Below are 70977 nucleotides of genomic sequence, written 5' to 3'. Positions count from 1 at the left end.
CAAACCTTAAAGTTCATAACAGCTGCATAGCACAGAGGACTGCAGATGGCTAAATACTGGTCGTAGGACATGATAAGAGGCAGCATTCAATAACTACCATTGAACCAAAAATATACAACTGAGCCAGACACCCCAAGAAAGGAACCTTTTCCCGGAATGTTAGGAATGTCCTGAGCATATTGGGGACAATGGTTGAGGTACAGCAGATCTCCAAGGTGGATATTACCCAAGAAGAAGTACATGGGAGTGTGAAGACAACCATCGCCTAATACTACTGTGATAATGAGGAGATTCCCAATCACTATTACAAGGTAAATAACTAAACATGCCATGAAAAGGAAGGTGTGCAGTTCATGGAGGTTACCAAATCCCAGCAGGATGAATTCTGTGATGACAATAATAAGATTCTCCTGTACACTACTGGCCATATTCACATCTAGAGAAAAGACATGGAGAAAGGTAGTACCATAATAAATGATTCAATATGTTTATTTTTAAAATTAGGTCCAGGTTCAATAGTGGGAGGATTATGAGATTCCACCCCAAGAGAAGACCTGAGCTTGGTGCACTCAGACTAGGGGCAGCAGTGCAGTTAACCCCATGATCATGACAATAGTGCAGTAATGCAATCACTCCTGTAAACGTTTGCAAATCTGTTGTTATTCTTTTCACTTTCCAGGCAGAGCCAGTCTGCACAATAATATTTACCTCCATCTGTCTTGGGAAGGCTGGGGTTGTTTGCTGATAGGGAAGGGACTCTCAGGTGGTTCAAAGGGTTCTGGCCCAGAGGAACCATCAGAACAAAGCAAATTGATCCTCTCTGGGGAGAATGGATGTCTGCTCAGAGTGGGATGATGATAAAAAGGCTTCTTGTTGCAAACTCATCAAGCATTTCTGAACAATGTGAGCTCGCTTGCTGTTCCTGTTGAAACAGGCTGAAGTCCCTGATACTTTCCCAGCGGCTTGATTTTTTGTTTGTGTGTTTATTTTTGTTTGTTTGTTTTCAGTCATTGTTATAATATGTCAGCTTGAAGGACGATTGCACCCAAACAGGTATGAGCTGAAAGTTCAGTCTTCGGAATTTACAAATGCAAATATGTGAGGTGGCACTGCTTCCCGAAATCAGTGACTGACTGACTGGCTTGCTTGCTTTCTACATGACAGCAAAGATAAAACAAGTTGAGCTAGAGACATAGAAGGTACGGTGCAGAGGATGATAAAGACACAAGAAATATGATCGGTCTTGTCAGACTGACAGACCAATCCTATACATCTCTCCGGAGGTGACTATGGTGTAGTTTTCCAAAGGAACCTACCACAGTTAAGTGCCCAACGGGGTTTGGGCACCTAGGGAAATCCCAGCCTAAGGGCTTCAGTGAGGTTAGTGCCATGTATACAATTAAAGGAGTCTTTATGAAGCATTTTGATATGTGCAGTAGAATTGAGATTTTTTTCAAATGAACTTAAAAGCATTAGGCACCTAAACCCCATTGGCATTGAATTGGAGTTGGGAGCATAACTCCTTTAGGCTCCTATAATAAATCTATTATAATAATAATAATAATACCAGGATAAGATTCGGGGCCCTCTTATGCTGTGGAAGGTACAAATAAAAAACAGGGATGCCACAAGGGGATTACAAATCTAAGTAAGAACATTATCTGGGCAAATGACAATATTAAAGAGGTGGGCAAACTACAGCGTGTGGGCCACATCCAGCCCACTGGATCATCCTGCCTGGTCCTTGAGCTCCCAGGCAGGTCGGCTAGTCCCCGGCCCCTCCCCTGCTTTCCCCCCTCCCGCTCAGCCTCAGCTCGCCACGCCCCCAGTGCTCTCAGCAGCAGGGCTGCGAGCTCCTGCAGGGGAGTGCAGAGACATGGCTGGCTCTGCCCGGGTGGCGCAGCTGCCAGACATGCTGCTCTGAGCGGCATGGTATGGGGGCAGGGAATGGGGGTTTGGATAAGGGGCAGTGGTTTCTGGGGGCAGTCAGGGGACAGGGAGCAGGGGGCGGTTGGACGGGGAAGTCAGGGGACAGGGAGCAGGGGTTGGATAGGGAGGGGGGTCCCAGGAGGGGGTAGTCAGGGGACAAGGAGCGGGGGGGATTGGATGGGTCGGAAGTTCTGAGGGGGATAGTCAGGAGGCAGGAAGTGGGGGGGACAGATAGGGGGCAGAGGCCAGGCTTTTTGGGAAGGCACAGACTTCCCTATCCGACCCTCCATGCAGTTTTGCAACACCGATGTGGCCCTCAGGCCAAAAAGTTTTTCCACCCCTGCAGCCTTACCTTAATGCTCAACCTAGCCCCCATGGTAATAAGGACAGTATAGGATCTGTAATAGAATAGGATGTTCTATCTAGTTTAGTTATTTATAGTGCCACCCATCAGCCTAGTAATTGAGCACCTTCCATTTAAAATCACTACCCATAGCTAAGTCCCCTCTCGACTTCATGGGATCTCTGATACGTCTCCTTTTTCAGAGTCAGAGCTGGGCCTGGGTTAAATTGTTTGTTTTATTTTGTCTGGAGATTTTTAGAGTTTATTAATGTCTTCTTCTCTTGCTCCTCCTCCTCCTCTTCCTCCTCTCTCTCTCTCTCTCTCTCTCTCTCTCTCTCTCTCTCACACACACACACTTTTTGGAGGTTTTAAAGGGGGAAGGAGGTTTCAGCATTTTGAAAGCCATTTTGATCTGGAAAGGTTATTTGAAGGGAATGGTATTGCAGCATTGGTATTGCAGGAAGGCTGATGAATAATTACTGTCCTGTTCCATTTTTATATAGCACTTTTCATCAGTAAGTCTTAAGCAGTTCTCAAAGAGTCACAAAGTTTAAGGCCAGAAGGGAACCACCAGGCCATACAATCTGACCTTCTGTAGATCAGACCACCAGCACCACCCAACAGCTGCACACTAAACCCAAAAACAAAAATTAGACCAAAATGTTACATCCCACAGGAGACTAGACTATGTGCCACAGGCAAAGCATAGAAGGGACAGAAGTTTTCCAGTGACTGAGACCCCCACAAAGACAGGCCAATGATTAAGTGAGATGTACCCTATATTGTTATCCCCATTATACAGCCAGGGAAACTGAGGCACCAGGCAGGGATGTGACTTGCTCAAAGTCAATCAGCAGGCTAATAGCATAGCTGGGAATAGAACCCTGGGCTCCTGAGTCCCACTCCCACCACTGGGACTCTGCTGAAGTTAGCAAAACCCACTGTTCAATGATGGGGTGGGAGGAATCACAATCAGACCCCACAGCAGCCCCGACCTACATCATGGAGAGGCCAGCTCAGCATGTGTGGGTAAAAGCACATTTGTCATGTAACCTGCTGGCCAGCCTGTGTGTTGTGTGGCTTGCAGAGTGCGTTTGGTGCAGCTTTGGACTCAAGCAGTAGAGGTTTGCAGCTCTGAACTTGTGAGGAATCCAGTTCAACCCTCTTGTCATGCCCGAAATGGGGGTCTGTCATGCTAGCTCTTTGTTATGGATCCAGGAAGGGAGCTTATATCAGGCATTCAGTCACCAAAGGGAAATCAGTTCCTGTGAAGCAGGATGTGTGGGACACTCATAACATTATTGGAAACTCCCCCCTGGGAATTACTCTTTTCTGGGCTGAGGTGATAACAACAGACCAGGGAAGTTTGACCTTCCTCCTGAGGCACAGCTCCCTGAAGAAACCTTGCCCCTGTTTATGCCATGTGTCCAAACAAAGGAAAGCAGTGCCGTCTCACTCTCTCAGATCCCCCATTTCTGAGCCTTTCACTACTTTGCCACTCAGCAGAGAGGCAGGTGAGCTTTATGCACGCTCTATGACAGTAGCAGCTGGGGTCCCAACCAAGACCAGGACCTCATTATGGTAGGCAATGTACTTACACCTAGCATAAGCCGGCCCCTACATTGAAGAACAGTTTTAAACGACAAGGAGTGGAGGGGGGGGAGGGGAAACTGAGGCACAGGGTGGGACAGTGACTAGCCCATGATCACACAGCAGGTCAGTGGCAGAGATGAAAAGAGAACCCAAATTTTCTGAGTAAAAATCCAGTAATCGACAGCTAACAAGACACTTCATGAACTGCATCATATGGCTTCCATGGTCTGGATGGACACTGGAGGAGGTGTTTTTTCAGTAGTTATGGATGAGTAACAAGGCACAGCTTTACCACAGGGCCTTCCCCCAGGAATGACACCAGAGAGAGTGAGTGAGAGAGAGAGAGAGAGAGAGAGAGAGCCATGCTCAGAAATGTGGGATCTTCAAATGCATCTAGGGGAATTAGCCGAACCACTCTCACTGAATGTCAGTGACTGAACATAGGAACATAAGAGCAGCAATACTGTGTCAGACTAAAGGTCCATCTAGCCCAGTATCTTCTGACAGTGGTCAATTCCAGGTGCTTCAGAGGGAATAAACACAACAGGTAATCATCAAGTCATCCACCCCTGTTGCCCACTCCCAGCTTCTGGCAAAAAGAGGCAAGGGACACCATCCCTTCCCATCCTGACTAATCGCTATTGATGGACTTATCCCCCATGAACTTCTCTAGTTCTTTTTTGAACCCTGTTATAGTCTTGGCCTTCACAACATCCTCTGGCAAGGAGTTCCACAGGTTGACTGTGTGTTGTATGAAGGAATACTTCCTTTTGTTTGTTCTAAACCTCCTGCCCTGTTAATTTCATTTGGTGACTCCTGGTTCTTGTGTTATGAAAAAGAGTAAATAACACTTCCTTATTTATTTTTCCATACCAGTCATTATTTTATAGAACTGTATCATATCACCTCTTAGTCGTCTCTTTTCCAAGCTGAAAAGTCCCGGTCTTATTATTCTCTCCTTATATGGAAGCTGTTCCATTCCCCTAATCATTTTTGTTGCCTTTCTGAACCTTTTCCAATTCCAATCTTTTTGGAGATGGGGTGACCACATCTGCCTGCAGTATTCAAGATGTGGGCATACCCTGGATTTATATGGTGGCAATATGATATTTTCTGTCTTATTATATATCCCTTTCCTTATGATTCCCAACATTCTGGTCACCTTTTTGACTGCCACTACACACTGAGTGGATGTTTTCAGAGAATTATCCACAATGACTCCAAGATCTCTCTCTTGAGTGTTACAGCTAATTTAGACCCCATCATTTTATATGTGTAGTTGGGATTCTGTTTTCCAATGTGCATTACTTTGCATTTATCAAAATTGAACTGCCCTAGATGTGTTAGAAAATCCCATCCTCAAAAAACAGGTCACATTAACCTGCTTTGGGGAAGTGAGGGCAGAAAATATTTTTTTTTTAGTTGACATCTATGCCTTTGAATTATGTCTGGTACATAAACAGCATGGTGAACAACACGTTCAAAAGATGAGCCTGGGAGCATAAATTCATAACTCTGCTAGACATTAAAAATCCTGCACTGAACAGAAGCAGTGAATTTATGGTTTATTACAACTATCTGTAAGCCACTAATAATCCCCCCATCCCCAACTTTCTTCCTTTTCCCTTTCTGTCCCTGCCTCCAGCAATGACTGGTGGGGTGTTAATTGGCCACCTCACTTTGAAAGGTCCCTTGAAATATTTGTTAATTATTTATGCTAAACAAATGTTTCCACCTTGTATTTAGCTGGGACACTCTGAGTACCTTTCCCAAACCCAAAGAAGATCTGTGTCAGCTCGAAAGCTTGTCTCTCTCGCCAACAGAAGTTGGTTCAATAAAAGATATCATCTCACTCACTTTATCTCTCTAATATCCTGGGACCACCTGGCCATAGCAACACTGCATACAATAGATAGATAGATAGATAGATCTGCAAAGTAGAGATGATCTGACACAGAGATGCAGGGAGTTTCAGGGCTCATGTTGCCCGGGGAGGAAATCTGCTCAAAAAAATGCTAGCAAAACTGCTGAAATGTCCAGAGCTGCAAAGAGGGATAAGATGTTCATTTTTCATTAATCTATAAAAGAAATGGGCATCCAAATATCTAAGGCCCATTGAGAACCTCAGCCTCCAGCTCATATGCTTCCTTTTTTCTCTTTGTTTCCTTCCCCCGCAGTGATGGAGAACAGGACGGAGGTGAGAGAATTCATCCTCATGGGCCTGACCAATCTCCAGGGGTTGGAGCACTTTCTCTTCACACTCTTCCTGCTTCTCTATGTGGCCAGCATGCTGGGTAATGGGGCCATGGTAACCATGGCACTAATGGAGCCCCGGCTTCACACCCCCATGTACTTTTTCCTAGGGAATCTCTCCTGCCTGGACATCTGCTATTCCACAGTCACTGTGCCCAAGATGCTGGCCGGCTTCCTCTTGGGGCAGCAGACCATCTCATTTGCAGGCTGCCTGGCCCAGCTCCACTTCTTCCACTTCCTGGGTAGCAGTGAGGCCGTGCTGCTGGCTGTCATGGCCTATGACCGCTACGTAGCCATCTGCAACCCACTGCGCTACAGGCTGGTCATGAGCCAACGGGCCTGCCTGCTCCTGTCAACAGCCAGCTGGGTCACCGGCTTCCTGCACGCCCTGATGCACACGGTCATGACCTCCCAGCTGCACTTCTGCGGCCCCAGCTGTGTCCCCCACTTCTTCTGTGACATCAAGCCCCTGCTGAGACTGGCCTGCGGCAGCACCCACCTCAACCTGACCCTGCTCAACATCGTCACTGGGGGCATTGTGGTCATACCCTTTATTCTCACGCTCCTTTCCTACCTCTACATCATCTCCTTCCTGCTCCTGAAGGTTCAGTCGTGGGAAAGCAGGAGAAAGGCCTTTTCCACATGCGCCTCCCACCTCTCTGTGGTGTCTTTATTCTATGGGGCGGCCATCTTGACCTATGTGCCCCCTTCCTCCAGGGAATCCCCTGAATGGGACATGATGATTGTTCTCCTTTACAGTGTGGTCACTCCTGTCCTGAACCCCGTGATCTACACCCTGAGGAACAAGGAGGTGCAGTCTGCCCTGAGGAAAAACCTGCACAGAAAACTCTTCCCAGACAGGATATGAATAAAGGGAATGTTTTGTCCCTACCTCTGCTCTTCACAGACAGGATATGAATAAAGGGAATGTTTTGTCCCTACCTCTGCTCTTCATGAGGACTGTGGGGGCTGGGAATATGGTGAAGGCATCACTGGGTGGTGAGTAATATAAGGAAGGGACCATAAGTTTGTGTGCACTGGGGTGCACAGCGAAGGGACCGTTTCATCTTTATACATGAGACACTAGGGATTGTAATGCAGGAACCATTTTACACTGGCAATGTGAATATTGTGCATTGGTCAATACAGTCTGGGGCCATTGTCCATTGGATGCAGGGAATATAGCGTAGGGACTATTGGGAGGAAATACAGTGTAGGGACAAAGCAATGATCTGTCAAAGACCTGGATGACTCTCTGTTTCTTACTCCAGTCTGAAGAACAGGTTTGATTAAATTTATCCAGCTCTCTCTAGGACCGTAGTCCACCTCTTCCCTTGTCCTCTCTCCACTCTCGTCTGATGCCCTGCACTGAATACTTGAGGAAGGAAACATAGAAGATTTCTGTGCTCATGCTATGCTCTTAGGGACTACCACATCCACCAGGTATGCCAGCACAGGACTTGCAGCAAGTTTTCACTGGTGCTGACTAGAATACAAGAATTTCATTTGGAAAAAAAAATCAAAGCTTTGACATTTGCTTTCATTCCTCATTAGAACCAAACTGAGACTTCTAAATGTTTTCTCACCATAGAATCATAGAATATCAGGGTTGGAAGGGACCTCAGGAGGTAATCTAGTCCAACCCCCTGCTCAAAGCAGGACCAATTCCCAACTAAATCATCCCAGCCAGGGCTTTGTCAAGCCTGACCTTAAAAACCTCTAAGGAAGAAGATTCCACCACTTTTCCACCACCTCCCTAGGTAACCCATTCCAGTGCTTCACCACTCTCTGAGTAAAAATGTTTGTCCTAATATCCAACCTAAACCTCCCCCACTGCAACTTGAGACCATTACTCCTTGTTCTGTCATCTGCTACCACTGAGAACAGTCTAAATCCATCCTCTTTGGAACCCCCTTTCAGGTAATTGAAAGCAGCTATCAAATCCCCCCTCTTTCTTCTCTTCTGCAGACTAAACAATCTCTGTTCCCTCAGCCTCTCCTCATAAGTCATGTGCTCCAGCCCCCTAAACATTTTTGTTGCCCTCCGCTGGATTCTTTCCATTTTTTCCACATCCTTCTTGTAGTGTGGGGCCCAAAACCGGACACAGTACTCCAGATGAGGCCTCACCAATGTCGAATAGAGGGGAATAATCACATCCCTCGATCTGCTGGCAATTCCCCTACTTATACAGCCCCAAATGTCTTTAGCCTTCTTTGCAACAAGGCAGGGCCGCCCAGAGGATTCCGGGGGCCCGGGGTCTTCGGCGGCGGGGGGCCCTTCCGTTCCTGGACCCGCCACCGAAGTGCCCCGAAGACCTGCGGCAGGGCCCCCCGCCGCCAAATTACCGCCGAAGCGCAGCCTGGTCTTCGGCGGTAATTTGGCGGCGGGGGGCCCCGCCGCGGGTCTTCGGGGCACTTCGGTGGCGGGTCCCGGAATGGAAGGGCCCCCCGCCACCGAATTACAGCCGAAGACCGGGCTGAACTTCGGCGGCGGGTCCTGCTCCGTCTTCGGCGGTAATTCGCCAGCGGGGGGTCCTTCCGTCCCGGAGCGGAAGGCCCCCCCGCCGGCGAAGACCTGGAGCGGCAGAAGCTCCAGCACCCGGCCGCACAAGAGTTTGCCGGGCACCCGGGAGCGAGTGAGGGACCCCGCTCCAGGGGCCCCGAAAAACTCTGGTGGGGGCCCCCGTGGGGCTCGGGGCCTGGGGCAAATTGCCCCTCTTGCCCCCCCCGGGCGGCCCTGCAACAAGGGCACACTGTTGAATCATATCCAGCTTCTCATCCACTGTAACCCCTAGGTCCTTTCCTGCAGAACTGCTTCCTAGCCATTCAGTCCCTAATCCGTAACAGTGCATGGGATTCTTCCATCCTAAGTGCAGGACTCTGCACTTGTTCTTGTTGAACCTCATCAGGTTTCTTTTGGCCCAGTCATCTAATTTGTCTAGGTCCCTTTGTATCCTATCCCTACCCTCCAGCGTATCTACCACTCCTCCCAGTTTAGTGTCATCTGCAAATTTGCTGAGAGTGCAATCCACACCATCCTCCAGATCATTAATGAAGATATTGAAAAAAACTGGCCCCAGGACCGACCCTTGGGGCACTCCACTTGATACCGGCTGCCAATTAGACATGGAACCATTGATCAATACCCGTTGAGCCCGACAATCTAGCCAGCTTTCTATCCACCTTATAGTCCAATCATCCAGCCCAGACTTCTTTAACTTTCTGGCAAGAATACTGTGGGAGACCGTATCAAAAGCTTTGCTAAAGTCAAGGAATAACACATCCACTGCTTTCCCCTCATCCACAGACCCAGTTATCTCCTCATAGAAGGCAATTAGGTTAGTCAGGCATGACTTGCCCTTGGTGAATCCATGCTGACTGCTCCTGATCACTTTCCTCTCCTCTAAGTGCTTCAGAATTGATTCCTTGAAGACCTGCTCCATGATTTTTCCAGGGACTGATGTGAGGCTGACTGGCCTGCAGTTCCCCGAATCCTCCTTCTTCCCTTTTTTAAAGATCGGCACTACAGTAGCCTTTTTCCAGTCATCCGGGACACTTTTTCCAGTCAACCAGAGAGAGGGAGAGAGAGAGAGAGATCCCAGACAAAATAATGGAAAAACTAATACTGTATTCAACTGATAAAGAATTGAATGATGGATATGATTAATGCCCATCATGTGGCTTTATGCACAATAGATCTTGACAAAGAAATTTGATTTAATTCTTTGAAGAGATTATAAATTTGATTGGTAAAGGTACTGTATAGATGTAACAGTAGGGGACAATTTCCTGGTGCAAGTGCAAGTGCTGGAGGAACCAACTAGGGGAAAAGCTATTCTTGACCTGCTGCTCACAAACAGGGAAGAAATAGTAGAGGAAGCAATAGTGGATGGGAACCTGGAAGGCAGTGACCATGAGATGGTCGAGTTCAGGATCCTGACACAAGGAAGAAAGGAGAGCAGCAGAACAGAGACCCTGGACTTCAGAAAAGCAGACTTCGACTCCCTCAGGGAACTGAGGGTCAAGGTCCCCTGGGATAATAACATGACGGGGAAAGGAGTTGAGGAAAGCTGGCTGTATTTTAAAGAATCCTTATTGAGGTTGCCGGAACAAACCATCCCGATGTGTAGGAAGAAAAGTAAATATGGCAGGCGACCAGCTTGGCTTAAGAGTGAAATCCTTGCTGATCTTAAACACAAAAAACAGCTTACAAGAAGTGGAAGATTGGACAAATAACCAGGGAGGAGTATAAAAGTATTGCTCAGGCATGCAACTTGGAGTTGCAGCTAGCCAGAGATGTTAGGAGTAACAAGAGGGGTTTCTTCAGGTATGTTAGCAACAAGAAGAAAGTCAAGGAAAGTGTGGGCCCCTTGCTGAATGAGGGAGGGAACCTAGTCACAGAGGATGTGGAGAAAGCTAGTGTACTCAATGCTTTTTTTGCCTCTGTCTTCACAGACAAGGTCAGTTCCCAGACAGCTGCACTCTGCAGCATGGTATGTGGAGGAGGTGACCAGCTCTCTGTGGAGAAAGAAATAGTTCGGGACTATTTAGAAAAGCTGGACGAGCACAAGTCTATGGGGCCAGATGCGCTGCATCCGAGGGTGTTAAAGGAGTTGGCTGATGAGATTGAAGAGCCATTGGCCATTATCTTTGAAAAATCATGGCGATCGGGGGAGGTCCCGGATGACTGGAAAAAAGCTAATGTAGTGCCCATCTTTAAAAAAAGGGAAAAAGGAAGATCCAGGGACCTACAGGCCAGTCAGTCTCACCTCATTCCCTGGAAAAATCATGGAACAGGTCCTCAAGGAATCAATCCTGAACCACTTAAAGGAGGGGAAAGTGATCAGGAACATTCAGCATGGATTCACCAAGGGCAAGTCATGCCTGACTAACCTAATTGCCTTCTATGATGAGATAACCGGCTCTGTGGATGAGGGGAAAGCAGTGGATGTGCTATTTCTGGACTTTAGCAAAGCTTTTGATACAGTCTCCCACAGTATTCTTGGCAGCAAGTTAAAGAAGTCTGGGCTGGATGAATGGACGGTAAGGTGGATAGAAAACTGGCTAGATGGTCGGGCTCCACGGGCAGTGATCAATGGTTCCATGTCTAGTTGGCAGCCGGTATCAAGTGGAGTGCCCCAAGGGTCGGTGCTGGGGCCGGTTTTGTTCAATATCTTCATTAACGATCTGGAGGATGGTGTGGACTGCACCCTTAGCAAGTTTGCAGATGACACTAAACTGGGAGGAGTGGTTGATATGCTGGAGGGTAGGGATAGGATACAGAGGGACCTAGACAAATTAGAGGATTGGGCCAAAATAAATATGATGAGGTTCAACAAGGACAAATGCAGAGTCCTGCACTAAGGACGGAAGAATCCCATGCACTGCTACAGACTAGGGACCGAATGGCTGGGCAGCAGTTCTGCAGAAAAGGACTTGGGGTTACGGTGGATGAAAAGCTGAATATGAGTCAACAGTGTGCCCTTGTTGCCAAGAAGGCTAATGGTATTTTGGGTTGTATAAGTAGGGCATTTCCAGCAGATTGAGGGATGTGATCATTTCCCTCTATTCAGCACTGGTGAGGCCTCATTTGGAGTACTGTGTCCAGTTTTGGGCCCCACACTACAAGAAGGATGTGGATATATTGGAGAGAGTCCAGCGGAGGGCAACAAAAATGATTAGGTGGCTGGAGCACATGACTTATGAGGAGAGGCTGAGGGAACTGGGATTGTTTAGCCTGCAGAAGAGAAGAATGAGGGGGGATTTGATAACTGCTTTCAACTACCTGAAAGGGGGTTCCAAAGAGGATGGATCTAGTCTGTTCTCAGTGGTAGAAGATGACAGAACAAGGAGTAATGGTCTCAAGTTGCAGAGGGGGAGGTTTAGGTTGGACATTAGGAAAAACTTTTTCACTAGTAGGGTGGTGAAGAACTGGAATGGGTTACCTAGGGAGGTGGTGGAATCTCCTTCCTTAGAGGTTTTTAAGGTCAGGCTTGACAAAGCCCTGGCTGGGATGATTTAATTGGGTTTGGTCCTGCTTTGAGCAGGGGGTTGGACTAGATGACCTCCTGAGGTCCCTTCCAACCCTGAGATTCTATGATTCTATGAACAGACTTTGGTACTGCATTTAACTTAGTATGACACAACATTATGATTTAAATTGAGCACTATATAATATAAATAAAGCACACATTATTTAAAAAAAACTGGCATGCTGATAGATCTCAAATATTAGTTGCTGATGTGAATTATCATGGAATGAAGGTGTTTTAAGTGGGGTTCTGCATTGATTATTACTAGCCCCAATACTATTGAACATTTGTACCAATGAGCTGGAATTCAATATGAAATCTCTGCTGAACCATGATCTGTGGATGAGACAAGGGTTGGTGAAGTGGTGTGAGCTGGAAATATATTTTAAAATATATATTCAAATATTTTTTTTAATACATTCAAAAAAAATATATTTTAACACAGCCAAATGCAAAGTTATACATGTAGGAGCACAGGTCAGACCTACGGAATGGGAGACTGAATCCTGCAAAGCAGTGTGCTACCTACAAGCAAAATGCCGAAAAGGATCTAGGAGTCATAGTGCACAAGCAACTCAGCATAAGCTCCTAGTGTCATGCTGTGGCAAGAAAGGCTAATGTGATCCTTGTAAGTATAAACAGGAGAGTAGTAAGTAGGAGCCGAAAGCTGATTTTACCTCTGTATACCACTTTTGGTCAGACTGATTCTGGAGTACAGCATATAGTTCTCTTGCCAAAAATTTTTGAAGGATATTGAAAAATTGGGGAGGGTGCACAAAAGTGACTGGAGGGCTAGACAATATGCCTATAAAAGCTCATTTGGTTTAGCTTATGCAGAAGAACTTTGAGAGGTGATTTGAATCACGTTTATATGTACCTTCATAGGTAGAAATACAGGGTAGTAAAACATGAGAAAGGCAAAACAAGAACCAATGACTGGAAGATGAAGCCAGACAAATTCAGATTATAAATAAGGCACAGATTTTAACAGTGAGGGTGATTAACCATTAGAATAAACTACCAAGGGAAGTGACGGATTCTTCATCTCTTGATGGCTTCAGATCATTGCTGGATGTGTTGCTGGAAGATATGCTTTGGACAAAAGCAAAAGTTATTCTTAATCAATTAAAAGTTATTAGGCTAAGTAATATGCTTTGCCCCATTAGCCAGGGTCAGACACATATTGCTTGTGCATATAGCACAATTGTTACAAACTAGCTGACTAGATCTGTTTTGAAATGGGAGTTTTTCTTCTCCTAGATACACTGCTGGCCACAGATGATGAGCCCACCAACCGGATAGGGGCACAAAGGCAAAATGACTTGCCCATTGTCATGCAGGAACAGGAAGAGAACTCAGCTGTTCTGAGCCACAGTCTTGTTTCTGCTCCACTCTACTGTACCACAGCACCCCCCTCCCCCCCGAAATGTATTTATTTTACATTCTTTACTAATTTCAGTGGCTATTAACTGGTGCTCAGTTATCTTGGTCCAGAACTTCAGCTGCTGCAAGCTAATGTAGCTCCAGGCTGGGATTTTCAAAGGAGCTTAAAGAATCCAATGAAATATTTGCACCTAATTCCCCCTTTTGAAAATTCCATCCATATAGCCTTGTGAACGATCAAACAGTCATTTTGTACTAGAGCCACAAGATGAAAGTAGAAATCTTTGCCCAGTGCTTTATCCCCCAAAACAGTCTTCTACCTCGACAGATACACAAGTGGTCTTATCTTTTTAAAATGAAACACATTAGAATAAATGGCAGTTAAGTGTCTGGACATATTTGAAAATCCACCTAGACACTCCCCTGAATCTTTAGAACCTTTAATAATTTGGCACTTAGGAATTTAATCACTTTCAAAATCATTGCGACTTAGGAATTGAAGTCTTTTAAATACTTTAGATATATCCTGGCACTTTAGAAATGCAGAATTAAGCATATTACAATTATTGAGAGCTAGCCACTGAGGCAAATTTGAAAACACACATAGACACCTATATTCATCTTTAGAAATTTTTAAAATTCTGGCCTGTGGGAATCTAACTAACTTTGTAAGTTATTAGGATTTATGAACTCAAGGGAACATCTACACAGCAATACAAATCCTCGCTGGGGCTCAGAGCCAGGACTCCAGCCTGAGTCCTAATGTCCAAACTGCAATTTTATACCCCTGCAGCCCATGTTCCACAAACATGAGTGAGCTGACCTGGGCCAGCTGCTGGCATTTTATTGCAGCACAGACATACCCTAACTCACGTGGGTGCTTTTGAAAGATCATGGCTCTTTCCAAATCCAGAATGAAATAGTAATATCTCATCCTAGCTTTATTTTTTTTCACGTAAAATTGAAATGATCTTTACGATAAAGAGATGTTTCACCAGAAATCATCCATGTCAATTAATTATTTTGTTCCAACATTCAGGAATCAATTTAGGATCATTCACACCACTAATCACTGCATAACACAAATAACAAGGAACAATTATGAAGATCTGTTCAATCATGCCAAATATAAAATTGTTTAGGAAGCCCTGACACCAAGGTGAAAGACAACATACTTTAACAACCAGAAGCCACTCAAAGGCATCCCAGACCAGTGTGATATAAAATGTAGCATGTTCCCTGCTTGGAGAAGAGGAGATGAAACATGTAACTAAAATCTTGAATTCCACTGTGTGGAATGTAGCGCACATGAGACTTACGATTATAGTTGGGATAGTAAGTGTCAACTAGGAATGCAGCTAGCCCCAAACTTAGCATCTCTTCATTTTCCCCAAGGAAACTCCCATTAGCATGAGTTAGGGACAACCTAAATGCTAACTGCCTTGCTAGTTGTGACGGGGACCCCAGGAGAGACAACTGAGGTCACTTAATTAGGATGAACTGCAAATAATGGGGTAGACAATCCCCAAAGCTGGTGGATATTCCAATACTTAGATTTACCAAGCCAGCACAAAAAAGCTTCTATAATACCTTACTGGTTACCCGGAAGCCAACAACACAGCTCCCTTGAAATGACCCAGCCTCAAGCCTCCACCCAGACATTCAAGTCAAATATGATGAGGATTACTGAAAATCTTTTTCATCATATAAAAAAGTTCTACCAATCCCAAGGGATCAGACACATTACCTCCCTGGTTAATAAACATTCCAGATCTTACCCAAATACATGCTTACAGCCAATTCTTATTAACTACACTAAAATTTATTAAAAAAAAGAAAATTTAGATAGAGAACATTGGCAAAAAGATCAATATATGTACAGATATGAGTATAATTCATGAGGTTCAGATTCATAGCAGAGATGGTGAGCTTTGTAGTTGCAAAGCATTATTTCAGAAATAATTCATAGGTTATAGTCCAATGTTTACATTTAGGGTGGTCCACTCAGGACTGGGATCTCAGTCCTTATGGCTAAGGCTTTCCCTGCATGAAGCTTCAAGCAGATCTGAGATAAAAAAGGATTGCGATCCAAACATCTTTATACAGTTTCAGTCCTTCTTGTGACAGCTTGGAGTCCTTCATGAACAATAGGCACACATGAGGGCTTTGAAGCTGACCCATTTCTCAAGCATCACTAGTAATTATCCACACATTAACATAAAGCAATTGCCTGTTTTTTCCACCATTCACAGATGATTTGATATACATTTCAAACAAATATGAATACAGCGATATCCTATCTTTAGAGTTTATTTAAATGTTAAGATGTCCTTTTGAGCTGAGAATTAACAGAATACAGCATAGACAGGGAGTGTTTGATTACATTGTTGACCTTTAATGATATATATGTAAATACACAAAAACACAAACATTTTCTATCCATATGTCTTTAAGGGCTGAATTTGAGTTATTTATCCTTCAGGATGCTTAACCCTTCCTGGTCATGCATCACACTTGATATGACAGATTGATTGATTCCCATATCAATCACTCTTCCTGAATTGCTGAGAGCACCATACATTTATTGAAGACTTTCCCCAGGGCCTCCTTGACCTCTTTGTTTCTCAAGCTGTAAATGAGAGGATTGGCCATGGGAGTCAGGACAGTGTAGAAGACAGAGAAGACTTTATTGAGGTCTCTTAGTGTGTCAGTGTCTGGTAACACATAGACAATGATTAGTGTCCCATAGTAGATTGTAACCACAAGCAAGTGAGAGGAGCAGGTGGAAAATGCCTTTCTTCTCCCACTGGTGGACGGGATTCTCAGGATGGTGGAGATGATGGAAACATAGGATGCCAAGGTTAATAGAAATGGGGGCAGGGTGTCTATAGAAGAGAATATAAAGGTTACCAGTGTGATTAGGCTGGTGTCACTACAGGAGAGTTTAATCACTGGGGTGAAATCACAGAGGAAATGGTCAATTTCATTGGGGCCACAAAAATGTAATTGTGACATTAAATATATTACTACGTCAGTTGCCAGAAATGAACTCATCCAGGACACAGCTGCTAACTGAAGGCAGATTCTGCCATTCATAAGAGCTGTGTAGCGTAGTGGTTTGCATATTGCTAAATATCGGTCATAGGACATCATGGATAAGAGAGAACATTCAACTGCCACCAGAAAACCAAAGAAATAAAATTGAGTGATGCAGCCACTAACAGAAATGGTTCTGTCCCCAGTCAGGAGACCGGAGAGCAGTCTGGGCAGGACTATGGTGCTGTAGCAGGTCTCCAAGCAGGACAAGTTCCCCAGAAAGAAGTACATGGGGGTGTGAAGGTGCTGATCAACCACAATTAGTACAACAATGAGAATGTTCCCAGCCACAGTAACAATATAGATCACTAGAAACAGCAGGAAGAGAAGAATCTGCATTTCACGGAGATTCCCAAATCCAAGGAGGATGAACTCTGTGATATATGTTTCATTTTCCCCTTCTCTTTTCTCCAAGAGCTGTCTACAAATTCCTCCTTCCTCCATTTTCCATGAAATTTATCTAGTGATAGATAAAATAATGAGCATTGAAAGAGCTTTCAGTACAATTGAACTTGGTAAATGTCCCGCCATTTGATTCTGGAAAAGTTCAAAGTGCAAATGGAGGGCATATTTATAAACTTTCACAGATCCAAGACACTACTTTAATCTCAGATTTTACACAAGGCTTTGGAATAGATTCCGCACTTGACACATCCAAAGTGCACTACTCCATTAATTTATCACTCTTCTGTTCCTAACTTATTTCATTCATAGATGCATTGTGAGACATTCTCCTGGTCTTATCTGGACAGGTGATCAGCTAGGTCACTCCAATCCTCGACTCTGAGAGCCAGTCTTACCCTGTTCTGCGTGGAGAATCCATACTCCCGGGCTGTTCACACAGAGAGTCTAGCATGTAAGCTGCTCCCAGCTATGTGAGTGAGCACTTTTAGCCAGCCGCTGCTTGGATTGTGTAACTGAATGATGCTAGCTAATATCTCTGGTCCCGGACACAACCTTAGGAACCTCCATCTTGCAGTGTCCTATTATATCTGCTGAATGCTGCAAGCTTACATGAGTTCATCAATTTAACAAAGAAATTGATATGTACCAGGCTTATTGTCCCAAGGGGAATCTCTGACAAGCTTCAAACCAAACACAAATTTATTAACTACAAAAGAAAGATTTTAAGTGATTATAAGTCAAACAGCAAGTCAGATTTGGTCAAATGAAATAAAAGTAAAACACATTCTAAGATGATCTTAACAGTTTCAGTGCCCTTACAAACTTAGATGCTTCTCACTCAGGCTGGCTGGTTCCCTTTCAGCCAGGCTCTCCCCTTTGATCATCACTTCAGTTGCTGGCTGATGGTGTCTGTACATGGAGGTGGAAGAGAGAGAGCCTGGCAAACATCTCTCCCTTTTATCATGTCCTTTCTTCCCCCTTAGCTTTGTCACCCCTTCAGAGTCAGGTGAGCATTACCTCATCGTAGTCCCAAACTGACCAAGGAAAGGAGAGTGACTCACTCAAGAATCCAACAGATCCTCTGTTGCTGCCAAGGCCAATGTCCTTTGTTCCTGAGAGGCTGGGTTGGGTTTGTCCCATATGTGCTCTGATGAGTGCATCATGAGCTTTCCAAAGACACCCAACATGATGAAATTTGCATTGGATACCAAACAATCATATTATAAGGATGAACATGGGGATGCAGGCTGTTCTCCGAAGGTACAGAGTGTTTCAGAAAGGTTTAAAGACCAGATAGCACAGAATATTGCAAGCCATTAACATTTTCTTGAAGTAACTCCTGTTTGAACTACAACACATTTCTTAGAAAAAATAGCCAGAAGGCAGCACTATGATCATCTAGTCTGACTTCCTGTATATAATCAGCCAAAACACTTCCCCAGTTAAACTTGAACCGAGCCCAATAACTTGTTTTTCTACAAAGCACTTGTGACACAGTGGGAAATATCTGCATTATAGTGTATCGGTACTGGGCATAGGTGTGTGATAGTGTACAAGGAAATGCTTGCTACGAAGGTGAGATCAAAGCGGTTGTTAGGAGAACCAGATGGATCCCATTCACTCTGCCAAGACACCTACATTTTGCTGCTGGGCCGTGCTGCTCTTGTGTTCTCATTCAATGCATACTCTTGTGTATGATGCACAGAAACCAATGACCTCAATAAGGAGCATCCCAGCAAACATAAACACAAGAACCAGATTCCTACTCAGCAAAGGCACACAGTTGTTTTACGAAGGTTGGGAGGAGAGAGATCAAAAGACATGGGTCAAATAAAGCATTTACCATGAGACACTGAGAGAGGGTCTGTGCAGATGAAATTATCCTTCAGACTCAGAGGTGGGATCTGGAAGAGCTTAAACTATGGCTAGAGGATTTAAGGTTAAGTGAGACAAGAAGCATCAGGGACTTCTTCTTTTAACACATTTCCCTCAATTCTGTGTTTCCTTGGGAAAATAAATCCCACTCTGTTTTGAAGAAGCTGTTCCTGTTTCCTTGCAAACTCACTCTATCACAGGCTCTGGGAGGGGAATCTATAGCAGGGCCAAACTCCACTTAGACCTGCTGGGGTAACATTGCTGGCACCAGAGGGGTGGTAACCCTGAGAATCACAGGATCCCAGCCAAGGGAAGGGGAAGCACAGACTTGTCAGTTGAAAGGGTTTTGCTCAGGGGACTGGAGAAGGGTCCAAAAAGGCACAGCCTGCCCTGAGACCAGCAGAGCAAGCCCTGCAAAATGGCAGCCAATCTTGATTTTGGAGACATCAGAAGATGGAGAATCCACCACTTCCCTTGGCCCTTTTTTCCAATTACTAATCACCCTCATTGCTCATAATATCGGCCTTATTTCTAAATTGATTTTTTCTGGCTTCAGCTTGGAAGCTGGTGGTTTTTATTCTGTCTTTCTCTGCTAGATTAAATAGCCCTTTTGTATGTGGTATTTTTTCCCATGCAAGTACTTTCTCCCTATAATCAAATTGTCTCGCAGTCTTCTCTCTGATAAACTAAGCATTTTCTCCAGCCCTTCACACATTTTTGTGGCTCTTTTTTGCAGCCTCTCCAATTTCTCCAATGTCCTTTTTAAAATGTGGACATACACCAGAACTGGATGTAGTTACATCTCACCAATGCCTAATAGAGAGATAAAACACCTATCTACTCCCCCTCATCACTCCGCTGTTGATAGATCATAGATCACATTAGCACTTTGTGACACAGGATCACACTAGGAGCTCATGTTAAGTTTCTTCTCCCCTATACGCCCTATTGTTAGCTCTGATGGTGGTTGGGGTCACTGACACTGACCAACAGCAAAGAGAAGATGACTCTGCCCTGTGCACAAAGGGAAAACCCCAAGAGCATGTGCATAGAACCTTCTCATGCTTATCCCCTCAGTGAATCACTTACAAACCTGTTCTTTTTACAAACCCTGGGATACATTCCACCCCCAGCTGTAACTTGTAACCCAGCTGATTTCGGTGAGTCTGCTGGCAGGGAACTGCAGACCAATTCTTTGTAGTGTCTCAGTTCAGCAATAGTAGGAGCAGTGCTGAGACATATCAAGGGGATAATGGGGAATGATACAGAGCAGTAAAACTTCAAGGGAACTGTGAACTTGATAGGCAGTCCAGCCTGCTCTTCTTCCCAATATACCAGGATTTTCTCCCTAAAATCCCCAGGATTTGATGCAGGAATGATCCGCTTTACCTTTAATGCTTAGCATGTAGTGGCAATCTCTCCACTGATGGTGACTGGGTGTGGGGATCGGGATCCAGATTCCACCATTGCTCTGGTCTCCTCAGTATCTCAGACAATCCCATTTACTCTGCCAAGACACCTACATTTTGCTGCTGGGCCGTGCTGCTCTTGTTTTCTCATTCAATGAATACTCTTGTGTATGATGCACAGAAACTAAGTGTTGCCTCTCCTGAGTTCTTACAGGGCTTAAAGGGGACAGCAGCCTCATCCTGTCCTTGACTGCTGTTGGGATCTCCCTTGTGGCTGACGATAATGATCATTACTCAATTGTCCACACAGGGGTATTAAATCCTATTTTGCTTGTTAAAACAACAGAAACATCAAGGCCATAGCAATCCCTGTTCAAACCTCCAGGGAATCTCACTTTTCATCATGCCCTGTGTGTGTGTTGGTCAGGAGTCCAAGGCTTAGGCAGATTTATATATACACCTAGACACTTATCTGCATCTTTAGAACATTTAAAAAGCTCACCCTTAGGAATTCAACTAAGTTGCAAAGTTACTGGGACTCAGGTCCATGTACGTGTTTTGAAAGATTCTGTCAATTTTCAAATGGAAAATTAAATAGAAGTTTCTCCACATGTATTAATTATTTTTTTCACCTGACATTGAAATGATATTTAGGATAAAGAGCAGTTTCACCAGAAATAATTCGTGCCGATTCATTATTTTATTTCAAAATGCGGGAATCCATTTAGGATCTTATGAACCTTCTGATCATTGCAAGATAACATAGGTAAAAAACAAATTCATGAAGGCTGATAAAATCTACCCAACTATAAAATTCAATATGATGCCCTGGTACTAAGGTAAGAGACAAAATATTTTAACAACCCAATACCACCCACTGGAGTCCAAGGGCAGTGCTGAGTACAATGCGGTTTTCTCAACTCAGTCAGAGCAAAAAAACACATGAAACTCATAACTAAAACCTTGAATTCCAGTGCATGGAATTCAGAGCACAGGAGAGCTATGATTCCAGTTGGGGCAGTAGTAAGTGTCAGCTCAAATCAACTAGGAACGCAGCCATCCCAAAATTAGCATGTACCCAGGTTCCCCAAGAAAACTCACATTGCCATGAGCTATTGGCCACTTAGATGTTAACTTCTTTGCTAGTTCTGCTATACTGATTCATTCTCTTATTAGTCACTCCTTCTGATTTTCAGTGAGCTTCATACATTTTCTGATGACTTTTCTCAGAGTTTCCTTAACATCTCTGTTTCTCAGGCTGTAGATGAGGGGATTGGCCAGGGGAGTCAGGACTGTGTAGAAGAGAGAGAAGAATTTGTTGAGGTCTCGATGTGTGTCAGTGTCTGGTAACATATAGACAATGAATAGGGTCCCATAGTACATTGTCACCATGATGAGATGAGAGGAGCAGGTGGAAAATGCTTTTCTCCTCCCGGTGGTGGATGGAATTCTCAGGATGGTGGAGATGATAAAAACATAGGATGTCAGGGTTAATAGAAATGGGGGCAGGGTGAATATGGAACAGAGTATAAAAGTCACCAGTATGATCAGGCTGGTGTCACTGCAGGAGAGTTTAATCACTGGGGTGAAATCACAAAGGAAATGGTTAATTTCATTGGGGCCACAGAAATGTAACTGTGACATTAAACCTGCAACTATGGTAGTTGCCATAAATCCACTCATCCAGGAGACAGCTGCTAACTGAAGGCAGATTCTACCATTCATAAGAACAGTGTAGTGTAGTGGTTTGCATATTGCTAAATACCGGTCATAGGACATTACTGCTAGGAGGTAACATTCTGAAGCTGCAAGGCAACCAAAGAAATAATATTGTACAATGCAGCCTATCAGAGAAATGGTTCTGTCCCCAGTCAGGAGACTAGCCAGAATCCTGGGCAGGATGGTGGAGGTGTAGCAGGTCTCCAAGCAGGACAAGTTCCCCAGGAAGAAGTACATGGGGGTGTGAAGGTGCTGGTCAGCCACAACTAGTGCAGTAATGAGGATGTTCCCAGCCAAGGTTACAATGTAGATCACTAAAAATGGTATGAAGAGAAGAATTTGCAGCTCCAAGAGATTGCCGAATCCCAGGAGGATGAATTCTGTGATAGATGTTTGATTTCCTCCTTTTCCTGGAGCCATAAGCTGAATATTGATGTCTTTCTCCATTCTCAATGAAATTTTCTAACAAGAGACAAAAAATAATGAACATTGGAAGAGTTTGCTATGCAACTGGACTTGGTAGATTTCAATCTATTTAATTCTAGGAAAGTTCAAAGTTCAAACAGAGAGTATAATTTACATGATCTCACAGAGACAAGCAACTGCTTTGGTACGAGACTTTAAACAAAGTTTTGGAATAGAAATTACCTATTTGCCTGCAGAAATGGGCAAGTATACCATTAATTTGTCAGTCTTCAGCCTCCAACTTTTTTCATTCATGGATGGCTAGTTTTTAAGTTGAGACAGGGGTATATATTTATGCTTGGCACATTTTTTTAATAAGCAATTTCCATGGATAATATCAAGGTTTATTTTTTTCAACTTTTATTGATTTAAATTTTCACAGTTGTAGGAAAATGTTCAAGGGATCAGACAATGTGTGGGTCAGACAATAATTATTTAATGATAGTAGAAGCTGAGATACAAAAAGTTAAAGGTTAATAGCCATTAAAACACAAATTGCCAACATTCTGTCTAAATATACAAATTCATTATCCTTAAATGAAACTCTAAGAATTTGTCAAGCAGAATTCTTTTTTTAAAACCTTGCCTAACTGTAAATTTTCAATTATTATCTATGGAAACATAGTTTCATCAGGACGTGTGTGTATTGTGAAATTGATGCTCGCTGACATTTACCATTAAACATCTAATCCTTCCAATCCTACATATATTGAAAGTCATAGAACTTGCATGAATTAATTCCTATTTGATTCACATCATGTATTTTAGATAAAATAATTGCAATTATGTAGCTTATTCTCCTGTATGTCACAGCACTTCTGCAGTTACTCCTGCATTGAGCCCAATATCTTTTGATTGAGCAAAGTATTGACTAAAAGGTGTAGCCATTGATTGATTATGCTTGTGGTTCATTATTAAAAATGTTCAAGAGAGAAAATAACCAAAGACAAAACAGTACAATATGAAAAGGAGACATACGTACCCTCTTTTTAAGAAACAATTCTTACATTGCAGCATCTTTCATGTGTCCGACGAAGTGGGTATTCACCCATGAAAGCTCATGCTCCAAAATGTCTGTTAGTCTACAAGGTGCCACAGGACTCTTTGCTGCTTTTACATATCCAGACTAACACGGCTACCCCTCTGATACACTGCAGCATGTTCTCCTTACATAGAAGCTGTGTTTCAGAGATACGTATTTCAGAGAGTTGTATTTATAGAATGACTTTACATGTGAAAAACTCTTTGTACATCATTAAAATCCAACACACCAGTTTGTAACAAGTATCCTGAACTTGTACATTTGTTTTGTACTTTTCTTGTCTCTATTTTGGAGACTTCATTCCAAACCAATTGGCCATTGAAATACATCCCAGTCTGTATTAGCTCACACAATTTACATATCTTGTCTTTGACAGGCTTCTGATTTTCTAATGCCAAAGCTGACTTCAGTTTTGCACAGAATTGTAGGATACTTGACATGGGTGAAGAAAAATGTGTGGAGAAAAAAAATATAATTAACAGTCATAACCGACAGATATTCATATACTGTATATGATATTCATCCAGAGGGCTTAATACATATGAACATGGTGTAAATAATATGTTTAACATATATGTTGGCTAACAAAAGCATACATGTCAGATTGGTGAATATCTGCATTACTGTATATTAATATTGTGCATAGCTCTCTGTTAGTTTACAGTGGATTGCTCGCTATGGTATGAGATCAAAAGGAGTTGTTGGAGAAACCAAGTTAGGAAAGGCAAAACCACTACCTAGATAAGCACCATCCCAGCAAACAGTTACACACAACAGCCAGGTTACTTGCCTGGGGATGCAAGTATCCCTGAAACTCAGAAGTGGGATCTGGAAGAACTTGAGCCATGGGCATGGGAGTTAGGCTTAGATAAGATAAGAAGTCTTTGTGCTTTTAACCCATTTTCTTAAAAGCTGTGTCCCCTTGGGCAAATACATACCACTTCGTATTGAAGATTTTCCTGTGTCACTGCAAACTCATTCTGTCAGAGACTCATGTAGAAAAATCAATAGCAGGTTAAACTCTGGGTGGATCTGCCAGAATAACATGGTTGGCACTAAAGAGGTTGATACCTAGAGAATTGGGAAGTGATTGGATTGCAGGATCCAGCCTATGTTAAGGGGAATTTGGGCCTGTCTCTTGAAAGGGTTGCTTTCAGGGGACAGGAGGAGATTTCGAGAAAGGACAGCCTACTCAAGACCATGAAAGCAAATCCTCCAGACAGGCAGCCAATCTTGATTTTGAAGACATCAAGAGGTAGAGAATCCACCACTTCCCTTGGTACTTTGTTCTAATATCTCCCTCACTGTCAAACATTTTTGCTTTATTTCTGAATTGAGTTTGTCTGGCTTCAGCTTCCAGACAATAGTTCTTATTATGCCTTTCACAGATTGATTAAATAGCTCTTAATTCCTTGGTATTTTCTTCTATATCAGTCCCTACACATTGTAATCAAGTCAACTTTCAATGTTTTTTCTAATCAATGTATTAATTTTAGCCCTTTAAAAAACATTCAAAAGCATTTTCTCCAGCCTCCACCCCCACATTTCTGTGGCTCTTTTCTGCCCCCTCTCCAATTTTTCAATGTCCTTTTAAAGTGGTAGACATCCAACAAGACTGGATGCAGATGGTCTCACCAATGCCCAGTTGAGAGGTGACATCACCTCCGTACAAATCACTCCCCTGTTTGTACATCTCAGGATCTCATTAGCCCCTAGTGTCATGGCATAACATGGGGAGGTCAGGTCGAATTGCTTGTATAATATGACCCCTAAACTTGCTGTGATGGTGGTGAGGGTCACAGAACCAAGCTTCCCCAGAGAGGGTCACGAATGTAATGACATCATGTTAGTGCCTGGGACTAGGCAGTGACCCTGACCAACAGCACAGATGGGAAGATGATTCTGACCCACGCACAAGGGAAACACCCTAACAGACTCCATAGATCCCTCTTATTCTCGTCCCCTCTGTGACTCTCTAGCAAACCATGGGGCACATTCCACCCCCAGCTGCACCCTGTCACCCAGCTCATGTATTTGAGTCCGCTGGGGGCAGCAGGATGGGCGGAGGGCGGGGGAGAATGGCAGGTGGATTCTGTGCTGCAGTACTCACAGGCACTCTCTGTCATGTCTGAGTTCAGCAACATTAGGAGAAGTGGTGAGATATCCAGGGGAGAATGAGGAATGAGAGTGGTAAAATAAAAAAAAAATATGGAGATATACCTATCTCTTAGAACTGGAAGGGACCCTGAAAGGTCATTGAGTCCAGCCCCCTTCTTTCACTAATAGGACCAAGTACTGATTTTGCCCCAGATCCCTAAGTGGCCCTCTCAAGGACTGAACTCACAATGCTGGGTTTTGCAGGCTGATGCTCAAACCACTGAGTGATCCCTCCCACATTGGAAAATGCATAAACACATTGTGTGCCTGCAAGACACTTCAGGCTGCTCTTCTTCCCAGCATAGCAGCTTCTCCTGACTAAAAACCGCACAATTTCACTCAGGAATGACCAGATTTACCTTTAATCCTCAGCTGGAAGAGACAACCTCCCCCTTGATGGTGCCTGGTTGTGAGGGTCAGGATCTGTGTGCCACTATCTCTGCTTGGTGTCATATGCACTCTCACTCTCTTTCCCAAGATACCTACATTGTGCTGAAGCCATTCTTGCTTTCTCATCTGATGCATGTTTGTGTCTGTTACACAGCATCAGGCTGCCAGGGGCTCTGGATTTTTACAGGGGTTATATGGGACAGCAGCTTCAGCCTGGCTCCAGCCGCCATTAGGAACTCCCTTGAGGCTGCTGATAATGACAGTATTAAACTTACTCTCATGCGGGAAATATATCCTGTGTTGCTTGTTAAAACAGAGTAAACGATGGAGCCACTGCAATCCCCATTGAAACCTCCAGAGATCCTCCCTTTAGGTCATGCCTTGTGTGGTGTGTGTGTTAACAGACAACTTGTATACTGGGTCTAGTTCTCACTGGCCCAACTCCAAAAGGATAGAGTGAAACTGGAAAAGGTTCAAACAAGGGAAACAAAGGTGGTCAAGGGTATGGACTGGCTTCTGTCTGAGGAGAGACTAAAGAGTAGAACGGTTCAGTTTAGAAAAGAGATGACTAAGGGGGCAGGGGAGATCTGATAGAGGTCTATACAATCATAAATTGTGTGAAAAAGGTGAATAGAGAAGTGTTATTTGTCCTTTCCCGATGCACAAAAAGCAGGGTCACCTGATGAAATTAATTGGCATCTGGCTTAAAACAAAAAAGAGAAAGTACTTTTTCACTCAACACAACTGTGGAACTAAATGTCATGGGATCTTTTAATGGCCAACAATGGAAGTGGGTTAAAAAAAACTGGGTAAGTTAATGGAGGACACGCCAATAAATGGCTATTGGACAGGATGATCAGGGATGCAACCCCATGCATGAGGCAACCACAAACCTCTGACTACCATAAGCTGGGAGTGGAAGACAAGTGGATCACTGCAACTGCCCTGTTCTGTGCACTCCCTCTGGAGCTCTGATACAGATCACTGTTAGAGATAGGATACTGGGCAAGATGGACCATGGTCTGACCCATGGTCTAAAGCCCAGGACAACAAAGGGACTTAGATTCCTAAACCCCAGTTTCAGGCTCCTAATAGATTTAGGCACCACCGTGATCAAGAAAACTCCTGTTTGGCTTCTGCTTAATCCTGTAGATGCCGAACCCCAGTCTGCACCTGTATTTCCACTGTAAAAGATCCTTAGGAACGTATGTTTCAGACTCTGGACAGGCACACAGCTGGTTCTAGTTGTTTGGACACCTACCTCTTTCCTAAGCCTCAACCTGTCCCTCAATTGGGGAAGAGATAGATCACCTTCATGGCCCTATCTGGTAGGTGGGGTCAGAGCATGACTACCGCCAAATAATGGAGGATGAAGCATATGACCTCGCTTTCAATAACTTTTAGCCCAATGTTGAGGGAAATAACCCAAGATATGGGAGATCCCAATTCAGTTCTGCCCTCTGACTGATTTGGAAAAGGTATATGACTAGAGATTCCCCATGTGTCAGCTGAATGCCTTTGCCACTGAACTAGAGGATATCCTGAAATGGGGACTCTGTCTCTCTCTCTCCTATTGAAGTTCTTTCAATTTAATTAAATAGTCAGAAAAAAGAAGCTGAGAAGCACTTTGTAGCTCAATGGTTGGTGCCCCCACCTGAGAAGTGGCAAATGCCTATTCAAATCCTCTCTCTTAGCTTAGAATGGAGGAAAATTGAACCTGGGTCTAGCACATCACCGATGAGTACCCTAACCATGGGGCTAAAGGTCACAAGCCCTACTTATGCTCATGCCCTGCCCCAGCTATTTTTTTCTGGGCTAAGGAAGGTTTTAAACTCATTCTCAGCTCAAATTACTGAGGTGCCCAAACTGCTTGGCTCCAGGAGATGGCATCCTGTCTGTGGATCATAATGAGGGATTAACAGCACAGATTTAGGCACCAAACTCCCTGAGTGGGGTGAGACTTAGGCCACACTTTTATCTTTGGTGTCTCTCCTTGGCTAGCATAGACTGCCTGCTGCCTAGCTGTCTGTATTTTGGGAACCCATTTTTAGGAGCCTGTCTCATTTATTGTACATGGAGCCCGGGCTCCACAATGCCCATGTCCTTTGGCTGGGTCCGTGACACAGACATGTATGTTCCTTGTTTCAGTCATGGTTCTTACACCACTTATTCTGCATTTTTATTCCAGCATTTTTAAAGTAATTTCCAGAGGCACATAACTACTAATATTGCCACTTTGCAAAGGGGAAGAGACTTGACCAAGGGCACGCAAGAGCTTAGAGCTGGGACTACAACCCAAGTCTCCTCATCTCAGCATATGGAGAATATTCATTGGTCGCTGTGGGAGGTGATTTTTTGTTATTAGGTAGTATGAATAGAAAAAACAGCAACACATTTTAGATATGAACAGTGTCACAGCTCAGGGCAATTGCACCTGTATCCCCCCTCTATCGACAGCCAAAGGTGCTCACCTTCTAGGCATCACCTCTCTTGGGCAGAGACACACAGCTCTCTTTCTTCTGACCAGGGCTTTTGCAGGGTGCATAGCTCTGAGTTCCCCAGTAAGCCACGCTGCCCTTGCAGGCCACCTTTGCTTTCTCCTCAGAGATGAGAAACAGTCTAACTGCCACAGTTGTTACCACACAACACTTTAGATGCAAGCTCATTTATTCTTAAGGTAAAAAGCACCAAAGGGAAAAGCTTAAAACAATGGAAGATCCTATAGAGATGCTAAAACACTTTCCAGAGATCACCCTAACTCCAACCTTGGGCTCTCACTCTTGAACAGCTCTTCAAATCTCACACTGGGGTTTTCCTCTGCCTACAAGCACCTGTTGTTCAGAACAAGCCCCAGCCCCCCATGACTCTGAGAGTCCCTTCTTCATGTTGTTGGGCCTTCGGATCCTGGGAATACATAATTTGTAGGCAAAGGTCCCCTCCCCAGGAAAAAGCTTCCAAAGATCTGGTTAAGAGGTGGGTCATTTGCATTTGCCTCCTCCTCAGTATTTCTTAGGAAAACTATTCAACTAACAGTTCATTCTCATTTGATCCCATTGTTTCAAATTGTCCTTTGAACCTCAAACAATTTCTCAAGGTTACAGCAGTCATGTCTCCTAGACAAGTTGCATACAGATTTATACCAACACATTTGCATTTTTAAAACAATGAGCTCCTTAAACACTTACTCTTAATGCATTGTAACTTAATTCCATAAGGGCCATCAAGCATAATGCAGGAAATCACTGTAGCTGTCACAGGCACCACAATGCCTGACTTCATCTGCTTTAAGGGTTGTGTTAGGGTTGAGGTTTGAGAGGGTTGCCCAGGAGCCTGCCATAGGCATTAGGTCGCATGTCCAGACACAGGAGCTAAGGGGACTTTTACAGCATAAATTGGGATGCCTGGTGACAGCTCACCTATAGAGATAGGCACCGTGTGAGTCACAGTAGCAGCTCAATCTGGAATTTCAGTGCCTATATTAGGGCTTTAGGCACTAAATTCCTTTGTGCATGGGACTTTCAAAAGCTTCCAAGCAGGATATGTACCTAACTCCCACTGAGGTCAACTTTCAGCTTCACAAGTGAGATCTTCGGAACTGCATGACAGAGCTCTACCTTTAAGGTAAAGGAGTGACTCCTTTTCTCAATTTCTGTGCACAATTAATTTTCTCAGGGCACATTGGACCTCTTTGTTTCTCAGGCTGTAGACGAGAGGATTGACCATGGGAGTCAAGACTGTGTAGAAGAGAGAGAACATTTTGTTGAGTTCTCTCAGTGTCTCAGTGTCTGGTAACACATACACAATCATCAGGGTCCCATAGAAAATTGTAACCACAATAAGGTGAGAGGAGCAAGTGGAAAATGCCTTTCTCCTTCCGGTAGTGGACGGGATTCTCAGTATGGTGAAGATGATAAAAACATAGGATGTCAGGGTTAATATGAATGGGGGTAGGGTGTCTGCAGAAGATAAGATAAAGGTCACGAGTGTGATCAGGCTGGTGTCACTGCAGGAGAGTTTAATCACTGGGGTGAAATCACAAAGGAAATGGTCAATTTCATTAGGGCCACAGAAATGTAACTGTGACATTAAACATGTTACTATGGTTGTTGCAATAAACCCACCCATCCAGGACACAGCTGCTAACTGCAGGCAGAGTCTGCCATTCATAAGAACCGTATAGTGTAGTGGTTTGCATATTGCTAAGTACCGGTCATAGGACATCATGGATAAGAGATAACATTCACTTGCCACAAGCACACCAAAGAAATAAAATTGAGTGATGCAGCCACTAACAGAAATGGTTCTGTCCCCAGTCAGGAGACTGGCCAGCATCCTGGGCAGGATGGTGGAGCTATAGCAGGTCTCCAAGCAGGACAAGTTCCCCAGGAAGAAGTACATGGGGGTGTGAAGGTGATGATCAGCCACAACTAAGACCACAATGAGGATGTTCCCAGCTACAGTCACGATGTAGATCATTAGAAACAGAGGGAAAAGAAGAATTTGCAGTTCAGAGAGATTTCCAAATCCTAGGAGGTTGAATTCTGTAACATATGTTTGATTCTTCCTTTCTCCATGAGCTGAATATAGATTCTGTCTTCCCGAATTTTCCATAAAATGTATCTATTCATAGATAAGAAGTAGAGAATGATGAAAGAGATTGCAGTACAATTGAAATCACATTTCTATCTAGTTGATTGTAGACAAATTCAAACTACATAAAGAGAGAATGATTTATAAGTATTCAAAAAGCCAAGATATTGGTTTAATCACATACTGTACACAGTGTTTTGGAATGGAGATTCCCCACTTGCAAGCTCCAAATGGCAGCTACACTGTTAATTTTTCACTCTTCTGACCTAGCTCTTTTTCATAGATGCATAGATGTGAAAATCAGCCAGGACAGTATATCGTAAGCCATAGCATTTCCTTCAAATCATTCCTCTTTGACCTAGAGCATATATGTTTGAAGTACATCCAGAAGGGAATCCTGTAATCACCTATTCTGAGCCCCTGGATATCATGAGCCATAACTCTTCTCCAATAACCCCTCATTGAGTTAAGAATGTAGCTGAGCTAAGGATATGTAACAAACCTGGAAATACTGTCGTTACTTTGTAACAATTCTGTGCATACTCAATCTGTTAATTTATGATGGATTGCTTGCTATGGGGTAAGATTAAAAGAGGTTGGTAGAGGAACCAGATAATACAGGCAAATAAATAAATAAATAAAAGAAAAAATGGCCAAGATAAGGAGCATTGCAGCAAACTCTCATTCATAATTAACCAGGATTCACTGTGAGGCACAGGGTCGTCTACACTACCCTAGAAGCAGATCAGTGCAGCTGCACCGATGCAGCTCACTGCTGCAGGGCATCGGGTGAAGACACTTTATGCTGACAAGAGAACACTCTCCCATTAGCACAATTACACCACTTCCAAGAGTCACGGAAACTATGTTCATGAGAGAGCGTCTCCTGCTGACATAGCGCTGGGATGGGCAGTGCTTAGATCACTGTAAGTTGCATTGTACATAAGGTATTTTTTCACATTCCTGAGTGACGTACATTACATCCACTTAAGCGGTAATGTAGACCTGCCCAAAAAGAGAGGCTCTGCAGGGAGGCAAACTATCCCTCAGACTCAGAAGTCGGATCTGGAAGAACCTGAGCTAAGGAGAGAGAAGTTAACCTCAGGTAAAACAAGAGCTGTGTAGGACACTTGGTTGTTTTAACCCATTTTCCTGAACGCTGTGTTCCCTTGGGCATATAAATAACACTTTGTACTGAAGAAGTTAATCCTGTGTCACTGCAAAGTCCTTCTGAAGCAGACCCATGGAAGCAAATCTATAGCAAAGCAAAACTCCAGATAGACCAGCTGGAGTAACACAGCTGGTACCAAAGAGGTGTTAACCTGGGGATTAGGAGAGGGTGAGATCCTGAGATCCAACCAAAGAGAAGTGAAGGCATGGGCTTCTCATCTGAAAAGGGTGCACTTGGGGAACTGGAGAAGTGTTCAGGAACGGACAGTCTACTCAGGTCAGCAGCTGTTCTTGATTTTGAAAATGTTGAGGAGATAATCCACTCCTTCTCGTGGCACTTTCGAGGCCTCATCTGGAGTACTGTGTCCAGTTTTGGGCCCCACACTACAAGAAGGATGTGCAAAAACTGGAAAGAGTCCAGCAGAGGACAACAAAAATGATTGGGGAGCTAAAGCACATGATTTTTGAAGAGAAGCTGAGGGAACTGGGATTATTTAATCTCAGAAGAGAAGAATGAGGGGGGATTCCTATCTGAAGGGGGGTTCCAAAGAGAATAGATCTAGACTGTTCTCAATGGTACCTGATGACAGAACAAGGAATAATAGTCTCAAATTGCAGTGGGGGAGGTTTAGGTTGGATATTAGGAAAAAAACTTTTTCACTAGGAGGATGATGAAGCACTGGAATGGGTTACCTAGGGAGGTGGTGGAATCTCCATACTTAGAGGTTTTTAAGGTCAGGCTTGATAAAGCCCTGGCTTTGATGATTTAGTTGGGGTTTGGTCCTGCTTTGAGCATGGGGTTGGACTAGATTACCTCCTGAGGTCCCTTCCAACCCTGATATTCTATGATTCCATGATTCTTTGTTCTCATAAATTAAGCAGTTTGAGCTCCTTCACTCTCATTGTAAGGATTTTTTTTCCAATCCACCATATTATTGTGGCACTTTTCTACACCCTCTCCAATTTTTTGAACTTTTTTTTTTTACTGTGCACATACACCAGAACTGGATGCATTTCAATCTCAATGACTGGCAGAGAGACCAAATCTCCTTCTCATCACTCCTCCATTTATACATCACAGGATTGCATTAGCCCTTTGTGCCATAACATCACATGTTTACTTGTTTGTCCAATATGACCCATAAATTTGCTGTGGTGGTCACATATATGAGCTTGCCAAAGAGAGCCACGAATGTAATGGCATCAATCTTGTGTCTGAGACTAGGCAGTGACACTGACCAACAGCACAGATGGGAAGATGACTCTGCTCCATGCACAAAGGGAACACACCAAGCTGACTCCACTCTTATCCCATCAGTGACTATCCAGCCTCAGTTTTGAAAACCTCCAGGTAAGGAGACTCCAAGCCCTCCATAGGCATTTTGTTCCATTGTCCTACTATTCATACAATTAGGAATTTTCCCCCTGAGATTTAATCTAAATCAGTGGTTTTCAAACATTTGTCATTTGTGGATCCCTAAAAAAAATCATATGGAGGTATGGAGCCATTCAAAAATCTTAGGCATAGTCTGTGGAGCCTTAGAAGTCTGCGGACCACAGGTTGAAAACCACTGGTATAGATCTGCTAAGCTATAGTTTTAACCCATTGCCTCTTGTCCTGCCCTCTGTAGTTACAGATAACAACTTTCTCCACCTTTTTTTCTGACAGCCTATCAAGTATTTGAAGACCACTATTGTGTACCCCCTTAATCTCCTCTTTTCCAAATTAAACATACCCAGTTCCTTCAGCCTTTGCTCATATGGCCTGTATTCCATCCCTTCGATTCTTTATTGCTCACAGGCAGATTCTGTGCTGCAATAATCTCAGTCACTATCTGTAGAGTCTCTGTTCAGTAATACAAGAAGCAGTAATGACACATATCATGGAGAGATTGGGAATGATAGAGAGAAACAAAATTACCAAGCAAACTGTTTGCCTGAGAGACTTCAGGGTACTCGTCATCCCAATATCACGGTGTTTTTCTCCCTAAGACCCTCACAGTTTCACCTAGGAAATGAACAGATTTACCTTGAATCATCAGCATAAAGGGACAACCTTTTCCTTAATTGTGACTGGGTGTATGATCAGGAGCTGGTTTCCTCCATCGCTCTGCTCTCCTCGGTGTCTCATACATGCTCACTCTCTCTAAAAAGACACGTATTTTTCTGAAGCTGCTCTTGCTTTCTTGCTCAGTGCACACTCTTGTGTGTGTTACACAGCCCCTTACTGCCAGCTGTTCTGAATTCTTCCTGAGGTTATATGGGAGAACAGCCTCATCCTGGCTCTGGTTTCTGTTGGGATCTCCCTTGAGGCTGCTGCTCGTGAGAGTTTTAAAATTGCCCTCATGCAGAAATAAATCCTGTGTTGCTTGTTAAAACAAGGTAAACATCAAGGTCACTGCAATCCACCTTGAAACCTCCAGGGAATGTCCCTTTTTGCCATGGGTGGCATGGTGTGTGTGTGTGTGTGTGTGTGTGTGTGTGTGTGTGTGTGCGTGCAATAACTGACACTTTGAATACGGTGTTCAGTTCTCACTGGTCTGTATCAAAAGGGACATAGTGAAACTGGAAAAGGTTCGGAGAAGGGCAACAAAGTTGATCAATGGTATGGAATGGCTTCCATCCAAGGAGAGAATAAAGATTAAAACTGTTCATCTTAGAAAAATGACAGGATAGGATAGAGGTCTATACCTTCATGAATGGAGTGGAAAAAGTGAAGAAATAATTTACCCTTTCACACAATACAAATACCAGAAGTCCCGTAAAGAAATTAATAGGTATCTAGTTTTTTCACACAACATACCTGTGGAACTCATTGTCATGGGATATTTTGATGTGCAAAATTGTAATTATTAAAACAAACAAAAAAAAACAAGAATGGGATAGGTTAATGGAGGGCAGGTCCATAAATGGTTGTTGGACAAGATGGCCAGGGATGCAACCCCATATATAGGGTGATCCTAAACCTCTGACTTCAACCACTTTGATCTTTTCTGCCCCCAGCTGTCCAGCTGAGCCTCTTAATAGTTCATATCCCCTTCTGGGGGTTGATCACTGTCAAATTGTAGGCCACTTCCCCAGTGGCTTATGGGTTGGACCCAGGTCAACCCACTATTTTGGGTCCCAGGCCAGAAAGCCTAAGAATAGCAGCCATGTGCCACCAAATGTCTTTAATGAAATTGCTTTCTGTTCCCTGGGCCACTTCTCCGTGGTTCCAGCCTTCACCAAAGCTCATCCGTACCTCAGTGTTCAGGCCCAGCAGCCAGACATGAACTTGTCCTCGCTGGCCAAGTCCCTTTCAGCACTGATCTGTCCATGGTGCTGTAGCCCTTCAACCTGCTAATAAGGCCAGCTTCACTCCTCAGGCTCCAAGCTGCTTTCCACACTCTAGCTCCTTTCACAGCTGCCTGCAACCCTCTGTATGGCTATCCCCATGCAGCCTACACAGATTGCCCACACCCGATGCAGCTTGGAGGACTCCTCTACTACTCTTTTCCTGAGATGGGAGTAGCAGGGCCTTGAGGCCTCCAGCAGTAGGTCTCTGGGGCCAGTTCCCCCCTCCCCAATCACAGTGTTCTCTGAGGCTCATAAGATTTTCCAAGGTGATATTAGTCATGTCTTCTAAACAAATTACATACAATCCCATAATAACACACAAGCTATGGGGACTTTTTAAATTTGGCTGCCTAATGAGTTTAGGCACTTACCAAGTTATGTGGCAGATGAGCAGTGCTTTAGTGAATCATATTAATATCTAAGTCTGGGACTGAGCTGTGGGCTTTAGGGACCTAGACCCTTTTGTGGGTCTGGGATGCAGGCACTGAAAGATGCAGAAAGGCAGAAGCAAGATTTTGCAAAGCATCCAAGTAAGGCAGGAGCCTACCTGCCACTGAAGTCAGCTTACAGCTTTGAAGCTTCAGAACAACAGAGCATTCTTCTACAATTGAGCTAAAAGAGTGACTCCATTAACTGGTTGCTGTTCTCATTCCTGTTGTTTTATATGCTGAAGTCAATGGGAATTAGGCATCTAGATGCTTTGAAAATCCAATTAAGTACGTAAATACTTCTACAAACCTGGACCTTAGATACTAAGGGGATAGGCATGATAACTGTGTACAACTAAGATAAATATTGTAATGATAGCTCATGGTGGTTAGACCCCTGAATGTAGTGTCTCAGTGGAATGCTTTAGCCAAAAGGGTTAACATACTCCTTGGACGTTCAAAGAACTATAGAGTACAAGCAGGAAGGTAGTTTTAGCTTAGTATATGACAGCTTGGAAACCATGACTGGAATCCTGTGTGTAGTGTTGATATCCACATTTCAGAAAGAATATCAAAAAAATTAGAAGGGGTTCAGGGAACAACCACAAGAAGGATTCAATGTTTGGATGTCAAAGAGTTCAATGGAGTTGGATGAGGCCCAAGTTTTGGGACAATTTTCTTCAGTGTTAGGCAGTCTCCACAATATGTGAAGACAGGCCAGGATATGATAAAAATAGAGCTGAAATTAAAAAAAAATGTCCATTGAAACATCTTTATTTTCCCCAACAGAATATTGGGTATATGACTAAGTGGAATTCTTTAGGGGAATTTTTTCCATATTCCTATGAAGCTTTAGTTTTTCACTGGAAAACTGAAAACCAAGCATAGTCTGTCATTCAGTTGCTGAAAAACAAATAATTTTAATGTCCAGATTTAAAGTGTTTGAAAACATACATTTTTGTTCCAGGTCTAGATAATATGATAAAACTGAAACTGGGAAATTTTATGTAGCCCATATCTCTGGGCAAGGGCGGCTCTAGGATTTGCACTGCCCCAAGCAGGGCAGCAACTCGCTGCGGGGGGCGCTCTGGCGGTCGCTGGCCCCGCGGCTCCGGTGGAACGCCCGCAGGCATGCCTGTGGATGCTCCACCGGAGCCGTGGGACCAGCGGACCCTCCACAGGCATGCCTGCGGAAGGTCCACCGGGGCCACCTGCCGCCCTTCTGCAGGATGCCGCCCCAAGCGCGCGCTTGGTGCACTGGGGTCTGGAGCCGGCCCTGGGAAATTTTATGTAGCCCATATCTCTGGGACCAATTCTAGCTTTTGGCTGAGATTTTTGAACAAGCCCAAAGGAGTAAGGCACCCTGTAAATTCCTGTGAGTCTTGGGCTCGGTACCCCCTTAATTGACTTTGGAAAACACAAACCCAGTTACTTTGATTTGAGTATGGAGCAATTTGATTGAAGCTGATGTCATGTCTCCCTACTCATCCTGGCATAAATAACAGAGGCTTCTGATTTGATTAGCAGAATAGATTACCATGGCAATCTAGCAGGCATCTATTTCATTCCAGAGCCTAAACCCAATGAACAGCTTTAAGATTTGTTTCAGTGTCCAGCTAGAGGTTGAGAAAGAAAGATGAAACCTCTGAAAGGGATTTGCTTTGTCCCATTAGCCAGGAAAAGTTGTGCAGAGCCATAGAGCTTGTGTGATGTTTATAACGTTTAAAAACCAGCTAATGATCTTGGTTGGAAATGGGAGTTTTCCTTCTCCTAGATGCACTGCCTACACCAGCTGATGAACCCATCAACCTGAAAGAGGCAGAAAAAGTGATTTGCCCAAGGTCACCCAGCAGCAGGAGTAGAGCCCACATGTTCTGAGTGCCAGTCTTGTACCCACTCCACTGTACCACACTCCTTCTCTGTAACAGAGCTCTTTTATGTTCTGTTTATGTTAAGCTAACAGAACACTAGGCTGGGATTTTCAAAAGACCTTAGAAAGTCCATTGAAATATTTAGAGCTAATTCATTTAAACTCTTTTGAAAAGTCCTTTCCAATTCACCTGTGAAAGTTCAAACAGTCAGTTTTTGCCCAAGCCTGAACTTGAATGGTGATGGACTCTGTGCAGAGTGCTTTATTCCGCAAACTAATCTTCTCTCTAGATAGACATCTGGTCTCCTTTTTAAAATAAACCATAAGAATAAATGGGAATTATGTAGCTGGGCAAATGTGAGAATCTACCCAGACACATAACTGCCTCTTTAGAACCATTCATAATTAGGCCCTTCAGAATCTAATCACACTCAAAATCATGCTTCATCTTGAGCAGTGCAAGATGGTGTATTCCTGAGGTACAAGGGGAGATTTGGCTGGTGCCTTTCTCTGTGTGATTCATGAGTGGCTCTGGGAGCATTCATGCAAACTAGGTGGGTGTGGGGCTTCACACACAGTTGTCCTGAGTGATAATAGTACCTGGAGGGGCTTACTGCTTGTCATTAGCAAAGCATTGTGAGAGACAGTGGAGGCTGGAGAGTTAATGGGGCATAGTGGGTCCACAGTCCCAGGCTGCACCTCGGGGGATCCTGTCATGGAGTCATTAGCAAATATCAGTGTCTTCGACTCTAAATACTGCCCTCCCAAAACATAGCATATCCTCACATTCCCCAAGGAAACTCCCATTGGCATGAACTAGGGACTACCTAGATGTTAACTCCATAGCAGAGTGTGCCAAATTGATTCATTCCCATATCAGTCACTCCTTCTGAGTTCCTGTGAGCACTAGACATTTACTGGTGACTTTTCTCAAGGCCTTCTTGACCTCTTTGTTTCTCAGGCTGTATATAAGGGGATTGGCCATGGGAGTCAGGACTGTGTAGCCGAGGGAGAATACTTTGTTGAGGTCTCACAGTGAGTCAGTGTCTGGTAACATGTAGACAATGATTAAAGTCCCATAATAGATTGTAACCACAGTGAGGTGAGAGGAGCAGGTGGAAAATGCTTTCCTCCGCCCACTGGTGGAAGGGATACTCAGGATGGTGGAGATGATGGCAACATAGAATGCCAAGGTTAATAGAAATGGGGGCAAGGTGAATATGGCAGTAATTATGAAGGTCACCAGTATGATCAGGCTGGTGTCACTGCAGGAGAGTTTAATCACTGGGGTGAAATCACAAAGGAAATGGTCGATTTCATTGGGGCCACAGAAATGTAATTGTGACATTAAATATAGTACTATGGTAGCTGAAATAAATGAACTCATCCAGGATACAGCTGCTAACTGGAGGCAGATTCTGGTATTCATAAGACCTGTGTAGTGCAGTGGTTTGCAAATTGCTAAATACCGATCATAGGACATCATGGATAAAATAAAACATTCAACTGCCACAAGGAAACCAAAGAAATACAATTGAGTGATGCAGCCCCCCACAGAAATGGTTCTGTCCCCAGTCAGCAGACTGGCCAGCTTCCTGGGCAGGATGGTGGAGGTGTAGAAGGTCTCAAAGCAGGACAAGTTCCCCAGGAAGAAGTACATGGGGGTGTGCAGGTGCTGTTCAGCCACAATTAGTGCAAGGATAAGGATGTTCCCGGCCATGGTCAGAAGGTAGATCACTAGAAACATCAGGAAGAACGGGGTCTGCAGTTCAGGGAGATTCCCAAATCCCAGAAGGAGGAATTCTGTGATATAGGTTTTATTTTCCCCTTCTCCTTACTCCAAGAAGTGTATATGGGTTCCTCCTTCATGCATTTTTCGCGAGGTATGTCTAATGAGACATGAAAAAGAAAGGAGCATTGGAAGAGTTTGCTGTAAAGATGAATTCATTACATTTGCATCCAGTTTGTGGTGGGTTGGATCACAGAAACCCCCTTGGGATCTGCCAACTGATGTGCCAAGTCTATTTCTGCCCCTGTTTCCCTGCCAGCTCGGGACTCCAGCACCCTGTCTTGCCGAGCCAGACACGCCCGTCTGCTCCATCAGAGACCCACGGTCTGAACCACGTGTCGCGAAGTTGCAGAGTTAACTGAAAGCACTTTACAGAAGTTTTTCTGCCTTTAACAATATGATGCCACACTCCCAATGGGGTCCAAACCCCAAATAAATCTGTTCTACCCAATATAAAGCTTAAAAGCTTAAACCCCAAATAAATCTGTGTAAACAAATAAACTGTTCGCTCTTTGATCCTCCCCACCCCCCGTATTAATACCTACTCTGGGTTAATTAATAAGTAAAAGTGATTTTATTAGATACAGAAAGTAGGATTTAATTGGTTCCAAGTAGTAACAGACAGAACAAATTGAATTACCAAGTAAAATAAAATAGAACTCATAAGTCTATATCTAAGAAAACTGAATACAGATAATATCTCACCCTTAGAGCTGTTTCAGTAAGTTTCTTTCACAGACTTAACACCTTCCTAGTCTGGGCACAATCCTGTCCCCTGGTACTGCCTTTGTTCCAGCTCAGGTGGTAGCTAGGGGATTTCTCATGACGGTGCTCCCTTTGTTCTGTTCCACCCATGTCTATATCTTTTCAACAAGGTGGGAATCCTTTGTCCCTCTCCCCCTCCTCCCCGCCCTCTAAATAGAAAAGCACCAGGTTAATGATGGATTCCAGTTCAGGTGACATGATCACCTTTCACTGTGAGACCCCAAGCCTTCATTCCTCCCAGTCTGACTCACAGGAAGGCCTGCCTGCAAACAGAGCCATCTAAAGTCAATTGTCCTGGTTGATGGGAGCCATCAAGATTTCAAACCACCATTAATGGCCCACACTTTGCATAATTACAATAGGCCTTCAGAGTTATGTTTCATATTTCTAGTTTCAGATACAAGAGTGATACATCTATACAAATAGGATTACCAAATTCAGTAGACAATAAGCTTTGTAATGATACCTTACAAGAGACCTTTTGTATGAAGCATAATTTAGTTACATTATATTCACACTCATCAGCATATTTTCAGAAAACCATATAGAGTGCATTGTCATACAGTTGATTCTACAAAAGTTATAACCTCACCAAAAAAAAGCACAATTGATAAGCTTTCACAGAGCTATGACACTGCTATTATGCCGGACTTCAGATGAGATTTAGGACTATATGTACACCACTTGCCAATGGCAATGTCAGCTACACTGTTAATTTTTACTTTTCTGACCCCAGCTTCAAGGGCCAGAGAGGAGTGTATATTGCATCTCACGGGACTTCTTTGAATTTATTCCTGGTTGAACTAAAACATATTTTAGAAAAAATAACCAGAAGGGACCACTGTGACCAGCTAATCCGACCTCCTGTATGTCAGGAGCAATAACACTTCCCTACTTACCCTTGAATGTATCCAAATAACTTGTGGTTGAGTAAATCATACGTCACAAACAAGGATATATCTGCATTCTATTGTATCGGTAACATGCTTCCCTCTGTGTTTTAATTTTGGATGGGTTGCTTGCTATGCCGGTGTGATCCAAGGGGGCTGTTAGAGGAACCAGGCAGGAATGGCAAAGCAATGACTTAGATACGGAGCATCCCAGAAAACACACACTCAATAGCCAGGTCATTAGCCAGAAGAGATACACAGTTGATTACAAAGGCTGAGAAGAGAGAGATTAAAAGAAACTGGCCAGGTAAAGGACTCACTATGAGACACAGAGAAAGGGTCTGCAGGGATTCAACTATCACTCAGACTCAAAAGCGGGATCCAGAATAACCTGAGCTAAGGTAATAAAGGTAATAATTAGAGATATACCAATATCCTAGAACTGGAAGGGACCTCAAAAGGTCATTGAGTCCAGCCCCCTGCCTTCACTAGCAGGACCAATTTTTGCCCCAGATCCCTAAGTGGCCTCCTCAAGGATTGAACTCACAACCCTGGGTTTAGCAGGCTAATGATCAAACCACTGAAGGACTCTTTGCTGTTTTAACACATTTTCCTCAGTGCTCTGTTCCCTCAAACAAATAAATACCACATTGTTTTGAAGAAATGGTTCTGTCCTGCAGGCTCATTCTGTCACAATCTGAGTTAGAGAAATCTATAGCAAGGCCAAACTCCAGTTAGACCTGATGGGGTAACACAGCTGGCACCAAAGGGGTGTTAATGTGGAGATTCAGAGAATGGTTGGATCTCAGGATCCCACCCAAGAGAGGAGGAAGCATAGGCTTCTGACTTCCAAGTGCTGTGCTGGGGAAACTGGAGGAAGTTCCAAGAAGGAGCAGCCTGCCCAATGAAAGTGAATGCAAATCATGCAGACAGTCATGATTTTTTAAGACATTGAAGGTGGCGAATCCACCCCCTCCTTTGGTGCTTTATTCTAGTGGATAATCACCCCCAGGAATTGTCATGTCACGAGTGCCTTATTTCTAAACTGAATATGTCTGGCTTCAGCTTCCAGCCACTGGTTCTTGTTTTGTCATTCTCTGCTGGATTCATGGGCCTTCTAGTATCTGCTAAGTTCTCCTCAGGAAGCTATGTATCCACTGTAATCAAGTCACCTCTGAAGCTTCTTTCTTATCAATTTAATAGTCTGAGCTCCCTTACTCTCACTGGAAGACATTTTCTCCAGCACCTCATTGCTCCCCCTCCCATTTTTGTGGCTCTTTTCTATACCCTCTCCAATTATTCAACATCCTTTTTAAAATGTGGACCAGGACTGGATGCAGTTCAGTCTTACCAATGCCCAATGGAGGTCGGATGACATCTCTCCTCTATTTTATAGATTATAGGATCACATTAGCCCCTTGTGCCACAGTATCACAGCGGATCTCAGGTTGAGTTGCTTGTCCACTCTGACCCCTAAACCTGCTGTGATGGTGGTGAGGGTCTCACACATGAGCTTCCCCAGAGAGGGGCATGAATGTGATGGCATCATGCTACTGCCTGAGACTAGGCAGTTGCACTGACCAGTGCCACAGGGAATGCCATGACCAGACTCCACAGATCCTCTCACTCTTATTCCTCTTCTCAGTGACTCTCAGTGACTCTCCAACATCCCCAGCCCACTCCATAATCCAGCTCATGTGTGTGAATCTCCTGGGGTGGAACTGCTTCCCAACATATCAGGTGTTTCTCCCTCAGATCCCTAGTATGTGACCCAGGATTGGTCAGATTTACCTTCAGTCCTCAGCACGAAGTGGCCACTTCTCCACTGATGGTGACTGGGTGTGGGGATTAGGATCCAGATTGCAACATCACTCTGCTCAGTGTCTCAGACAAACCCTTTCACTGTATGTTGCTGCTGGCTGGGCTGCTCTTGCTTTCTCACTCAATGAACACGATGGAGTATATCACATCGAACCTTAGCACTGCCTGTTCTGGATTCTTACATGTGTTATAGGGAACAGCAGCCTCACCCTGGTCCCTGTTGATCTCTCCCTTGAGACACCTGATAATGATAATTAGTCAGTAGCCCTCGTCGGTGGTACTAAATCCTATTTTGCTTATTGAAGCAGCATAAACATCAAGGCCATTGCAATCCCCATCCAAACCTCCAGGGAATCTCCTTTTTTGTAATAACCTGTGTGCACGTGGGCCAGGAGTCTAAGGCCGGGGCACATTTAGATATACACATCTAGACACTTATCTGCATGTTTCAAAATTGGTCCCTTACAAATCTAAATATCTTTGAAAGCTTTTGGGACTGAGGAACCTAAATCTGATCATTCCTAGGTGAAACTGTGAGAGTCTTAGAGAGAAAAACACTGTGATATTGGGACGACGAATACCCTGAAGTCTCTCAGGCAAACAGTTTGCTTGTTCATTTCCTTCTGTCTGTCATTCCCCATTCTCTCCATGATATGTCTCATTACTGCTTCTTATGTTGCTGAACAGACACTCTACAGATAGTGACTGAAAGTACTGCAGTACAGAATCTGCCTGTGAACAACAAAGATAATCGAAGGGATGGAATACAGGCCATATGAGCAAAGGCTGAAGGAACTCGGTATGTTTAGTTTGGAAAAGAGGAGATTAAGGGGGTACACAATAGTGGTCTTCAAATACTTGATAGGCTACCAGAAAAAAAGGTGGAGAAAGTTGTTATCTGTAACTACAAAGGGCACCAACCCTCCCCCACATTTTTGTGGCACTTTTCTAACACCCTCTCCAATTGTTCAACATCCTTTTCTAAATGCGCACATAGACCAGGACTGGATACAATTCTGTCTCGACAATGCCTAATAGAGGTCAGATCACCTCCATACTCCTATTCATCTCTCCTCTATTTATACATTGTAGGATTGCATTAGTCCTTTGCTCCACAGTATCACACCAGGAGCTTATGTCGTGTTACTTGTCCACTCTGAACCCCAAGCGTGCTGTCATGGTGGTGAGGATCACACAAATGAGCTTCCCCAGAGAGGGACAAAAATGTGATGGCATCATGCTAGTGCCTGGGACTAGACAGTGACACTGACCGAAAGCACAGACGGGAAGATGACTCCGCTCAATTCACAAAGGGAATAACATGAACAAACTCCACAGATCCCACTCACTCTTATCACATCAGTGACTCTCTAACAAGCCCAGGGACACATTCCATCCCCAAGCCACAACATAACCCAGATCTTATGTTTGAATTTGCTGGGGTGGAACTGTGGGAGGACCCTGCTGCAGAAATGAAAGCCCCTCGCTGGAGGGTCTCAGTTCAATGATATTCAGAGGTGTGATAAGCCATAGCAATGCAGAATGATATATCACTGAAATGCACAAGCAACTGTGTACTGTAGAGGCAGTTCAGTCTGTTCTGCTTCCCAATATAGCAGGTCTCTCAGATCCCTAGTATGTGCCCCAGAATTGGTCAGATTTACCATTAATCCTCAGCATGAAGTGTCGACTTCTCCATTGATGGTGGCTAGGGGTTGGAATCGGGATCCGTATTCCACCATTGCTCTGCTCTCCTCAGTGTCTCAGACAATCCCATTCACTCTGCAAAGACACTGTAAGCGGGCGGTACTTACCCCTTCCGCGCCTCCTGCTGGTCGGTCGCAGAATGTCCCTCGGTCCAGTCCTGGAGCGCCCCCGGCAGGCTGGTGACCCGCCTGTTCTCTGGCCCCGGCGTCCCTCCCTGGACCCGGTGCCCGCTATCTATAATTGGGTCTCCCCCTCCCAGGGGAACCCCATGCTACTATCCCTGCCTTGCCTCAGTAGTGGCTACTGACAGTCATGGTCTAGCCCCTCACCCTGGGGCAGACTGCAGTATCAGCCCACTCATCACAGGCAAAGGGGGTTTGGACCTGCTGCTTCATCCTACCCCTGGGCTGCCCTCTGCAACCCACAGTACCTATGGCCCTTCGCTAGGCCGCAGCCTGGGGCTGTCCTGGCTAGAGCTTCCCTGGCTCCTCAGCCTATTCCCCAGCACTGCTTCCCTCAGGTATCTAGCCTCCAGCTACGCAGCCAGGCCCATCCCTCTCTGCAGGTAGAGAGAGACTCTGTCTGGGCTCTGGCTTTCCTGCCTCTTATAATCCCCAGGGCTTCAGTTTGGGGCGTGGCCCCAGCTGCAGCCACTTTCCCCATCAGTGCAGCCTCCAGCCACAGCTCTCAAGCCCTGCCAGGCTGCTTTCTAACCCCTTAAAACCCCGGAGCAGGGTCCACCCTGCTACACACCTCCCCCCTTAAAACCCCCACCCCTGGGGATAGGGAGGTTTCTTGGCCTGGCTCACTCGCCCATGTGCCTCCAGTGCCACTCGCTTCTTCTCTGACTCCTGCAACAGCTTCCTCAAGCGGACCTCCTCCTCTACGACCGCTGCATAGTCTTTAGCGAATTCCACTCGACTTGCTTCAGACTCGCGGAGGGCCCGCTCTGCAACCTCAAGCCGTGCCCGTAGGTTTGAGTCCCCCAGGCCCTCTTCCCTCAGGGTCTGGGTTCCCTTGGTGGCCTGTCCCATAACCACCTGGGTCCATTTTGTCTCTTGGACCCGTCTCTCCTGGGCCCCAGCCTCTTGCTGGGCCCACTCTGTCTGGGTCTCCTTGTTCATGACCTCGCTGGCGATGGTCTGGGTCTGACCCTCTCGCAGGGTCCCCACCATCCCAGCTGCGATCTTCACCACCTCCCCTGGGTGGCCCACTGGCCGGTCAGCCACTCTCCCGGCTGCCTCCAGCTGTGTTGCCCTCCCCACTAGGGGGCAGTCCTTCTTCAGGTGGCCCTGCTCCCGGCAATGCCAACAGGCTCCCCGCCTCGGTGTTGCCCGGGCCCCCTGCTTCTTCCCTCTGTCCCTCTCTGGGCCAACCCTTCCTGGGTTGCCCTGGGTTGTGTTCCTCCGGGCCTGGCAGTCCCGCCAAAAGTGGCCCCGCCTCTCACAGGCCCAACACACCCGCAGCCGCCTGGGTTCCCTCACCCAGCGTGCCGTCTGAGGGACTGGGTTTTGTCCCAATCTGGGGTGAGGCACCCTGCCCCCAGCCCCATAGGGACAGTCTCGTTTTATGTGCCCGCTCCTGGCACAGACAAAACAAGTCCGTCTTTCTGCCCTAGGCCTCCTGGCCCTAGGGCCGGGCTCCTCCCGTGGTCCTCGGCGGTCCCTCCTGAAAACCTGCCGCAGGAGTTTCTGCATGGCCCGCTGTTCCTCCACCAGCTGGGCCAACTGTCCTTGGAGGGCCCATTGCACCTCCCACATGTCCTGGTGGGCCTCCCGGATCCCCTGCAAGTGGCCGGTCCCCTTCCTCTGGGGCACCGATGCCGGGGCCCATCCAGAGACTGCATTCGGGGCCTCCGCATAGAAGACCCCCGCATAGCAGGGATCCATCCTTCCCTGGGTTCCCTGCCCTGGCCCTTTGTATCAGGGGCGGTTCTTGGTCCCTGGTCAGGTGCCACTGTAAGCGGGCGGTACTTACCCCTTCCGCGCCTCCTGCTGGTCGGTCGCAGAATGTCCCTCGGTCCAGTCCTGGAGCGCCCCCGGCAGGCTGGTGACCCGCCTGTTCTCTGGCCCCGGCGTCCCTCCCTGCACCCGGTGCCCGCTATCTATAATTGGGTCTCCCCCTCCCAGGGGAACCCCATGCTACTATCCCTGCCTTGCCTCGGTAGTGGCTACTGACAGTCATGGTCTAGCCCCTCACCCTGGGGCAGACTGCAGTATCAGCCCACTCATCACAGGCAAAGGGGGTTTGGACCTGCTGCTTCATCCTACCCCTGGGCTGCCCTCTGCAACCCACAGTACCTATGGCCCTTCGCTAGGCCGCAGCCTGGGGCTGTCTCCTTCCCTTTCCCAGAGGATGACCCCCAGGGAGCGGCCTTTGAATTTCACAGTCCCGACCCACTCGGGGCTGTACTCTTCCCTCCGCCGCCCCCCACTGAGCCGGGGTCCGCCCCTTGCTTGCCCGTCCCAGTAGGCCACGGGGCTGCGCCAGAGGCCCCACCCCCCCATGTGCTGAGAGAGGAGTTGCAGGAGTTCCTGGAGGACGTCCGGGGCTCCCGCAACAAGGTCGTGCTTGCTCTCCAGCGCTGGGGGGACTTCCACCAGCTCCTCCTGGCCACGCGGGCCCTCATAGGGGAGGGCAAGGGGACCGGGAAGCGGAATGTCGCGGCTTACCACCGGGCGCGCGGCTTCCGTGACTCCCTGCTCGCCTTCGGGGTGGGCCACGGTTTGCTGCGTGGCCCAACGGGGGCCGTGAGCGCCCCTGCTGACGTGGATCCCCCCCAGCCCTCCTCATGGCAGTCATCACCTTCGCCACACTAAACACCCGGAGCTGTAGGGTGGGTTTCCGCAGGAGCCAGGTGCTCTCCTTCCTTCGGGAGGGGGGGTACTCCGTGGTTTTCCTGCAGGAGACCCACACGGATCCGGCCGCCGAAGCTAACTGGCGGCTGGAGTGGGGGGACGGGGTCTACTTCAGCCATCTCACCACCCATCAGGCTGGAGTGGCTACCCTGTTCTCCCCCGACCTACGGCCAGAGGTGCTGGGGGTCGCCGAGGCTGTGCCGGGCCGCCTGCTGCACCTCCGGGTCCGCATGGCGGGGCTTGTGGTCAACCTCATCAACATCTATGCCCCGGCATTTGCCCCGGAGCGGCTGCAGTTCTATCGGCAGGCGTCCGCCTTCCTCGGCTCCCTGGATCCTCGTGAGTGCCTGGTCCTGGGCGGGGACTTTAACACCGTCCTCGAGGAGCGGGACCGCTCGGGGACCGAGCAGAGCCCGGCCGCCGCGGACGTCCTCAGGGAGATCGTCGCCCATCACTCCCTGGTGGACGTCTGGCGCGACCACCACCCGGACGACGCCTCCACGTACACCTATGTCCGGGTGGGAGCCCATCGGTCGTGCCACTCCCGGTTGGACCGCATCTATCTGTCCCGGTTCCATCTCTCACGGGCCCAGTCCTCCAGCGTCCGGCCGGCCCCTTTTTCGGACCACCACCTCGTCACCGTGACGGCCTCTCTCTGCGCGGAGAGGCCGGGGCCGGCCTATTGGCACTTCAACAACAGCTTGCTGGAGGATGGGGGCTTCGTGGCGTCCTTCCGGGAGTTCTGGCTGGCCTGGCGAGGGCAGCGGTGAGCCTTTCCCTCGGCGCGGCGGTGGTGGGACGTGGGGAAGGTGCGCGCCCGGCTCTTCTGCCGTGACTACACCCGGGGCGCCAGCCGACGGAGGGATGCGGCGATAGGGCAGTTGGGCGGGAGGTCTTAGAGCTGGAGAGGCGTCTGGCCGCCAACCCCGAGATCCATCCCTGCGGAGCGTGCCGGGAAAGCGGGAGGAGCTCCGGGTCCTCGAAGACCATCGGGCCCGGGCGCTTTGTTCGATCCGCATCCGCCTCGCCGGGAGATGGATCGCGGCTCCCGCTTCTTCTACGCCCTGGAGAAACGGAGGGGGGCCAAGAAGCACGTCACCTGCCTCCTGGCGGAGGACGGCTCCCCCCTCACGGATCCGGCGGAGATGTGCGAGAGGGCCCGGACCTTCTACGCGCGCCTTTTCTCCCCGGATCCGACCGATCCTGCCGCTTGCAAAGTGCTCTGGGACGGACTCCCGATGGTCAGCGCGGGCGACCGGGACCGGCTAGAGCTGCCTCTCACTCTGGCTGAGTTCTCGGAAGCCCTCCGTCGCATGCCCACCAATAAATCCCCGGGCATGGACGGGCTGACCGTGGAGTTCTACCGCGTGTTCTGGGACGTCCTCGGCCCAGACCTAGTCACCGTCTGGGCCGAGTCCTTGCGGAGCGGGGTCCTCCCTCTCTCGTGCAGGCGAGCCGTGCTCGCTTTATTGCCGAAGAGGGGGGACCTCCGCGATTTACGGAATTGGCGTCCCATCTCGCTCCTCAGTACGGACTATAAAATTGTTGCAAAGGCCATTTCGATTCGGCTAGGGTCCGTGCTGGAGGACGTGATCCACCCAGACCAGACCTACACCGTCCCGGGCCGTACCATCTTCGATAACCTGTATCTGGTCCGGGATCTCTTGGAGCTTGGGTGCAGGGATGGTCTGTCGTTCGCCCTCCTGTCCCTGGATCAGGAGAAGGCGTTCGACAGGGTGGACCACGGGTATCTCCTGGGCACTCTGCAGGCGTTAGGCTTCGGACCCCAGTTTGTGGGCTTTCTCCAGGTGCTGTACGCTTCCAGAGTGTCTGGTCAGGCTCAACTGGACCCTGACCGAGCCGGTCAGCTTCGGGCGGGGAGTGCGGCAGGGGTGCCCCCTCTCGGGCCAGCTGTACGCCCTGGCGATCGAGCCCTTCCTCTGTCTCCTCCGCAGGAGGTTGACGGGGTTGGTGCTTCGGGAGCCGGAGCTGCGGCTGGTCCTGTCGGCGTACGCCGACGATGTGCTCCTCGTGGTCCAGGACCCGGGCGACTTGGCGCGGGTGGAGGCCTGCCAAGCCGTGTACTCGGCGGCCTCCTCCGCCCAGGTCAACTGGGTCAAGAGCTCTGGCCTGGTGGTCGGGGACGGGTGGCAGGCGAGCTCCCTCCCACCCGCGCTTCAGGCCATCCGGTGGAGCGCGGGTCCGCTGCTCTATCTCGGCGTTTACCTTTCTGCCACGCATCCCTCTCCGCCGGAGAACTGGCAAGGTTTGCTGGGCAGGGTGGCGGAGCGGCTCCGGAAATGGACAGGACTCCTCCGGTGCCTTTCCCTCCGAGGGAGGGCACTGGTGCTCAATCAACTGGTCCTGTCCATGCTCTGGTACCGGCTCAACACCCTGGTCCCGTCCCAGGTGTTCCTGACCGACCTCCGGAGGGTGGTGCTGGAGTTCTTTTGGCCAGGACTGCACTGGGTCCCTGCAGGGGTACTCCACCTGCCCCTGGAGGAGGGAGGGCAGGGCCTGAAGTGCCTCCGCACTCAGGTCCACGTCTTCCGCCTCCAGGCACTGCAGAGGCTCCTTTATGGTGCGGGTAGTCCGGCATGGAGAGCCCTGGCGCACGCCTTCCTGCGCCGCTTCCGAGGGCTCCGATACGACCGGCAGCTCCTTTATCTCGACCCGAGGGCCTTCGCGAGACCTCTCCGGGCTGCCGGTCTTCTACCAGGACCTCCTCCGGACCTGGAAGCTGTTCTCTGCGACCAGGTCCGTGGCGGCCACCGAGGGGGCAGACCTCCTCGCGGAGCCCCTGCTACACAACCCTCAGCTCCGTGTGCAGGTGGCGGAGTCCCCCGCGGTGCGCCAGAGGTTGGTCCTGGCAGAAGCCACCAGGGTCGGAGACCTCCTGGACTACGACCGGGGAGACTGGCTGGATCCCCTGACGCTCGCTCGGCGGATGGGGCTCTCCAGACCTTGTACTCCCCGGCGCGTACTACAGGAGGTGAAGGCCGCTTTGCCGCCCGCTGCTCGGGCTTACCTCGACCGGGTCCTGCGTGAGGGCACGCCCGCCCACCCCACCCCGAGCCCTCCGGACCTCTTCATCGGGCCTCTGCCCCGTGGACCCGACCGGCCCCCCCCCCCCGTCTCCGCCAGCCGGCGGCCCGGTCTGCCGCCGGGCCGGTTCCAAACCGCGCCCAGGAAACAACTCTGGCGCTCGTGCTCCATACCGTTCACTTCCTCACCTCGTGTCCCGCCCCCACACCCAGCGGCGGGACCTCTTGCCACCTGTGGAGGGTGAGGAGCCCCGGTGGGCCAGCCTGTACTCCACCCTGGTCCCGAGGCCCGCCGGGGACATCAGCTGGCGGCTCCTTCATGGGGCCGTGAGCACGGGCGTGTACTTGGCGCGGTTCACCCCTGTCCCGGACGCCTGCCCCTTCTGCGGCGTGAGGGAGACCCTGGCGCATGTTTACCTAGAGTGCGCCAGGTTGCAGCCCCTATACCGGCTCCTCACCGACATTCTGTTACGTTTCTGGCTGCACTTTTCCCCTCACCTCCTTATCCATGCACTCCCTATCCGTGGCCCCACAAAGTCGCGGGACCTCCTGGTCAACCTCCTCCTCGCCCTGGCTAAAAAGGCCATCCACGCGACCAGGGAGAGGAGGTTGGCCGACGGAGACTCCTGCGACTGTGGGGCTTGTTTCCGATCCCTCGTCCGCTCACGTCTCCGGGCGGAGTTCCTCTGGGCGGCGTCCGCTGGCTCCCTTGACGCCTTCGAGGAGCAGTGGGCGCTGTCCGGGGTTCTTTGCTCGGTGTCCCCATCAGGCTCCCTCCTTATGACCCTTTGACCTCACTCCTGTCCCTGTTCTTTTATTAGTTGTCCCCCGCAATTAGTGGGTTTCCGTGGCCCTGTGGATCCTCCCCTTAGGCTGGGGGGAGATCCGTTAGCATGGGGCGGGCTTCCGCCCGCCCCCTCTCCCGGATAACCCAATAGTACAACACCTATAGTTTGCTGCTGGGCTGCACTACTCTGGCTTTTTCGCTTGATGAACATGTTTGGATATATCACAACCAACCTTAGTGCTGCCTGCTGTGGATTCTTACATGAGCTACATGGAACAGTAACTCACCCTGGCTGTTATTGGTGTCTCCTTTGATATTGCTGATAATGATCATTGGTCAATAGCTCTCATGGAGGGTATTACATTCTATTTTGTTTATTGAAACAACATAAACATCAAGGCCATTGCAATCCCCACCCAAACATCCAGGGAATCTCCGTTTTTGTAATGCCCTGTGTGCACGTGGGCCAGGAGTCCAAGGCCTGGCCACATTTACATATACACCTAGACACTTACCTGCATCTTTAAAATCTTTCAAAGTCTGTCCCGTACAAATTGAAATAATTTTGAAAATCACTGGGACTTGGGAACTTTAATCATTTAGTTACTTTTTCCATATTCAATTTTGAAATGCTGATTTAATCAGCAGTTTCTCAACAGATGTCTCACCAGAAAGCATTCATGTCAATTAATTGTTCTATTTCAATATCCAGGAAGGCATTTAGGATCTTACACACCACTAAACATTTCATGACAACATGTATAAGAAACAAAAATTATGAAGACCAGTGCAATCTACCCAAATCTAAAATTGTATAGGACACCTGATACCAATATGAGAGACTAAATACTTTAATAATCCAATTCCACCTGTAGGTATTCATGAACATGGCAATGTAAAAACTAGACTTTTCCCAACTCAGAGCAAAGATGCAAACAAAATAATTAAAGTAAAACCTTGAATTCCACTTGAATGCAGAGAACAGGAAAGTTAAGATTCCAACTAGGGGAGAAGCAAGCATCAACTCTTACAAAACAGGAACGCAGATATCCCCCAAATTAACATGTCCTTGTGTGCCCTAAGAAAGCTCCCATTGTCATGAGCTAGGGACAGCCTAAATGCTAATGCTCCCGTTCCAGCTCTTCTGGATTCATTCATTGCCATATCAATCACTACTTCTCAATTTCTATAAGCTCCATACATTTCCTGATGACTTTTTTCAGGGCCGCCTTAACCTCTTTGTTTCTCAGGCTGTATATGAAAGGATTGGCCAGGGGAGTTAGGACTGTGTAGAAGAAAGAGAACACTTTGTTGAGGTCTCTAAGTGTGTCAGTGTCTGGAAACATATAAACAACTATTAGAGTCCCATAGTATATTGTCACCACAATGAGGTGAGAGGAGCAAGTGGAAAATGCCTTTCTCCTTCCGGTTGTGGACGGGATTCTCAGGATGGTGGAGATGATAGAAATGTAGGATGCCAGGGTTAAGAGAAACAGGGGAAGGGTGTATATGGAAGAGAATATAAATGTCACCAGTGTGATCAGGCTGGTGTCACTGCAGGAGAGTTTAGTCACTGGGGTAAAATCACAAAGGAAATGGTCGATTTCATTGGGGCCACAGAAATGTAACTGTGACATTAAACATGTAATTATGGTAATTATTATAAATCCACTCATCCAGGACACAGCTGCTAACTGCAGGCAGATTCTGCCATTCATAAGAGCTGTGTAGTGTAGTGGTTTGCATATTGCTAAGTACCGATCATAGGACATAAGTGCTAAGAGATAACATTCAACTCCCACAAAAAGATCTAGGAAATACAACTGAGTGATACAGCCAGTAACAGAAATGTTTCTGTCGCCAGTGAAGAGACTGGCCAGCACCCTGGGCAGGATGGTCGAGGTGTAGCAGGTCTCCAAGCACGACAAGTTCCCCAGGAAGAAGTACATGGGGCTGTGAAGGTGCCGATCAGCCACAATTAGCACCATGATGAGGATGTTCCCAGCCATGGTCACAATGTAGATCACTAGAAACAGCAGGAAGAGAAGGGGCTGCAGTTCAGCGTGATTCCCAAATCCCAGGAGGATGAATTCTGTGATATATGTTTCATTTTCCCCTTCTCCTTTCCCCATGACATGCATGTAGATTGCCTCTTCCTCTGTTTTCCATGAGATTTATCTAGTGACAGATAAAAAGTCGTGAGCATTGAAAAGGCTTACTGTGCAATCAAACACAGTAAATTCCCTTGCCATTTGATTCTAGAAAAGTTCAATGTGCGTAAGAAGAGTGTGATTTATAAGCTTTCAGAGAGCCAGACACTGCTTCCCCCTCCACCTCCAGACTTTGCACAAGGTTTTGGAATAGAGATTCCCCACTTGCCAGCTACACTGGTTATTTATCACTCTTCTGCCCCAAACTTCTTTCTTTCATAGAATCATAGAATCATAGAATCTCAGGGTTGGAAGGGACCTCAGGAGGTCATCTAGTCCAACCCCCTGCTCAAAGTAGGACCAAACCTAACTAAATCATCCCAGCCAGGGCTTTGTCAAGCCTGACCTTAAAAACCTCTAAGGAAGGAGATTCCACTACCTCCCTAGGTAACCCATTCCAGTTCTTCACCACCCTACCAGTGAAAAAGTTTTTCCTAATGTCCAAACTAAACCTCCCCCTCTGCAACTTGAGACCATTACTCCTTGTTCTGTCATATTCTACCACTGAGAACAGTCTAGATCCATCCTCTTTGGAACCCCCTTTCAGGTAGTTGAAAGCAGCTATCAAATCCCCCCTCATTCTTCTCTTCTGCAGACTAAACAATCCCAGTTCCCTCAGCCTCTCCTCATAAGTCATATGCTCCAGCCCCCTAATCATTTTTGTTGCCCTCCGCTGGACTCTCTCCAATTTATCCACATCCTTCTTGTAGAGTGGGGCCCAAAACTGGACACAGTACTCCAAATGAGGCCTCACCAGTGCTGAGGAGAGGGGAATGATCACATCCCTCGAACTGCTGGAAATGCCCCTACTTATACAACCCAAAATGCCATTAGCCTTCTTGGCAACAAGGGCACACTGTTGACTCATATTCAGCTTTTCGTCCACCGTAACCCCTAGGTCCTTTTCTGCAGAACTGCTGCCCAGCCATTCGGTCCCTAGTCTGTAGCAGTGCATGGGATTCTTCTGTCCTAAGTGCAGGACTCTGCACTTGTCCTTGTTGAACCTCATCATATTTCTTTTGGCCCAATCCTCTAATTTGTCTACGTCCCTCTGTATCCTATCCCTACCCTCCAGCGTATCAACCACTCCTCCCAGTTTAGTGTCATCTGCAAACTTGCTAAGGGTGCAGTCCACACCATCCTCCAGATCGTTAATGAAGATATTGAACAAAACCGGCCCCAGCACCGACCCTTGGGGCACTCCACTTGATACCGGCTGCCAACTAGACATGGAACCATTGATCACTACCCGTTGAGCCCGACCATCTAGCCAGTTTTCTATCCACCTTACCGTCCATTCATCCAGCCCAGACTTCTTTAACTTGCTGGCAAGAATACTGTGGGAGACTGTATCAAAAGCTTTGCTAAAATCCAGAAATAGTACATCCACTGCTTTCCCCTCATCCACAGAGCTGGTTATCTCGTCATAGAAGGCAATTAGGTTAGTCAGGCATGACTTGCCCTTGGTGAATCCATGCTGACTGTTCCTGATCACTTTCCCCTCCTTTAAGTGGTTCAGGATTGATTCCTTGAGGAGCTGTTCCATGATTTTTCCAGGGAATGAGGTGAGACTGACTGGCCTATAGTTCCCTGGATCTTCCTTCTTCCCTTTTTTAAAGATGGGCACTACATTAGCTTTTTTCCAATCATCCAGGACCTCCCCCGATCGCCATGATTTTTCAAAGATAATGGCCAATGGCTCTGCAATCTCATCGGCCAACTCCTTTAGCACCCTCGGATGCAGCGCATCCGGCCCCATGGACTTGTGCTCGTCCAGCTTTCCTAAATAGTCCCGAACTACTTCTTTCTCCACAGAGAGCTGGTCACCTCCTCCCCATACCGTGCTGCACAGTGCAGCTGTCTGGGAGCTGACCTTGTCTGTGAAGACAGAGGCAAAAAAAGCATTGAGTACACTAGCTTTCTCCACATCCTCTGTCACTAGGTTCCCTCCCTCATTCAGCAAGGGGCCCACACTTTCCTTGACTTTCTTCCTGTTGCTAACATACCTAAAGAAACCCTTCTTGTTACTCCTAACATCTCCGGCTAGCTGCAACTCCAAGTGTGATTTGGCCTTCCTGATTTCACACCTGCATGCCTGAACAATACTTTTATACTCCTCCCTGGTTATTTGTCCAATCTTCCACTTCTTGTAAGCTGTTCTTTTGTGTTTAAAATGAGCAAGGATTTCACTGTTAAGCCAAGCTGGTCGCCTGCCATATTTACTTTTCTTCCTACACATTGGGATAGTTTGTTCCTGCAACCTCAATAAGGTTTCTTTGAAATACAGCCAGCTTTCCTCGACTCCTTTCCCTGTCATGTTATTCTCCCAGGGGACCTTGCCCATCAGTTCCCTGAGGGAACTCATATGTGCATAGATGGAAAGGTCACTTGGAGAGTGTAGTTTAGGCCTTAATATTTCCTTGAATTCATTCCTTTTTGAATTTAAGCTTATAATTTAGAAATGCAGCCAGAAGAGAATACTGTAATCATGTAGGCTGTGGTCCTGGATTTGATGAGCCATGGCACTTCTACAGTTACCTTGGCATTGAGTTAAGCATATGTAACAAGCTTGAAATATCTGCATGATTTTGTATCAGTGCTCTGCATAGTCCTATGTGTTAATTTTAGGATGGACTGCTTGCTAAGTGGTTAAGATTAAAATGGGTTCTTGGGGGAACTGGACAGGAAAGGCAAAGCAATAACCTAGATAAGGAGTTTCCGAGCAAACATTTATATACAATAATCGGGTCATTTGCTAACAAAGATTGTGCAGTTGTTTTACTAAGCCTGGGAAGAAGAAAATCAAAAGAAACTGGCTAAGCAAAGGATTCAATGTACAGCACAGAGAGAGTGTACGGAGATGAAAACTACTTCTCAGACTCAGAAATGGGATCTGGAATAGCCTGAGCTATGGACAGAGGAATTTAGTTTATGTAGGAAAAGAGGCATCTAGGAGTCTTTTTGTTTGAACTCATTTTCTTCAATGCTGTGTTCCCTTTAGCAAATAACTACTACTTTGTTCTGAAGAAGCTGATCCTGTGTTTGTCCAAACTCATTCAGTCCCACCTCAGGGAGGAAAATCTATAGCAGGGCCAGAGTAGTGTTAAACCTGCTGCGGTAATGCAAGTGGAACTAAAAAGGTGGCAAACCGGGGTTTAGAAGAATGGTTGGACCTCAGGATCTCACCCAAGGAAAGTGAAAGTGAAAACACAGGCTTGTCACTTGAAAGGGTTGGGCACAAGGTAGTGGACAACGGTTCAAGTACAGAAAGCCATACTCATGGAGCATGAGAGCAAATCCTCCAGAATGGCTGCTAGTCTTGATTTTGAAGACGTCAGGAGGTTGATAATCCACAACTTACCTCAGCACTTTGTTCCAATGGTGAGCCACCTTCCCCATTCATAATGTGTGCCTTATTCCTCAAAAAAAAATTTCTGGTTTTTGTTTTAACTTTTTGTCCTGGATTAAAGAGCCCTTCTGCCCTTGTATTTTCTCCCCATGAAGGTGCTCATCATCTGTAAGCAAGTCACATCTCGATCTTCTTTCTGATAAGTAATGATGTTTCAGTTCCTTCATTCTCATTGTAAGGCCTTTTGTCCATCCTCGCTCCATATTATTATGACTTTTGCCTGCACCCTGTCCAGTTTTTCAATGTCCTTTTTAAACTGTGGACACAGAAAAAGACTGGATACAGTTTGGTCTCAAATACCTAATATGGGTTACATCACCTTCCTAATTCTACTTACCACTTCTCAGTTTATACAGCACAGGTTCCCATTAACCCTTTCTGCCCCAGCAGCACACAGGGAGCTCATGTTGAGTTCCTTGCCCACTCTGACTCCTAAACTTGCTGTGATGGTGGTGAGGGTCACACTCACGAGCTTCCCCAGCGAGGGACATGTATGTGATGGCATCATGCTAGTGCCTGAGACTACACAGTGACACTGACCAACAGCACAGATGAGAAGAAGACTCTGCCCCATGCACAAAGGGAACTCCCTGAGCAGACTCCACAGATCTCTCTCAATCTTATCCCCTAAATGACTCTCCAACAAACCCTGGGACATATTCCACCCCCATCTGCATCTTGTAACCCAGCTCGTGTGTGTGAGTGTGTTGGCAGGGAACTGTAGGCAAATTCTGTTCTGCATTACTCACAGACACTCTCTGTAGTGTCTGGGTTCAGCAATATTAGACATATCAAGTGGAGAATAAGGAATGATACAGAGTGGTAAATGCACAGCATATTGTTTACCAGAGAGACATTTCAGGCTGTTCTTCTTCCCAATGGTGCAGCCTTTACTCCCTAAAATCCTCAGGATTTCACCCAGAAATTATCAGATTTACCTTTAATCCCCAATATGAAATGGGACATCTCCATCAGTGGTGACTGGGTCTGGGGATCAGGACCTGGATTTCACCATTGTTCTGCACCCTTCAGTGTCTCATGCACTCTCACTCTCTCTGCAAAGACACCGTCATTTTGCTGCAGCTGCTCTTGCTTTCCTGCTGGATGCACTCTGCTGTGTACATACACAGAACCTTAGTACTGGCTGCTCTGGATTCTTACATGGTTTATAGGAGACAGCAGCCTCATCCTGCCTCTGACTTCTGTTTGCATCTCCCTTGAGGCTACTTAAACTTGCCATCATGGAAGAATCGAATCCCGTGTTGCTTGTTAAAACAGTGTAAACATCAAGTCCCGTGCAATCCCCATTGAAACCTCCAGGGTATCTCCTTTTTTTGTCTTGACTTGTGTGTGTATGTGCCAAAAGACACCCTGAATACTGGGTCCAGTTCTGGCTGGCCTATCCCATAAAGGATAAAATGGAAATAAAAAAGGTTCAGAGAAGGTCCACGGAGATTATCAAAGGTATGGATTGGCTTCCATCAAAGGAAAAACTAAAGATTGGAGTTGTTCATCTTAGAAAAGTGATTACTACGAAGGGGGGATATGATAGAGGCCTATAAAATCATGAATGGTGTAGGAAAAGTGAATGGAGAAGTGTTATTTTCCCTGTCACATGATAAAAAAAAACAGGGGTCACCCCATTAAATTAATAGACATCTGGCTTTTTACAAATCAAAAGAAGTACTGTTCCTCCCAGCATACCTCTGGAATTCATTGTCATGGGGTATTGTGACGGCCAGAAATGTAAGTGGGTTCAAATAAGAACTGGATAAGTTCCTGGAGTACAAGTCCATAAATGGCTATTGGCCAAGATGGTCAGGCATGTAACCTCATGAAGGAGCAAACCTAAAAATCTGACTGCCAGAAGCTATGAATGGAAGACAGTGTTGGACCATTGCAACTGCCCTGTTTTGTGCATACCCCTGGAGCTCCATTATGGGCCACTCTTACAGACAGGATACTGGGCAAGATGGACCATGGTCTAACCTAATATGGAAGCTCTTTTGTTCTAAGAGTCTAAAGCCCAGAACCGCAGAAGACACTTAACGTTACAAATCCCAATTTTAGGCACCCAAGTTCTACATTTAAGCACCATGTGATCTAGAAAACTCCTCTTTGGCTTCTGCCCAACCTATAACCTCCTAACATCACTCTGTGCCTAAGTGTCCATTGTAAAAGTTCCTTAGGATCCTACATTTCAGCCTCTGAACATGGGCACTGCTGACTCTAGTTGTCATGACACCTACTCCATGCCTAAGTTCTAACACAATTCTCAAACTGGGGGAAGATATCTTGCCTTTGGGTCTAACCCAGTAGGCTTTCTCAGAGCACAGCTACCTACACACAAAGTGGAGGAGGAAGCAGCTGACCTTCCTTTTAATAACTTTTAGGCCAGTGTTGAGGATACTGACCCATCTGTGGGAGATCTTGATTCAATTCCCCCTTCTGACTGATGAGGAGAGGATCCCCATGTGTCAGCGGAGTATCTTAGGCAGTGGACTAGATGATACCCTGAAATGGGGTGCACTATGTCTATTCAGGTCGCCTACTGAAGTTTTTTCACTTAAACTAAATATTAAATGGTCCAGAAAAAGAAGTGAGAACCACTCTAGGGATATGTCTACACTACAAAATTAGGTCGAATTTATAGAAGTCATTTTTTTAGAAATCGTTTTTATACTGTCGATTGTGTGTGTCCCCACACAAAATGCTCTAAGTGCATTAAGTCAGCGGACTGCATCCACAGTACCAAGGCCAGCATCGACTTCCAGAGCATTGCACTGTGGCTAGCTATGCCACAGTTCCTGCAGTCTCCGCCGCCCATTTGAATTCTGGGTTGAGATCCCAGTGCCTGATGGTGCAAAAATAGTGTTGTGGGTGGTTCTGGGTCCATGTTGTCAGGTACCCCTCTCCTTCCCTTCTTCCCTCCCTCCGTGAAAGAAACGGCAGACAATCGTTTCATGCATTTTTTCCTGGGTTACCTGTGCAGATGCCATACCATGGCAAGCATGGAGCCTGCTCAGCTCACCATCACTGTAAGTCTCCTGGGTGCTGGCAGACGTGGGACTGCATTGCTACACAGCAGCAGCTCATTGCCTTTTGGCATCAGACGGTGCATTACGACTGGTAGCCGTCATCATCGTACTCCTGGGTGCTCTTTTAGCTGACCTCAGTAAGATAGGTCAGGGGCACCTGGGCGGACATGGGAGTGACTCAGCCAGGTCATTCCCATCTTCTGCCGAGCACCCAAGAAATGATGATAGCTAGCAGTCATAGTGCACCATATTCTGGTGAGCAACCAGGAGATGACGATGGCTAGCAATTGTAATGAAGCATCTTCTGCTGAGCACCCAGGAGATGACAATGGCTAGCAGTTGTACTGCACTGCCTGCTGACAGCCTAAGATGTAAAAGATAGATGGAGTGGATCAAAACAAGAAATAGACCAGATTTGTTTTGTATTAATTTGCTCCCCATCCCCCCTCCATGAAATCAATGGCCTGCTCACACCAGGGCTTGAGTTCAATCCTTGACGGGGCCATTCTGTGTGATGGTTGTTTGTGTTTCTCCTTGATGCAAAGCTTCCCCCTTTCTTGATTTTAATTCTCTGTAAGCCATGTTGTCAGTCACCCCTCCCTCCATCAGCGCAGACGCCATAGCACTGGGATCATGGAGTCCACTCAGATCACCACGGCAATTATGAGCACTGTAAACACCAAACGCATTATCCTGGAGTATATGCAGAACCAGAACCTGCCAAAGCAAAACCAGGCGAGGAGGCAATGGCAGCGTGGTGATGAGAGTGATGAGGACATAGACATGGACACAGACTTCTCACAAAGTTCAGGCCCCGGCAATGTGCACATCATGGTGTTAATGGGGCAGGTTCATGCCATGGAACACCAATTCTGGGCCCGGGAAACAAGCACAGACTGGTGGGACCGCATAGTGTTGCAGGTCTGGGACGATTCCCAGTGGCTGTGAAACTTTTGCATGTGTAAGGGCACTTTCATGGAACTTTGTGACTTGCTTTCCCCTGCCCTGAAGCACTAGAATACAAAGATGAGAGCAGCCCTCACAGTTGAGAAGTGAGTGGTGATAGCCCTCTGGAAGCTTGCAATGCCAGACAGCTACTGGACAGTCGGGCATCAAATTGGAGTGGGAAAATCTTCTGTGGGGGCTGCTGTGGTCCAAGTAGCCAGTGCAATCAAAGAGCTGCTGATATCAAGGGTAGTGACTCTGGGAAATGTGCAGGTCATAGTGGATGGCTTTGCTGCAATGGGATTCCCTAACTGTGGTGGGGCAATAGATGGAACCCATATCCCTATCTTGGCACCAGAGCAGCAAGCCAGCAAGTTTATAAACCAAAAGGGGTACTTTTCAATGGTGCTGCAAGCCCTGGTGTATCATAAGGGATGTTTCAACAACATCAATGTAGGATGGTCGGGAAAGGTACATGATGCTCACATCTTCAGGAACTCTGGTCTGTTTCAAAAGCTTCAGGAAGGGACTTTCTTCCCAGACCATAAAATAACCGTTGGGGATGTTGAAATGCCTATAGCTATCCTTGGGGACCCAGCGTACCCTTTAATGCCATGGCTCATGAAGCCATACCCAGGCACCCTCGACAGTAGTCAGGAGCTGTTCAACTATAGGCTGAGCAAGTGCAGAATGGTGGTAGAATGTGCATTTGGATGTTTAAAAGCACGCTGGTGCAGTTTACTGACTTGGATAGACCTAAGTGAAACCAATATTCCCATTGTTATTACTGTTTACTGTGCACTCCACAATATCTATGAGAGTAAGGGGGAGATATTTATGGTGGGGTGGGAGGTTGAGGCAAATTGCCTGGCCGCTGATTATGCGCAGCCAGACACCAGGGTGGTTAGAAGAGTACAGGAGGGTGCAGTGCACATCAGAGAAGCTTTGAAAACCAGTTTCATGACTGGCCAGGCTACGGTGTGAAAGTTCTGTTTGTTTCTCCTTGCTGGAACCCCCCCACACCTTGGTTCACTCTACTTCCCTGTAAGCTAACCACCCTCCCCTCCCCCCTTCGATCACCGCTTGCAGAGGCAATAAAGTTATTGCGGCTTCACAATCATGCATTCTTTATTAATTCATCACATATATAGAGGGATAACTGCCAAGGTAGCCCGGGAGGGGTGGGGGAGGAGGGAAAGACAAGGACACAGCGCACTTTAAAACTTCAAAACGTATTGAATGTCAGCCTTCTGTTGCTTGGGCAATCCTCTGGGGTGGAGTGGCTGGGTGGCCGGAGGCCTCCCCACAGCGTTCTTGGGCATCTGGGTGAGGAGGCTATGGAACATGGGGAGGAGGGCGATTGGTTACACAGGGGATGTAGCGGCAGTCTGTGTTCCTGCTGCCTTTCCTGCAGCTCAACCATATGCTGGAGCATATGAGTTTGATGCTCCAGCATATGGTTGAGCTGCAGGAAAGGCAGCAGGAACACAGACTTCCGCTACATCCCCTGTGTAACCAATCGCCCTCCTCCCCATGTTCCATAGCCTCCTCATCTAATATTTACAAAGGTACACTCACAAGAGGTCCCTTCTCCGCCTGGCAGGTCCGGAAGGCAGCCTTGGTTGGGTTCAGAATTTACTTGCTCCAGATCCAGGGTGAGAAACAGATCCTGGCTGTTGGAGAAACCACTTCCTTGCTGTGAGCTATCTTCAACCTCCTCCTCCTCATCCCCCAAACCCGCTTTTGTGTTGCGTCCTACTCCACTGATGGAGTCAAAGCACAGGGTTGGGGTACTGGTGGCTGCACCCCCTAGACTGGCATGCAGCTCATCATAGAAGCGGCATATTTAGGGCTGTGACCCGGAGTGACCGTTTGCCTCTCTGTTTTTTTGGTAAACTTCCCTGAGCTCCTTAATTTTCACACTGCCGCGAGTCCCTGTTATAGCCTCTGTCCTTCATGCCCTTGGAGACTTTTTCAAATGTTTTGGCATTTCGTTTAGAGGAACAGAGTCCAGCTAGCACGGATTCATCTCCCCATAGGGTGAGCAGATCCGTTCCTCCTGTTTGGCCCATGCTGGAGCCCTTTGGTAATTCTGGGACTCCATGGTCACCTCTGCTGCTCAGCTCGCCATGCTGGACAAACAGGAAATGAAATTCAAAAGTTTGTGGGCCTTTTCCTGTCTACCTGGCCAGTGCATCTGAGTTGAGAGCTATGTCCAGAGTGGTCACAATGGAGCACTCTGGGATAGCTCCTGGAGGCCAATACCATCGAATTGCATCCACACTACCCCAAATTCGACCCGACAAGGCCATTTTCAGTGCTAATCTCCTCGTTGGAGTTAGAATAAAGAAATCGATTTAAAGAGTCCTTTAAGATGAAAAAAAGGGCTTCGTGATGTGGAGAGGTCTAGGGTTAAATTGAGGTAACACTGCTAAATTCGACCTAAAATCGTAGTGTAGACCAGGCCTAGGTCTTCTTCTTGGGGTGATCTCCTGAGAAGTGGCAGATCGCTGTTCAAATCCTTTTGCCTAGCTTTGCATACACAGAAAATGAACCTGGATCTATTAAACTACAGAGGAGTACCCTAAACTCGGGGCTCCTTGTGCTCAGTCCCTTCCCCAGCCATTTTGTGTGGAGTTAGGCTGATGCCCAGCTCATTCTCATAAGCAGAGAGAGGTGCCTCTGGTGAAGACCCTCTATGACAAGGGCAGAGAGATCTCACATCGGCATAAAAAAAAACACCTCTGTGAGCAGCAGAAGCTATGGAATATTCACACCCCTGAGCAACATAAATTAGGCCAACATAGACTGTAGTGTAGACATAGCCTTAGGCACTGAATTTTCTGAAAGGGTGAGACTTAGGTCATTTGGCCAACTGAGGCAGCTCCCAGACTAGCATGCTGGCTTTTGTGAATTCTATTCTCGCCCCATACACTGCGCAGGGAGCCTGGGTGGCTAATTCAGCTTTTGTGGATCCAATTGTTGTTCCAGGTATTTTGGAGGCATCTAAAATGTAGACATTGTGAAGCTCTGTGCCACAACCATTTTGTATGTCCGTCACATAGAAATACACATCCATCACTTACATACTTGTTCTGACCAGTACAGTTTCAGTCCAGAATTTTCAAAGCACTTCTCACAGGCATGTAAAGGTGGGGAAACTGAGACACTGGAAGGGGAAGTGATTTGCCCAACACCACACAAGAGATCAGTTTAAGAGGCAGGAATCGAACCCAGGACTCCTGACCTCAGCACATATGGCATATTCTTTGGATGATGCAGTGTATTATTTTTGGTTATTAGGTGATATGAATAGCAGCAACAGACCTATACACACACATTTTCGTCTTGAACAATGCAAAATACTGATATGAGAATCTGAGAAGTGAGGCCAATGCATAAGAATCCTGATTCACATTTATAGTGAGGCCTCTTTATACCATAAACAGAATCTTCTCCTATTTTAATGCCCCTTAACACCCCCAGAATGGTTTCAGGTGACCTGGCATTAAATGAGAAACAGGCCCAACAGTGTAGTTGATTACTCGCTACATATATTCTGGTGTGGTAGTTATATGTCATTTTGACAGGTACCTTCCAAATATTTTTGATGATAGCTGGACTGACCCCTCTACAAAGCATTTTGATGCAGAAACAAGCTCTTTTCAATGCAATTATACATTCTGTGTATGTTTATATGATGTATGTTGTGAGCTAAAACAAAAGCGCTTAAACAGCTCCATCAATGATTGTAGGGAACAAATGCTAGAGCTAGTGGGGGGAAATCCCGCCCCCCTTCCCGAGAAAATTGAAAATGTTTTGATTTTCAGATTTCTTTAGGTAAAGTCAAAACCAGATAGTTTCCATGACAATTTTCATTTTGTCAAAAACCCAGGTTTCGTCACAAAACAGGTTTAATGGAGCCAGCGAACAGGGCTGCTAACAGGGGAGTTTGAGTGGGAGTTCCCATTGGAGGAGCAGGTATTTGTATTTGCATCTGTCTTTGTAGTGCTTGTATCTATCTGTAGAGGCCCGTAGGGGCAGACTGCTGAGCGGGCAGCCGAGCCCTGAGTAGGGGGCGGAGCTAGGCTGAGGAGGGGCCTATAAAAGCGGCCACCCAGCCAGGCAGCGGCACAGCTGTGAGCAGCGGCATGGGAGCTGGCGAACAGGGCTGCTAACAGGGGAGTTTGAGTGGGAATGTACAGGGGGAGTTGGAAGGGGCAGAGGGCGCGGTGCTGTGTGTGCTGTGTTCCTCAGGTGCGAAGGCTGATAGAGGCAGAGACAACAGCAGCCATGAGCCAAGCAGCAGAGGATACAATGACGATGATTGCATGCGGCAGCCGCAGTATGTACATGGTCCTAGTGGGGCACCGGAACAGAGGTATGTATGCATGAAGTGCCGCCTAATAGAGCTGATGGAAGAAAAGATCCTAGGTCTAGAGATGCAGGTAGAAACCCTGGTAGAGATTAGAAGGGGGCTTGAGCAGCTGATGGAGCAAAGGCAAGCTGTGGCTGAAGGGGAATGCTCAGAGGTACAGGGGGAAGGAGTCGAGGAAAGCTGGCTGTATTTTAAAGAATCCTTATTGAGGTTGCAGGAACGAACCATCCCGATGTGTAGAAAAAAGTAAATATGGCAGGCGACCAGCTTGGCTTAACAGTGAAATCCTTGCTCGTCTTAAACACACAAAAAAAAAACAGCTTGCAAGAAGTGGAAGATTGGACAAATAACCAGGGAGGAGTATAAAAGTATTGCTAAGGCATGCAGGAGTGAAATTAGGAAGGCCAAATCACACTTGGAGTTGCAGCTAGCCGGAGATTACTAGACCTCCTGAGGTCCCTTCCAACCCTGAGGTTCTATGATTCTATGATTCTATGAAGCAGGGGCTAAGGCCTGTGAGGGGGGAATGCTGGATGGGGAACATGGGCAGTGGAAGCATGTGACCATGAGAAGCAGGCAGGGGAAAAGGAGGGCCAGTGAAGGAGAAATAGAGCTAAGGAACAGGTTTGAAGGTTTGGAGAATGAGGAAGGGGTACAGCAGGTGGTAGCTGACGGTGGGAGGGCAAGGAAGAAGAGAATAGCGTCTAGTCCGATAGAAAGAGGGGAGGAGTTGATGGAGACAGCACCAACTTTGGGCCCCAGGAGGATGCAGGATGGCTTAAGGGGGACTACAAGGGATGATAGGAATGGAAGGAGCTTGCAACCAGGGGGAACGGGTGATAGGTTAGCAGACCACACTGTCACCAGGCAAAGGCAGGTCTACGTGATTGGGGATTTCCATACTGAGAAGGTTGGACAGGCCTGTGACCAGGGCCGATCCAGAGAACAGAAGGGTGTGCTGTCTACCGGGCGCTAAAATATGGGATGTGGACCTGCAGTTGAAAAGGATCCTAAAAGCAGCAGGTAAGAAGCCGTTGATCATCCTTCATGTAGGAACGAATGACACGGCTAGATTCTCGCTGGAGAGAATCAGGGGAGACTATGCCAGGCTGGGTAAGACGCTCAAGGAAATTGAGGCTCAGGTGATCTTCAGTGGGATTCTACCTGTCCCTAGGGAAGGGCAACAAAGGGGTGACAGGATTGTGATGATAAATAGTTGGCTCAGGGAGTGGTGCTATAAGGAAGGCTTTGGGATGTATGGGCACTGGGAGGCTTTCGGGGACAGAGAACTGTTCTCACGGGATGGGCTCCACCTGAGTAGGGAAGGAAATAGACTTCTAGGACAGAGGCTGGCTCATCTGATCAAAAGAGCTTTAAACTAGGTATTGGGGGGAGACGGCTGGGAGATGTCCAGGCACTCTCCACGCCAAATTTAATCATTGAGAGGGAGGACAACAGGATAAGAACGGATATAGCCAGAGGGAGGGGTTTGGACATAAGGAAGTGGGGGGGATGGATACTAGACCAATAGGTCATACTGGTGGTACTGTGTTCCTACCAAATTTGGTAACAAAGGTGAGAGAAGCCAAACAGCAAAAATTAGGATGTTTGTTCACCAATGCGAGAAGCCTAGGTAACAAAATGGAGGAATTGGAGCTCCTGGTCCGAGAATTGAAACCAGATATCGTAGGAATAACCGAAACATGGTGGAACGGTAGTCATGACTGAAGTACAGGTATGGAAGGGTATGTGCTGTTTAGGAAAGACCGAAACAAAGGTAAAGGTGGGGGAGTAGCATTGTATGTCAATAATGAGGTAAACTGTAATGAAATAACTAGTAATGGAATGGATAATACGGAGTCTGTTTGGGCAATGGTCACATTAGGGAAGAAAACTACTAGAGCCTCCCCTGGGATAGTGATTGGGATGTGCTATAGACCGCCGGGATCTAGCCTGGATATAGATAGGGAACTCTTTAATGTTTTTAAGGAGGTAAATACTAATAGGAACTGTATGATCATGGGAGACTTTAACTTCCCGGATATAGATTGGGGAACAAATGCTAGTAATAATAATAGGGCTCAGCTTTTCCCAGATGTGATAGCTGATGAATTACTTCATCAAGTAGTAGCTGAACTGACGAGGGGGGATGGTTTTGGGTTTTGGTGAGTAGTGAGGACCTTGTTGAGGAAATGGTTGTAGGGGACAACCTTGGCTCGAGTGATCATGAGCTAATTCGGTTCAAAATAAATGGAAGGATAAACAAAATTGCATCTGAGACTAAGGTTTATGATTTCAAAAGGGCTAACTTTACTAAATTAAGGCGACTAGTTAGGGAAGTGGATTGGACTAACATATTTAGGGATCTAAAGGTGGAAGACGCCTGGGATTATTTCAGGTTGACGTTGCAGGAGCTGTCAGAGGCCTGTATCCCGAGAAAGGGAAAACGGTCCTTAGGTAGCAGTTTTAGACCGAGCTGGATGAGCAAGCGTCTCAGAGGGGTGATTAAGAAAAAACAGAAAGTGTACAAGGAGTGGAAGATGGGAGGGATCAGCAAAGAAACTTACCTTATTGAGGTCAGAGGGTGTAGGGATGCAGTGAGAAAGGCCAAAAGCCGGGTAGAGATGGACCTTGCGAAGGGAATTAAAACCAATAGTAAAAGGTTTTTTAGCCATATAAATAGGAAGAAAACCAAGAAAGAAGAAGTGGGACCGCTTAAAACTGTAAATGGAGTGGAGATTAAGGACAAGCTAGGCATGGCACAATATCTAAACGAATATTTTGCCTCGGTCTTTAATGAGGCTAATGAAGGGTTTAGGAATAGTGGCAGAGTGACTCATGGGAATGAAGGTGAGGGGTTGGAAATTACAGGTAGAAGCCAAACTTGAACAGCTTAACGGTAGTAAATCAGGCGGCCCGGATACTCTTCATCCTAGAATATTAAAGGAATTGGCGAGTGAAATTGCAAGCCCGTTAGCGATAATTTTTAACAAATCTCTAAACTCAGGGGTTGTACCGTTTGACTGGAGATTAGCTAATATAGTTCCTATTTTCAAGAAGGGGAAAAAAAGTGACCCGGGTAACTACAGGCCTGTTAGTTTAACATCTGTAGTATGTAAAGTCATGGAAAAAATATTAAAGGAGAGAGTAGTTACGGACCTTGAGGTCAATGGCAATTGGGACAAATTACAACATGGTTTTACGAAAGGTAGTTCATGCCAAACCAACCTGATCTCCTTCTCTGAGAAAGTAACAGATTTTTTAGACAAGGGAAATGCGGTGGATCTAATATATCTTGATTTCAGTAAGGCATTTGATACGGTACCGCATGAAGAATTACTGGTTAAATTGGAAAAGATGAGGATCGAAATGAAAATCCAGAGGTGGATAAGGAACTGGTTAAAGGGGAGACTGCAGCGGGTCGTATTGAAAGGTGATCTGTCGGGTTGGAGGGAGGTTACCAGTGGAGTTCCTCAAGGTTTGGTTTTGGGTCCGATCTTATTCAATCTATTTATCACTGACCTTGGAACCAAAAGTAGGAGTGGGCTGATAACGTTTGCGGATGACACGAAGTTGGGAGGTATTGCCAATTCGGAGAAGGATCGGGATATCCTCCAGGGAGATTTGGATGACCTTGTAAACTGGAGTATTAGTAATAGGATGAAATTCAATAGTGAGAAGTGTAAGGTTATGCATTTAGGGATAACTAAGAGGAATTTTAGTTATAAGCTGGGGACGCACCAGTTGGAAGTAATGGAAGAGGAGAAGGACCTCGGAGTCCTGGTTGATCGCAGGATGACTATGAGTCGGCAATGTGATGTGGCCGTTAAAAAAGCTAATGCGGTCTTGGGATGCATTAGGCAAGGTATTTCTAGTAGAGATAAGGAGGTGCTAGTCCCGTTATACAAGGCGTCGGTGAGACCTCATTTGGAGTACTGTGTGCAGTTTTGGTCTCCCATGTTTAAGAAGGATGAATTCAAACTGGAACAGGTACAAAGGAGGGCCACTAGAATGATCCGAGGAATGGAAAGCCTGTCGTATGAAAGGAGACTTGAGGAGCTCGGTTTGTTTTCCTTAACCAAAAGAAGGTTGAGAGGAGATATGATTGCTCTCTTTAAATATATCAGAGGGATAAATACCAGGGAGGGAGAGGATTTATTTCAGCTCAGTACTAATGTGGACACGAGAACAAATGGATATAAATTGGCAGTCGGGAAGTTTAGGCTTGAAATTAGACGAAGGTTTCTAACCATCAGGGGAGTGAAATTCTGGAACAGCCTACTGAGAGAAACAGTGGGGGCGAAGGACCTCTCTGGCTTTAAGATTAAGCTTGATAAGTTTATGGAGGGAATGGTTTGATAGGATAACGTGATTTAGTCAATAGGTCAATAACGTGCGACCACTGGTAATTAATACCGAGGGTCAATGTTGGGATATTGAAAGTCTTTTTCCTGAGTGTCTGGCTGGAGAGTCTTGTCCGCATGCTCGGGGTTCAGCTGATCGCCATATTTGGGGTTGGGAAGGAATTTTCCTCCAGGGTAGATTGGCAGTGGCCCTGGAGGTTTTTCGCCTTCCTCCGCAGCATGGGGCAGGGGTCGCTTGCTGGAGGATTATCTGCTACTTGAAGTCTTTAAATCAGGATTTGGGGACTTCAACAGCTGAGTCAAGGGAGAGAATTATTTCAGGAGTGGGTGGGTCAGCTTTTGTGGCCTGCATCTTGTGGGAGGTCAGACTAGATGATCATAATGGACCCTTCTGACCTTAAGTTCTATGATTCTATGATTCTATGATATTTTTATTGACCAGCTCTATTCATTAATCCTTTCTGTATCATTATAACTGAAAGAGCTCAGTGTACTTCATTGACATTCTACAACAGAGCACCAGCATTTCAGAAAGCTTCCAAATCTACCTCGAACAATGTGAAGAAGGGGAAACCGAGGCAGGATGGAACCCAGAGCCTAGAATGAGCTAATCCACCATGCCAAGCCAATGCCATTTGATCTGAGTCACATGTCTAGATTGCTTTTGCCCAGCTCAGTGTTTGATTTGCCTTACCCAGCTTCAGATGGCAATTCTCTGCCTCAGAGTCATGTTGTATTTCAGGCAGCCAATACCACACCTCCACACAGTCCCATTCCCCAAAACAAAATGAGCTACACCCCTAACATAGAATATGGGGACAGATATCCACCTCAAAATAACTTCCTGAGACAGGTTCTCTAGATACCAAGTATGCTATTCACACTGTATAGACTGCGCTCTGAGAGAATCATAGAATCATAGAATCTCAGGGTTGGAAGGGACCTCAGGAGGTCATCTAGTCCAACCCCCTGCTCAAAGCAGGACCAAACCCAACTAAATCATCCCAGCCAGGGCTTTGTCAAGCCTGACCTTAAAAACCTCTAAGGAAGGAGATTCCACTACCTCCCTAGGTAACCCATTCCAGTGCTTCACCACCCTACTAGTGAAAAAGTTTTTCCTAATGTCCAACCTAAACCTCCCCCTCTGCAACTTGAGACCATTACTCCTTGTTCTGTCATCTTCTACCACTGAGAACAGTCTAGATCCATCCTCTTTGGAACCCCCTTTCAGGTAGTTGAAAGCAGCTATCAAATCCCCCCTCATTCTTCTCTTCTGCAGACTAAACAATCCCAGTTCCCTCAGCCTCTCCTCATAAGTCATGTGCTCCAGCCCCCTAATCATGTTTGTTGCCCTCCGCTGGACTCTCTCCAATTTATCCACATCCTTCTTGTAGTGTGGGGCCCAAAAATGGACACAGTACTCCAAATGAGGCCTCACCAGTGCTGAGTAGAGGGGAATGATCACATCCCTCGATCTGCTGGAAATGC

At 46.5% G+C, this 70977-nt stretch overlaps 6 protein-coding genes and 1 pseudogene across 7 annotated transcripts; 1 reads left to right on the top strand and 6 right to left on the bottom strand.

The window, feature by feature from the left end:
* LOC120380436 overlaps nucleotides 1–428 on the bottom strand; it is a 958-nt pseudogene extending 530 nt beyond the window's left edge.
* A 5616-nt stretch (nucleotides 429–6044) lies between these two features.
* On the top strand, nucleotides 6045–6986 carry LOC120381144 (olfactory receptor 12D3-like). Its single transcript, XM_039499260.1, has one exon. It carries the CDS (start codon nucleotides 6045–6047, stop codon nucleotides 6984–6986), a length of 942 nt encoding a protein of 313 aa, XP_039355194.1.
* Nucleotides 6987–14047: 7061 nt separating this feature from the next.
* On the bottom strand, nucleotides 14048–17072 carry LOC120380115 (olfactory receptor 6N1-like). The gene is made up of 2 exons (XM_039497610.1): nucleotides 16130–17072; nucleotides 14048–14082 (listed from the first exon to the last, which is right to left on the bottom strand). Exons 1-2 carry the CDS (start codon nucleotides 17070–17072, stop codon nucleotides 14048–14050), a joined length of 978 nt encoding a protein of 325 aa, XP_039353544.1.
* Nucleotides 17073–21493: 4421 nt separating this feature from the next.
* LOC120380114 (olfactory receptor 2AP1-like) lies at nucleotides 21494–22456 on the bottom strand. The gene has a single exon (XM_039497609.1). It carries the CDS (start codon nucleotides 22454–22456, stop codon nucleotides 21494–21496), a length of 963 nt encoding a protein of 320 aa, XP_039353543.1.
* Nucleotides 22457–29732: 7276 nt separating this feature from the next.
* Nucleotides 29733–30701, bottom strand: LOC120380113 (olfactory receptor 11A1-like). Its single transcript, XM_039497608.1, has one exon. It carries the CDS (start codon nucleotides 30699–30701, stop codon nucleotides 29733–29735), a length of 969 nt encoding a protein of 322 aa, XP_039353542.1.
* A 7641-nt stretch (nucleotides 30702–38342) lies between these two features.
* LOC120381030 (olfactory receptor 6N1-like) lies at nucleotides 38343–46486 on the bottom strand. 2 transcript variants are annotated; one of them, XM_039499048.1, is made up of 2 exons: nucleotides 46434–46486; nucleotides 38343–39373 (listed from the first exon to the last, which is right to left on the bottom strand). In XM_039499048.1, exon 2 carries the CDS (start codon nucleotides 39229–39231, stop codon nucleotides 38515–38517), a length of 717 nt encoding a protein of 238 aa, XP_039354982.1. In that variant the 5' UTR covers nucleotides 39232–39373; nucleotides 46434–46486; the 3' UTR covers nucleotides 38343–38514. The 2 variants fall into 2 exon arrangements, with proteins under 2 accessions (XP_039354982.1, XP_039354984.1); XM_039499050.1 differs by lacking the exon at nucleotides 46434–46486 and adding an exon at nucleotides 44414–44536.
* A 5831-nt stretch (nucleotides 46487–52317) lies between these two features.
* LOC120380112 (olfactory receptor 5-like) lies at nucleotides 52318–53154 on the bottom strand. The gene has a single exon (XM_039497607.1). The coding sequence runs from the start codon at nucleotides 53152–53154 to the stop codon at nucleotides 52318–52320; it is 837 nt and encodes a 278-aa protein (XP_039353541.1).
* Nucleotides 53155–70977: the final 17823 nt, after the last annotated feature.

This window comes from Mauremys reevesii, linkage group 13 (genome assembly GCF_016161935.1).
Source record: "Mauremys reevesii isolate NIE-2019 linkage group 13, ASM1616193v1, whole genome shotgun sequence".
NCBI classification, from domain to species: Eukaryota; Metazoa; Chordata; order Testudines; family Geoemydidae; genus Mauremys; species Mauremys reevesii.
Note: the sequence above shows the minus strand (reverse complement) of the source record. Positions and strands in the feature narration are given on the sequence as shown.

Excerpts from the sequence above, each read along its gene's own strand:
- LOC120381144 (XM_039499260.1), top strand. The coding sequence starts at position 6,045 with ATGGAGAACAGGACGGAGGTGAGAGAATTCATCCTCATGGGCCTGACC.
- LOC120380115 (XM_039497610.1), bottom strand. The coding sequence starts at position 17,072 with ATGGAGGAAGGAGGAATTTGTAGACAGCTCTTGGAGAAAAGAGAAGGG. Across the intron at positions 14,083-16,129 it reads AGAGGTCAAGGAGGCCCTGG|AATTCTGCATTTCTAAAGTG; the intron begins GGAAAGTCTTCA and ends TGTAATATGCTT.
- LOC120380114 (XM_039497609.1), bottom strand. The coding sequence starts at position 22,456 with ATGGCTCCAGGAAAAGGAGGAAATCAAACATCTATCACAGAATTCATC.
- LOC120380113 (XM_039497608.1), bottom strand. The coding sequence starts at position 30,701 with ATGGAAAATTCGGGAAGACAGAATCTATATTCAGCTCATGGAGAAAGG.
- LOC120381030 (XM_039499048.1), bottom strand. The coding sequence starts at position 39,231 with ATGTTTCTAGTGATCTACCTTCTGACCATGGCCGGGAACATCCTTATC.
- LOC120380112 (XM_039497607.1), bottom strand. The coding sequence starts at position 53,154 with ATGGCTGGGAACATCCTCATCATGGTGCTAATTGTGGCTGATCGGCAC.